At 38.4% G+C, this 56,258-nt stretch overlaps 4 protein-coding genes across 4 annotated transcripts; 1 reads left to right on the top strand and 3 right to left on the bottom strand.

Moving 5' to 3' along the window:
- The first annotated feature begins 7,825 nt into the window (after positions 1-7,825).
- LOC110944144 (proline-rich protein 36-like) lies at positions 7,826-9,271 on the top strand. Its single transcript, XM_022185859.2, has one exon. The coding sequence runs from the start codon at positions 7,826-7,828 to the stop codon at positions 9,269-9,271; it is 1,446 nt and encodes a 481-aa protein (XP_022041551.2).
- Positions 9,272-17,052: 7,781 nt separating this feature from the next.
- On the bottom strand, positions 17,053-17,448 carry LOC110944145 (ATP-dependent RNA helicase glh-2-like). Its single transcript, XM_022185860.1, has one exon. The coding sequence runs from the start codon at positions 17,446-17,448 to the stop codon at positions 17,053-17,055; it is 396 nt and encodes a 131-aa protein (XP_022041552.1).
- Positions 17,449-26,723: 9,275 nt separating this feature from the next.
- On the bottom strand, positions 26,724-28,775 carry LOC110944146 (L-type lectin-domain containing receptor kinase S.6). The gene has a single exon (XM_022185861.1). The coding sequence runs from the start codon at positions 28,773-28,775 to the stop codon at positions 26,724-26,726; it is 2,052 nt and encodes a 683-aa protein (XP_022041553.1).
- Positions 28,776-30,207: 1,432 nt separating this feature from the next.
- On the bottom strand, positions 30,208-33,356 carry LOC110942235. Its single transcript, XM_022183982.2, has 2 exons — positions 33,026-33,356; positions 30,208-30,931 (listed from the first exon to the last, which is right to left on the bottom strand). Exons 1-2 carry the CDS (start codon positions 33,322-33,324, stop codon positions 30,274-30,276), a joined length of 957 nt encoding a protein of 318 aa, XP_022039674.1. The 5' UTR covers positions 33,325-33,356; the 3' UTR covers positions 30,208-30,273.
- Between the last annotated feature and the right edge of the window lie 22,902 nt (positions 33,357-56,258).

Here is a 56,258-nt window from a genome sequence, read left to right as displayed (position 1 = left end):
CATCACCCGCCAGAAGCTAATTATCGCTATCGCGTAAATTGCAACTGGTATGGTCATCTTACGCAGCACTGTCGCACGGGACCGCAACCTTGAGGAATTTCAGCAGCAACCGCAGTCTCCGCAGAATTCCTCCACAGCAACGTTATTTTGCCTTTAATGTTGTTGTAATAATACGACTTTTTCGCCAATAATTTTTCTTTTATGTGTGGAAACTTATCCTAACACTCGGCGCATATGGATTCTATTTCCTCTCTTATACTCGCGCACAATCTAAATGCTAGCACTATGTACTATATAATGTATTTTACCCCTATTATGAGATAAGGTACGAGAAACGTGCAAGAATCGAATTCATCACGGGTGCACATAGGATTATTTTGGTTAGTGCACGGAGATCGTAGTGAGTTTCAATGATGCCTTAACATTCAGGGCATGGTTAAGCATGGTGGATACGCCGCTAGTACTTTCAATATATATGCGTCTTGACCATGTCTGACGAAGGGTAACGTCTATTCACGGAACGAAGGCGTATGGTTGAAACATGACGGTGCTTCGCCATGCTAACCGGAGTTTTGTGAAGAAAGTGCCATGTGGAGTTGGAACGTAGACCTATTATACTATTGTGGTTATTTTCGATACACTAAGCTATACATCGCAAGGCGTAACAATCTCAATCGCAAACTGAAGCGTGTACTCGCAAGACTTTTCGTAAGTCAACACGCTCACAAACGCATTATCGCTAGAATCTATCTCGCAAATCGCAATCTTATATTATGTGTCTCGCGCTATCGCTTATTGTATGTTCTCAATCCCAAACGCTTATCATGTGGTTCGAACTCGCAATCGCATATTGTGCGTATCTCGCAATCTCTACCGCTGGTTATCGCTTGTTGTGTGAATCGCTATCGTTTTAGTGTGTTTTCGTTTAATCGCTTATGTGTGTGTGTGTCACTTGCTGTGCATCGCCTATTACGGGAGTATCGCTCCATCGCTTACCGCTACTGTGAAACACTTGCTGAGAATCGCGTATCGTGAATCGCTAGACAAGTATCGCACGACACTCGTCGCTTTTCGCCGTAACGCTTCTCGCACCTATCTCATCGCTTCGGTATTTTCATCGCTTATCGCCATCGCTATTTGTGTGTCTGTGTTATCTGCGTTATGTTAGCACTCATGACCTCGCTTCACGAAACGAAACTAATAGGGCTAGGACGTGGTGGTGTTTTAGCTGTATCAGCAGACTTTCGTGGAAAAAGGCCATGAGGGTTAATGGTAGTTAAAATTGTGGTGTTATTAAATTCAATCGAATCGCATGTCTCCATCGCTTACAACGCATCGACTGTTGTTTATCACTAGACGAATGTCGCTATCACTTGACGCTATTGCTCATCGCTTTTTGCTTGTTGCTTATCGTTTTTCACTCATCGTCACCACTTTCGCTTATTGTGGTATGTTGTGTTATCAATCAATTAATTACCTCACTTATATCACTAACCTGAGTTCAAAAACGACTTCATCGCTCAGTTCGCCCTCGCAAGACTTGATCCAACCCTTTCTCGTATTGGATCAAGTCATCGCAATTCTGTCTGTACTATGTCGACACGGATGACACTGCCAAACGAGGCGGAAGCCATATGAATAAAACATGGTGGATACGCCGCTGGTACTTCCTATATATAAGTGTTTTAGCCATATTGTAGAACTTTCGTGGGAAGGTGCCATGCGGGGCCGACCTTAAATTAAAATTTTTGGTATAATTAAAAGGCTTGTTACACAAATTTTAAAACTAACCTTTTCTTACAAAACTTTTTCTAAAAACTAATCAAAACCTTTGTACAAAACGAGACTTTCTTGAGACATTGTTGTGACAATCGACTCAAATCAACGCCGTGTGGCGAGAAAATTTCGTAATACGAGCTTTGATCACTTTAAAATCTTTTAGTAACCTAACAAAACACTTCTCATCGTGCTGGTGTGAACGTCGCTACAGTTAACGCCGCACCGTGAGAAGATTTTCATAAACAAGTTTCTCCAAATTAATCGACTTTTCAACAATTCAAAACGCCCCGGAATCGCATTCTTGTGTGTGTTATCGCCCTTGATTATACAAAATTACTTTAACTCGTCGCTCTCGCGTAGTCTTCGCGATGCCCTCGCATGTGTATACTCAATCGATCGCCCGCTCTCTCGTCGCTTCATTGCTTACTCGCTCGCATCAACTCTCGCGACCCTTCTTGTGGATTAATTTCGGGACGAAATTTCCTAAAGCAGGGGAGACTATAACAACCCGCACGTTCGTGCGTTGTTACTCCTTAGTATACTCGTTACGCCTAGCACCAGAGATTCGGATCATAATGTACCTATATCGCATATCTCGCTATATCGCAATATGTTCACATATTATTGCATATTTTATCACTATCACTATCACATCACACTGCACTTGCTGACAACCACGAAGATGTCAAGTGAGGACCAATTCTACCCTCCTTGATAGACGAGATGTGTCGCAGTGCAACTCATTAGTAACAACACACATCGCATCACAATTAACGTTCACGATGACATAGAGTGAGGACCTATTCTACCCTCCCCAATGACCGTGAAGCGTCGCAAGATAATCGCATACTCGAAACAAAACCAGGTTATTGTATCGCAACTTTAAATAATTAAATATATAATATGAATACGTAAATACGGCCCCTTGGGATTATATATATATATATATATATATATATATATATATAATTATAATTATAATAACTAAATATAGTAAACGCGTACCCAAGACTACTAAGACGCTCGAAACGATGAAACTCTCCGCACCGAAGACCCAACCGGAATGGCTATCCGAACGGATAGGCCATCCGAACGGATAGGCTATCCGAGCGGATTGCCATCCGAACGGATGGGCCATCCGAACGGATGAGCCATCCGACCCAGCACACCAAATCACCTCCACCTTTTTTCCCTTGCCTATAAATAGCCTGTCACTTCACTTGAACAGTGATGTGACAGCTCCCACTCGACCAACACGCACTTGGACCGTTTTTCTCTCGATTTCACGCGATTCCGGTAAGATCTCAAACCAAAACTTGTACTTCTATGAACCACACTCAATTCTACATCATTCTATCTTTTAAAACTCAACTTTTAACCGTGAAATCTACTGATTTGAGGTGTTCAAGGATGATGTCACCAAGAGTTCATATGAACTTCAAAGTGTGACCTAATTTTACCACAAACAACTCAGATCTGAGTGATTTCCACATGTTTTTATAAGAATCCCACCTAGAATTCACATATCTAATCAAGCATTGTGTGAATTCGGGTTGAACATGGGAAAAACCGTCAAGAATGACCAGATCTAATGGAACGGGGTGGTTCCCGGCCGTTAGAACGGGTCGGAACTGATGGAAATTCGTTTGTTTAGCACGATGTCACACCATTCCGATAAAACCACTCGTTTTCTTTCCAAAGACCGTCAAGTATGGTTGACCAGGACCTTAGAACGAGCTGTCCATCAGTTTCGATGTCGTCCGACCGGATGAGGTCATCCGACTGGATAAAGGTCATCCGGCCGGGTAGAGGTCATTCGACCGGATACAGGCCATCCGACCGGATAAAGGCCATCCGACCGGATAAAGGTCATCCGACCGGATCAAGGTCATCCGATCAGGATAAACTCATCCGACCGGATAAGGTCATCCGACCGGATCAGGTTTAGCACAATGGGTCGATTACCCGACTCTTCACGATTAGTGTACTATGTATCGCTTACCCTACCATTTCCTGTCTAGGCTGACTCACGCGCGCTCTCAACCGATCCAATCAAGTTGTGTTCTCGATAAATACGCACTGTGAGTATACTCGAACCCTTTTTATCGCATTTTGGGTGTAACATACGTTCCTATTAAATCAACTTTATCAAATCGAACCAGTCAATCAAACTGTTATCACTTGCGAATAACTGTTATGCATATTTATACGTGATGCTAGTTACATATGTGTTAGGACTTATACTCGCGAGGTCCCGCCTTAACTAGTATAGTACTATACCACCCGACGGGGTCTTGTTAGAATGAATAGCAATCGCAATTGCAGCTCGAGTGATTTAGCTGGTAGTATCTGTCTTATGTGCATATATGTTAAGGTATCTCGTTTATGTATTTGGTAATTCGCAGCACTTTTAACTATTTTACGCTTCACTATCAAAACTTGTATACTCGCCAATACTTTTGTATTGACGTTGTTTTTAACGTATGTTGAAGGATAGATCGCTATCTATATCAAATCAAGCTAGGAAGTCTAGAAACTCACCTAAAATCTAGGTTGTCGGATTTGTATTGTTCGAGAGGACAAGAAATCTATAATAACTTATGTGATTGTATTATTTGTTAGTATGGGATAACGAATGTAATAAATATTATCGCAATATAGTTGTTGTGGATTCTCTTGAGCAATCTGATTCGCCTAGTGCCACGCCCCGATGATTCCGCCATCGGTTGGGGTGTGACAACCATCCCCTTTGCAACTTTCATTCATTCAATTTTCAAGCTTATTCAAGTGCTAGGAGGTGATACTTGGAGGTTGAAGCTTGGAGATCTTGAAGGAACTTCATACATTGCTCTTACACACCATCTTCATCATCTTTTGTTCTTGAGTTCTTCCCTAGCTTTAAGCTAGTTGTAAGACTTCCTTAAACTCGTGTCTACTTTTATTTTCATGGTTAAAATATTATGTTATGATGAAATCATATGAACACTACAAGAACACAAACATAAAACATGAACATAAAGCTTTACATAAAGATCATGAGATGAAATATGATGATACATGATAAATCTGAGTTCAATAAATGATAACCTACTGTAAATGACTTATGATCTGATATTAATTGTTATTAGAAAGTATGGTGATCGTATGTGTGCATTTTAGTGGCATTTAAGCTATAAACAGCATGCTGAGTAACATTTACAGCCAACTTCAGTTGGCTGTAAACGGACCGTTATAAATCGAAAAATTGATTTTCTGAAGTCTAAATTATGTGTTTTCGAAAAACAGATCAAATGGCACTGGAATCATATTTTTTTGAGGTCGTTTGCTATTTTTAAAGGGGCGTTTTTCACAGCAGCAAAAGCTGCGTTTTTACTGCAGAAAATGTGTGTTGTGTTTTTCATCATAACTTGAAATCTGTGTAGAATTAGCTCATGAAATTTGTACTGTAGATGACCACTGATGTCGTTGTAATTCTCCCACTGGAATTTCATCAATCATACTTACGATGAATTTTAAATAAATTATTCCGAGGACTGCAGTTAGAAAGTGACGAATCTGATTTCAGTCTGGTAAATGATTTTTTATAAAATATTGGTAATGAATTGGATCCCGATATTTTTACATACTAATACTTGGATCGTTTAAACCATTCTGTAAAAATTTAGGAATTTTTGGAGTGAGTTAACTATTTTATTCAAATGCCCGAAAACAGCCCAGTTTTGAATGTTAAAGCTAAAACGACATAAGTAGTATTTTGCGTGTCTAAATGTCAGGTAGGTTATCTGAGAACGATCTAACGTGTTATATGTCAAAGAAAATGATATCCTATTTAGCATGGACACCTCCATTTACAAAGGAAACTATGGAAAAATTTTCTAAAAATTTCAACACTTAGTATATATTTTCTAGACAAGTGTTTACTAGTATATTTTAGACTATGTTTTTCAAACATAAACCTCACCATAATTTTTGTAACAAAAGTACAAGTATTGGAGGATGATTTTTGTAAATAAAAAGGGGTAAATATATATTTAGAATATATATTTTGTATTAAGACACTTGTGTCGATCTTTGTTTGATTTGTGGAGTAGTTATATTATTTTAGGGTAAAATAATATATCTTAACAAAAGACCATGAAATTACAACTCCAACATAATACCAAAAATCACACGGAATGAATATTTAAGTTACACACTTGGTATTGTGAAACCGAACGATAAAAAGTAACTCACAAAATATTCCGGAAATTACTTTTACATATATATATTTTTGATATATATTATTTTTGGACAAGGAGTGAAAATATATTATTTTTGGGAAAAATATGTATATTTTGAAATACATTATTTTGACAAATAAGTTATATATATTTTCTAAGTGTGACTTAAAAAATATTATTTCAAATACAAATGTACATATATAAATACCCTCGTACATGGGAAAGAAATACGGAGTTAAATACTTTAGAAGTATTAATACAAGAATATCGAATGAAAAATTATTCCAACACAACATATAATTTAAGTTGAAATATACATTATTTTGACAAATAATTATCACTCGGAATAATATAAGAAACGTAACTCAAAACATTAAACTCTAAGCCAAGGCACGGCCCGTTCGTCTAATTGACATTAGTACGTTGTAGGTTGTCGTGTAGCTGACAGAGTTTGAGATACGGTACAAGACGCACTACTGTGAGTTCATGTCCCCCTTTTCTCTTAACTATTTTTAGTTTTATACTTCGGGGGTGAAATACATGTTACAATTATTACAGACATTTTTATACATGGTATGGTTAGCTTAAGGAGGGTTTACTGCGCGATTATGTGAGTGGTGGGCATGATACTTAAGGCCATTAATCCTCATTGTAGGACCAAGGAACATGAGTGATAGATCTATTTGGGTGTAGCGAGCCCACACCCATGAGGCTGGGGCGGCCCATAGTGGTGACTATGTCTTCATACCGGAGACAAATTTGCTAGGTTTGATTCTTCCTGCACCATTTTCACACATACCATTGGCTTTGCAACCCATTGGTGATCTGTTTTTCCTTATTGCTAAATACCAGGGACATTTATACATACAAGACATATTTTAAAGGCTTATACACACAAACTTACACATGAACTCGCTCAACTTTTTGTTGATATTTTTAAACTACATGTATTTCAGGGAATTAATCGGATCTGGCAAGTGATGCATGTTAGTCAAGCTGCGTACTAAATAAAGATGTCATTCAGGGTCGTAGTGTTTGGGAAGTATAACCTCTTCCTGGACGGGTTGCATGTCTCTAAACCTCGTTTTATTGAAAGTCTTTTGTTGAGTCTTATGAATTCGTTTTAAACAAGTCATGGTTTGTAACTTATTTTGGGATGGATGTTTCAAGACAAGTATGTTATGCATTTTCTAAACTATATTAATGGATAAACATCTCGTATTTTTATCATATAGCATTGTTGTGATTGTTGCTATGGTATTAAGAAGTCACACCAAATAAACCACGCTTCCGCAAAAGACAGGGTGTGACAGCTTAGTATCAGAGCCTCGATCATAGCGAACTAGGATTCTTTCTCGAGTCTAGACTATGATCACTAGGGCTCTCACGAAAATGTTTTCAAACATTTTTTTTACATTGCATACACTAAACGTCCAGATCCAGGGAACAAACGTTTTTACAAACAAAGGGCACAAATACACATTTCAAAAAGGCTATGTATATAATTCAGTCTTAGAGACTGAGGGAGTTCAGTCTTAGAGACTAGGGAAAAATTTATGTCTTAGAGACTGGGAAAGTTTGGTCTTAGTGGCCAGGGAGTTAGTCTTAGAGACTGGGAGTTGGTCTTAGAGGCCAGGGAGTTAGTCTTAGAGACTGAGAGGTTTGGTCTTAGAGATCAGGGAGTTAGTCTGAGAGACTAGGGAGTTCAGTCTAAGAGACTGGGCGGGATAGCCTGGGAGGACTAGGATGCATACATGATTACATTGCTATTTGCTTACATGCTTATATGATATATGTGCATATGTTGTGGTTGTGTTACAGACACCATGGCATCTTCTTCTTCTGATAGCGGAGTGTTCGACACGATAGACCCTATGGCTATTACCTCGGATGATGAGATAGCCACGGACCCGGAGGTTTATGCATCAGACACCACGAGTACCGACGAGGATGATTTTCAGCCCTTTGCCCTACCGGACTTAGGAGACGACTTACCCTTAGCTGATGGTCTATCGGGAGAGGATCTATCCCTTGTCCAGATCCCTGCCATTCTCCCATTTGCTGCGGTTCCCTTTGAGGAACAGCCACTTGACGCGTTATCTGATGATGACATCGATCTATTTATAGAGGGTCCCCCGGAGGGAGACCAGGATGGCGGGGCCCCGATGGAGGACGATGTTCCACTAGCTGATATCCGGGTTGTTGACCCAGTTGTTCCTGCAGTTGAGGTTCCTGCTGTTGATGCCTTTGTTGTGCCACCTATCGAGGCTCCTGTTGTGGAGGCCTTGCCTGATCCGTCTGTTTCCTACTCGCTTGAGTCTGCATCATTCGCCACTCTTCAGGCGCAGGACGTGCATCACTACTCCACCGACACTGATTCAGACATGGCGATGTCTGCTGCACCTATTGTTCCCCATGACTTTGACCCAAATCCTGAGGCTGAGTTTGTACCTACTGAGCCACCCGTTTATCCACCAGTTGTTGATATCCCAGCTTCTGCACCTATACCTGACCCTATGCCGGTATTTGATGACCTTGCACCTTTTGCTACACACATAGATCCCAGATATGCGGACACCCGTAATGGGTGGATTGAGGATGATGATGACTATCCTCCATTTGTTCTACCAGTCACTCCCCCTGCTGCACCTATTTTTGCACCCGCAGATGTCCCACAGTTTTACCCTCCCGTGTCAGACGTCCACCGCACGGATTTACCTGTCACTTTTCTCCAGGACATTGCTCCTCCCCGTCCAGGGAAAGGACCTTCTACTCAGCAGCACGATCACGTACCACCTATGACAGCAGCCTTTCCGTTTATACCCCCTTTTACACCTGCTGCACGCACTGCTTTTTCCTCTGCACCTTCGGGCGAACCATTTATGTGGCCTTCGCCCAACGTCATGCCTTTGTCAGATCCATATCATCCTTTTCATGTTGGGTATTCGACGGATGATATACTTATATCCTTGCAATTACAGCAGGATGCGTTGACCCGACGAGTCCAGGAGCTGGAGAGGACCCCGCGTCCTCCCCCTTGTCGTTGCCAGTCTCCATTTGCGACACCACCAGCTCCTCTCGGACTACACCCTGATTCTGATGTCCGCTTCCTCACCACGGACCAACAGATTGCTTACCTGCTGCGTGGTGTCCATGCTCTCGAGGAAGAATTGGCGCATTTGCGCAGATTAGTTCTCACTCCTCCACCTCCCCCCCCCCCCACCATCAGCTTAGGGGTATTAGGTCTCCTGCAGATAGGCCACTTTTGTTGAGAAGACAACTATTGAGCCATGATTGTGAAGACTTTTGAAGACCACGCTTTTGATATTTGACTTTTTGGTTGTTATAATTGTTAGACGACTCAGACAAGGGTGATGTGACCCTTAGTCTCTTTTGACATATGATACAATTGTAAAACTGTACTGGTGGTCTTGTTTTATGCAAAGCTCAATCGCAGCCTTCTCATTACATGCATTGTTGATTTATTGCTTATGATTATGACGTGGGATGTTATGTGTTATTGTGTTGATTGGTGTTATTACATACGCATATTACTTACTATGCCTACTATGGCCTGACTATTACAATCTTCTTATAAAAGATGCCTCCACGACGAGACACACGTTTGCCAACCACTGAGGCGGAGTTACAGGAGCGAATTACCGCAGCAATAGCGCAGTATGAGGCCTCCCACGCAGAAACTAGCGGGAATACCTCAAGAAACAACAACCCCCCAAATGGTAATGTCCAAGTCGCTTGAGACACATTGCGTTACATTTGGATATTTCTTACACATCCACTAATGCTTTCTGTAAATGATATTGCCTGTACAGGCTGTACCTACAAACAATTTCTGGATTGTAAGCCCTTAAATTACGGCGGCACTGGGGTGCTGTTGCTTTCGTCAGATGGACGGAAAAGACGGATTCTGTTTTAAGGATGAGCAAGTGTGCTCCTGAACACCAAGTTACATACATCTCAGGGCTCTTTCTTGATGGTGCTCTATCCTGGTGGAACCTTCAAGTACAGACCCTGGGGAGGCGGCGCGTATGCTTTGACATGGACTGAGCTGAAGGAGCTCATGAGGAAGAAATACTGTTCACGGGCCGAAATACAGAAACTGGAAACTGAATTCTGGCACCTCAAAATGGACGGTACAAAAATTGCTGAATATGTACAAAGGTTCCACGACTTGTCACGCGTTGTGTCGTATATGGTTGATCCTGAATTTAAACACACTGAGCGTTTCATCTGGGGATTGGCACCCCAGATCATGAGCATGGTGACGACGTCCAAGCCTCCAACGATTACCGAAGCCATTGATCTCAGCGTGGCACTTACAGAGGAAGCCATCAGATTGAACAAGTTTTCAATCTCTAAAATGAAAAAGAAGGAAACACATGTTGAATCATCACCGAGTGAGAACAAGAGGAAGTTCTCAAACTTCAAAAAGGGTACCAGCAGTGTCAGCAAGAAAGATAAGGGAAGTGCACCAGCCAGGGCCAGAACTGGTGCCGAAAACAAAGGAAGAGGATACATGGGCACCCTGCCCAAGTGTGATGCATGCCATAGCAACAATCACAACAATGTTATATGATAAAAATACGCGATGTTCATCCATTCATGTCGTTTAGAAAAATGCACAACAACAATTGTCTTAAAATGTCAACCGAAATACAATACAAACCATGACTTGTTTAAAATGAGTTCATAAGACTCAATGAAAGACTACCAACAAAACGAGGATCTAAGACATGCAACTCGTCCAGGAAGGAGTTACACTTCCCAAACCTACGACCCTGGATGACATCCTTATTTAGTGCGCAGCTAACATGCATCACCTGCCAGATCCGATTAATTCCCTGAAATACATGTAGTTTAAAAATATCAACAAAAAGTTGAGCGAGTTCATGTGTATGTGAGTCTGTATAAACTTTTGAAATGCGTCTGTATGTATGAAAACCCTGGTATGTAGCAATTAAGGAAACATAAAATAAAAGAGATCACCAATGGGTTGCAAAGCCACTAGTATGTGTGAAACGGTGCAGGAAGTACTCAAACCTAGCAAATTTGTACCGGGCCTCCGGCTGTAAGACACATTCACCACTATGGGCCTCCCTGGCCTCATGGGTGTGGGCTCGCTACACCCAAATATATCTATCACTCATGTCCCTCGGTCCAACGACGAGGATTAATGGCCTTAAGTGTTGTACCCACCTTTCACATGATCTAAGCGTCTAAACCCTCCTTAAGCTAACCATACCATTTATAAAAGCGTCTGTAAATTGTAACATGTATTTCACCCCCGAAGTGTAAAACTGAAAACAGTTAAAAGAAAAGGGGGGGACATGAACTCACAGTAGTGCGTCTTGAATCGAATCTCAAACTCTGTCCGCTACACGACAACCTACAACGTACTAATATCTATTAGACGAACGGGCCGTGCCTTGGCTTAGAGTTTAGTATTTTGAGTCACGTTTCTTATATTGTTCCGCGTGATAATTATTTGTCAAAATAGTTAATATTTTAACTTAATCATGTGTCATGTTGGGATATTTGTTCGTTCAATGTTCTAGTAAACTCTTGTCTAGAAAATATTTACTAAGTGTTGGATTTTCGGAAAATTTCGCCATGGTCTCCTTTGTAAATGGAGGTGTCCATGCTTAATAGCATATCATTTTCTTCTACATATATTCCGTAGATCGTTCTCAAATAACCAACCCGACATTTAGACATGCAAAGCATTACTTATGTTGTTTCAGCTTTATTAATCAAAACTGGACTGTTTTCGACGATTTTTATAAAATAGTTAACCTTCTCTAAAAATTCCCAAATTTTTACAGAATGTCTCACACGATCCAAATTTTATTATGTAAAAATATCGGGGTCCAGTTCATCACCAATATTTTATAGAAATTCATTTACCCGACTACAATCAGATTTGTTACTTTCTGATTGCAGTCTACGGAATAATTCACTAAAAATTAATCGTAAGTCCGATTGATGAAATTCTAGTTGGAGGATCACGGCGACAACAGTGATTCTACTCAGGTTTCAAGTTATGACTCCGAATACAACACACTTTTTCTGCAGTAAAAACACAGCTTGAGCTGCTGTCCAAAAACAGTCCTTTAAAAATAGTAATCGACCTCGAAAAATTACGATTCCAGTGCCATTTGATCGGTAGTTCAAAAATACATAATTTAGGCTTCAGAAAATTAGTTTTTCGATTTATAATGGTCCAGTTACAGCCTGTTGAAGTCGGCTGAAAATGTAAATCAGCATGTTTCTTGTTCATATTTCTTGTTTAAACTTTTTAGTGTTCATGTAAATTTCATCATACTACATATCTTGACTAAGAACAAAATGAAGCAAGGTGTAAGACTTACTATTAGCACAAGGCTAGGGTATAAATTCTAGTGTGAAGATGATGGGAAAAAATGATGAAAAAGGACTAGAACAAAGATCCTTTGAATGCCCTTCAACTTGCAACCTCCATGGATCTCCTTCAAAGCTTTGAATGGAACTTGATAATGAAGAAGATGGTGATGTGAAGTGGTGGTGGTGATTTTGGTTTTGGTTTTGGTTTGGGGGAGCCGAAAATGAGAGAGAGAGTGAGTGAGGAGTGAGAGTGAATTGAAGGTGGTGATGATATAGAACTCCTTGGAACTCACATAGCCACTCTAAATAATCCTAGAGAAATGATTATCTTGATCTTTGGCCAACCACAATTAAGGGAATAAAAAATAAAATCCAAACAAAATATATGGTGATGATGATGGCCGAGATTTGCTGGGGGGGGGGGGTAAATTGTAACATTTGATAATTAGTGGGTAAATAATTAGGAGGTTAAGGGTATTTTCTTGAATAGTGAGTGTATGTCATGTTCCTATAGTGTGTGGGGATTCTTGTGACCATAATTATTTAAGAATAATGAAGTAATGTTTCTGCCAAAATTTTGGTGTCCCGGGTAGTGTCCGGTTGTTCGGTTAAGTATCGTTCCGTTAAAGTGTTAAATTGTACCGCATTGTGTCTTTTATGCATCTTTTTGTAATGAATTTAATTTCCAACACTTAGGAAAGCGTTCAGGACCATTTAGTCAATTCTCTGTATAATACGAGTGTGTTAAAAGCTGAATTGTTGCTGAAAATGCAGAATTATGTACTTAAAATGAGTTTTAGGCACTTTACGACACTCAAACTATCACCTAGTGGCACAGTCTTATGGTCCTCACTTCCCTACACTCCATACTCGTGTAGTACCCTGTCCCTGGCTCATACTGGCCTCAATATAGTGTCTGTCTATGTGCTGGCATTGTCAGCACGTGTCTGAGTTATCCGCTCACTATGCTAACTGTGCTTTGTTCATCAGGTTTGTCACTAAGAGTCTGTATGAAATAAGTGGAGTGACTGCATGTAAAGGGATGCACATGTATGTATGTAACATAAATCAGTAAGCAGTTTAAAGTGTCAGTTGTAATCAAGCACAGTCATTAAGCACATAATTAAAGTTAATTAATTTGTACAGTACTTGTAATTGTGAGGGTTGTCACATTCTCCCCCCGTTAAGAAAATTTCGTCCCGAAATTTTAAGTTCTACTTCTAGTTGCAGGGGTCTTGGGGAAAAAATGTAGGTACTTGGCCTTCATACGATCCTCACGTTCCCATGTGAATTCTGGGCCGTGTCGTGCATTCCATCGAACTTTGACGAGTTTGACACTACTCCAGCGTGTCTTGTTAACTTTCCAATCCGTAACCTCAACCGGTTCTTCAACAAAGTGGAGTGTGTCGTCGATATGAACCTCGTCAGCAGGAATGACAACTGTCTCTTGAGTTGGACTCTTTTTCAGGTTCGATACGTGGAATGTATCATGAACGCCATTAAGTTCAGTAGGTAAGTCCAATTTGTATGCTACAAGCCCAATCCTTTGCAGGATTCTGAAAGGACCAATGTAACGCGGATTCAGCTTCCCACACTTCCCAAAGCGTGCCACACCCTTCCAGGGTGAGACCCTTAACAAAACCATATCCCTAATTTGAAACTCTAAAGGTTTCCTCCTTTGGTTTGCATTGCCTTTCTGTCTGTCGCGAGCTGCCTTGATGCGCTCTTGAATTTGAAAGATCTTGTCTGTTGTTTCTTGAATTATTTCGGGGCCAACCAGCTGTCTATCACCCGCATCAGCCCAGCATAGCGGTGATCGACACTTGCGTCCATAAAGAGCTTCAAATGGTGCTGCTCCAATGCTTGTGTGGTAGCTGTTGTTGTACGAAAACTCGACCAATGGTAAGTGATTGTCCCAGCTACCACCCAGGTCCATTACACATGCTCTCAGCATATCTTCCAATGTTTCAATTGTCCGTTCACTCTGGCCATCCGTTTGTGGGTGAAACGCTGTACTCAGATTTAACTGAGAACCAAATGCATCTTGGAAGGACTACCAAATCCTTGACACAAAGCGTCCATCTCTATCAGAGATAATCGAGAGAGGCACTCCATGGCGTGCAACAATCTCCCTCATGTATATTTCAGCAAGTTTACTCATGTTGTCCTTCTCCTTGATTGGTAGGAAGTGCGCACACTTTGTTAGACGGTCTACTATTACCCAAATTGTATCATGGCCCTTGGGCGTCTTTGGAAATTTCGTTATGAAGTCCATGGAGATCTGTTCCCATTTCCATCTGGGTATTTCAGGTTGCTGTAGAAGACCTGAAGGCTTCTGGTACTCGGCTTTAACCTTGGCGCAAGTTAAACATTTGCCAACATATACTGCAACATCGCCTTTCATCCTGGGCCACCAATAGAAATCCTTAAGATCTTGGTACATTTTATCCGCTCCTGGATGAATCGAGTATCGTGACTTGTGAGCCTCATCGAAAACAACCTTTCTCAATCCTCCAAACCGAGGAACCCAATTTCGTTTCATGAAACACAAGGTTCCTTCCCCGTTTGGTACCAACTGCTTCTCCATCCCACGGAGGTATTCATTCTCGATAACCTTTCTCAATCCTCCAAACCGAGGAACCCAATTTCGTTTCATGAAACACAAGCTTCCTTCCCCGTTTGGTACCAACTGCTTCTCCATCCCACGGAGGTATTCATTCTCGATATTCCTTTCTTTGAGAGCTTCTCTCTGCGTGGCACGAATGCGCAATGAGAGATCTGTCTGGATAATCATTTCCAAAGCCCTAACCCTTATGGGATTAATTCTTTCCTTTCGACTTAAGGCATCAGCGACCACATTCGCCTTCCCTGGATGATACTTGATTTCACAGTCGTAATCGTTCAACAACTCAACCCAGCGTCTCTGTCTCATGTTAAGTTCTTTTTGATCAAAAATGTGCTGTAAGCTCTTGTGATCAGTGAAGATTGTACATCTTATGCCATACAAATAATGTCGCCAGATCTTCAGCGCAAATACCACCGCGCCTAACTCCAAGTCATGAGTGGTATAATTTTTCTCGTGTACCTTCAGCTGGCGCGAAGCATAAGCTATGACTTTCTATCGCTGCATCAACACGCAGCCTAAACCCTGACGCGAGGCGTCATAATATACCAAGAAGTCGTCCGTGCCTTCGGGTAGAGCTAAAATCGGTGCGTCACAAAGCTTGTTTTTCAACAACCGAAACGCTTCTTATTGCTTGTCGCTCCAATCAAACTTCTTGTCTTTCTGTGTGAGGGCGGTCAGAGGTTGAGCGATTTTAGAAAAATCCTCAATGAACCTTCGATAATAACCAGCCAACCCTAAGAACTGTCGAATCTCGGTTGGCATCTTTGGAGTCTCCCAATTCTTGATTGATTCAATCTTTGTAGGATCCACATGGATTCCATTTCCATTAACCACATGTCCAAGAAACTGGACTTCGCGTAACCAAAACTCACATTTCGAGAACTTAGCGTACAGCCTCTACTTTTTAAGTAGCTCTAAAATAGCTCTTAAATGTTGTTCGTGCTCATCCTTAGTCTTCGAGTAGATCAAAATATCATCAATGAATACGATTACGAACTTGTCGAGGTACGGCTTGCAGACTCTGTTCATCAAGTCCATGAAAACTGCTGGTGCGTTTGTTAGCCCAAACGGCATAACCAGGAACTCGTAATGTCCATATCGAGTTCTAAAAGCAGTATTGGGAATACTTTCCTCTTGTATCCTCAGTTGATGGTAACCTGATCTTAGATCGATCTTTGAGTAGAAACTTGAACCTTGTAGTTGATCGAACAGGTCATCGATCCTTGGCAAAGGATATCTGTTTTTGATAGTCAACTTATTAAGCTCGCGGCAGTCTATCCACATACGAAAACTACCATCCTTCTTCTTAACAAACAAAACTGGAGCTCCGCAAGGTGAGAAGCTTGGTCTGATGAATCCCTTGTCTAACAGCTCTTGGAGTTGTGTTGACAGCTCTTGCATCTCTGAAGGTTCAAGCCGATAAGGTGCCTTAGGCACAGGCGCGGCGCCTGGAACTAAGTCAATGTGAAATTCAACTTATCTTGGAGGCGGCAATCCTGGCAAGTCTTAAAGAAAGACTTCAGGATATTCCCTTACTACAGGAATGTCTTCTATCTTTGGCTCAGCGGCCTTCTTATCCACAATGTGTGCCAAGAAGGCAACACATCCCTTCTTCAAACATTTCCTAGCCTTCAAGCAACTGATGATCCTTAAGGGCGTATCACGCTTCTCTCTGTGTACCACTATCGTTTCTCCATTCGCCATTGGGATGCGAATGATCTTCTCGTGACATACAATCTCGGCTCTGTTACTTGATAACCAATCCATTCCTACTACCACGTCGAAACTTCCCAACTCGACTGGCAGTAGATCCAGCGTAAACTCTTGCTCTCCCAGCTCTATGACGCATCCTCTGAGGACTTCATTCGTTTGAATTAGTTCTCCATTAGCCAGCTCAATTGAGTACAGAACGTCTAACTTACTAGTAGCTAACCCAAGCATATTCTTAAATTCTAACGATACAAAGCTATAATCGGCACTAGTATCAAACAGAACAGATGCATAACGTTGGTTTATAGGGAACGTACCAGTGACAACATTCGGGTCCTAGCGTGCTTCACTAGCTCCAATGTTGAATACCCTTCCACGAGCTTGGTTGAGCTTAGGGCATTCCTTTTTAAAGTGTCCGACTTCTCCGCAGTTGAAACATCCCGGACCTAGCATGTTACCATTACCACCTTGAGCGTTGTTTGCTCCCCGATTCCCAGTTTGGTTTCCAACATTTCCCCGATTACCATTTCCACCATTGCGGTTCCCATTTCCGTCCCCACCGCGATTATTGTTACCAAAACCTCTATGACCATTGTTTTCACGACCAGCACCTGTGCCAGCCCAACAAGTATTTTTCGAATGGCCCTCCTTACCACAAGACTCGCATCTCCTCAACCTGCACTGGCCAGAGTGATGGTACAGGCATATGTCACATTTGGGCAAAGCGCCCATGTAACCCTTCCCTTTGCTTTCGACACCAGTTTTGGCCCTGGCCGGTGTGTTTGATTCACCTTTCTTGCTCACGCTGTTGGTTCCTTGCTTGAAGTTGGAAAACTTCTGTTTGTTTTCACCAGACGACTCCACATGAGTCTCTTTCTTTTTCTGATCATCATTCGAAAACTTGTTTAGCCTGATGGCTTCTTCAGTCAGTGATATGCTCAGATCGATGGCTTCAGTAATGGTTGCCGGTTTCGACGTCGTAACCATGCTCATAATCTGAGGTGCTAATCCCCAGATGAAACGTTCCACGCGCTTGAATTCGGGCGTGACCATGTACGGCACTACATGGGACAGATCATGGAACCTTTGAACATACTCAACGATTTTTGGGCCTTCCATCTTTAAGTTCCAAAATTATGTTTCCAATTTCTGGATCTCAGCTCTGGAGCAATACTTCTTGCGCATCAGCTCCTTCAGTTCAGTCCAAGTCATGGCGTATGCTGCAGCCTCTCCTAGGGTTTGAACTTGGAGATTCCATCATGATAGGGCACCATCAGTAAAAAGCCCAGATATGTATGTAACTTGTTGTCCCAGCGCACATTTTCTCATTCTTATTGTCGTTTCCGTCTTTTCAGTCCAACGGGTAAAAGCCACGGCACCTCCAGTGCCATCAAAGTTTAGCGGCTTGCAATCTATGAATTGCTTGAAAGTACACCCATTTGGAGGGTTGTTGTTATTGTTGTTGTTGTTATTGTTGTTGGAGATACTTGGGTCATTTTGGGAGGCCACGTAGTGTGCTATAGCTGCGGCAATTATCCCTTGGAGTTCCGCCTGGGTAGTAGGCATGCGTGCTTCGCGTCGTGGGGGCATCCTCTAGAAGATGTTTCATATTGGTCAGGTCATAGTAGGTATAATAAGCATGCATATATAGTAACATTCATCATCCACATAACATCTCGTGTTATAATCATAAAACAAATAATTTAACAAAGTATGTAATGAGAATACTGCGATTGAGCTTTCATATCATCAAAACCATAATACAGTGTTTACAAGTTTCTCCAAATGTATCATACAACCCAAAAGAGACTAAGGGTCACAACGCCCTTGTCTGAACTGTCTAGACAAATACAACAAGCAAAAATCAAATATCCAAAGTCATGATGTCAAAAGGTGGTCTTCAAAATGTTGTATGGCCCGGCTCGATCGCTGTCTTCTCGTCAAAAGTAATCAATACCTGCAATAAACCAAAAGTAGCTATGCTGATGGAGGAGGAGGAGGTGGAAAACGAGAGAAAAGCAACCAGCGCAAATGCACCAAGTCCTCCTCAAGAGCATAGGCGAAACGCAACAGGTAAGCAACATGCTGGTCAAGAGGAAGGAAACGAATATCTGAATCATGGAGTGATGGAAAAGGAGCGTGTGGTGCTGCAAACGGGGTCTGGTAGTGGCATGGAGGACGTGGAGCTCTCTCCAACTCCTGAATACATCGACCCATGGCGTCCTGCTGGAACTGCAACGACGTAAGTATGTCCTCAGTAGAGTATCCGACGTGAAATGGGTGATAAGGGTCGGATAATGGCATAACAAGGGGCGATGACCATAGAAATGGATCGCTCATCGGAGCTGAAACTGGATAAGTAGTGTGCGGGGTAGATGTGAATGGTAAAGTAGTATGGGGAAACTGAGACATGACAAGTACAGAAGACGACGTAGGTGGAACAAAACCAGGATAAGGAATATGTGGTATAAACTGGCCATCTCCTGACATAAATGGTACGTGGCCAAAAGGCTGCCTCAACGATCCCTCCTCAGGTCGTGGCGGAGGAATGTCCTGAAGGAAAGTAATCGGAAGATCGATATGATGGGTATCAGATGGAATATCAAGTGGTGCAGTAACAGGTGCGGTAGGGGGAGTGACTGGTATCACATACGGAGGGTAGTCATCCTCCTCAATCCACCCATTATGGGTGTCCGCATAACGAGGGTCTATATGAGTAGCAAAAGGTGCATGATCAGCATGCACAGGGGCTGAATTGGGAAATAATGGTGCAATGACTGGTAACTCAGCAAAGACGGGGTCAGGCAGAGGTGCCATGACTAGAATCTCCACGACTGGTGGTGGTATGGTAGGAACATCAATAACTGGTGGTACAAAAACGGGAGCATCTGCATGAACAGGGTCAAGAGCAGGAACGGGCTCTAGAACTATGTCGGGCTCTGGATCGACAAGAGCAGGCTGATGATCAGCAGGCATATCAAGGATCTGACCATCAGGGAGTACAGGAGCTTCAGCAGGCTGCTCCTCGAGGACCAATTCGTCCTCCTGGTCTAAATCGTGATCAAATGAAAAAACAGGGTCAAACTCGTCCCCCATCTCTATATCCTCATCATCGTCAATACGAGGGATGAAACCGAATCCCAACGGTGGAATAGAGGAAGCTACCGACTCAAAAGAACCTGAGACTGACGAATCAGAATGAACCTCCATATCAGGAATCTCAACCAACGGAAGAGCGACGTCATCCGCCATCGGGGCCCCGCCCTCATGGTCGCCCTCAGGGGACCCTCGAAAAGATCGACGTCGTCATCTGACACTACATCAAGAGGCAAATCCTCGACGGGAAATGCAGCGAGTGGAATAGGAGCAGGGATCTCCACAAGAGGTAGATCCCCGGCTGGAATGCCATCAGCTAGCTGTATGTCGTCACAGAAATCTGGTAGCGCGAATGGCTGAAATCCGTCATCGTCCGTACTGTCCGTGTCCGATGTGTAGACCTCCGGGTCTGAGGCTATCTCGTCATCAGAGGTAATGGCCATAGGGTCGATCGTGTTGGACACTCCACTATCAGAAGATGCCATGGTGTCTGTAACACAGCCACAACATATGCACATAAATCAGGTAAGCATGTAAACAAATAGCAATGTAATCATGTATGCATCCTAGTCTTCCCAGACTATCCCTCCCAATCTCTAAAACTGAACTCCCTAGTCTCTCAGACTACATCCCTGGCCTCTAAGACCAAATCCTTCCCAGTGTCTAAGACTCGAATATTGCCCAGCCTCTAAGGCTGAACTCCCTCAGTCTCTAAGACTGAATTATAGCCTTTGAAATGTGTATCTGTGCCTTTTTGTTTGTAAAAATGTTTTGTATCCTGGATCTGGACATTTAGTGTATGCAATGTAAAAAATGTTTTGAAAACATTTTTGTGAGAGCCCTAGTGATCATAGTCTAGACTCGAGAAGGAATCCTAGTTCGCTATGATCGAGGCTCTGATACCAAGCTGTCACACCCTGGCTTTTGCGGAAGCGTGGATTTATTTGGTATGACTTCTTAATACCATAGCAACAATCACAAGAATGCTATATGATAAAAATACGCGATGTTCATCCATTCATGTCGTTTAGAAAAATGCACAACAACAATTGTCTTAAAATGTCAACCGAAATACAATACAAACCATGACTTGTTTAAAATGAGTTCATAAGACTCAATGAAAGACTACCAACAAAACGAGGATCTGAGACATGCAACTCGTCCAGGAAGGAGTTACACTTCCCAACCTACGACCCTGGATGACATCCTTATTTAGTGCGCAGCTAACATGCATCACCTGCCAGATCCGACTAATTCCCTGAAATACATGTAGTTTAAAAATATCAACAAAAAGTTGAGCGAGTTCATGTGTATGTGAGTCTGTATAAACCTTTGAAATGCGTCTGTATGTATGAAAACCCTGGTATGTAGCAATTTAGGAAACATAAAATAAAAGAGATCATCAATGGGTTGCAATGCCACTAGTATGTGTGAAACGGTGCAGGAAGTACTCAAACCTAGCAAATTTGTACCGGGCCTCCGGCTGTAAGACATAGTCACCACTATGGGCCTCCCTGGCCTCATGGGTGTTGGCTCGCTACACCCAAATAGATCTATCACTCATGTCCCTCGGTCCAACGACGAGGATTAATGGCCTTAAGTGTTGTACCCACCTTTCACATGATCTAAACGTCTAAACCCTCCTTAAGCTAACCATACCATTTATAAAAGCGTCTGTAAATTGTAACATGTATTTCACCCCCGAAGTGTAAAACTGAAAACAGTTAAAAGAAAAGGGGGGACATAAACTCACAGTAGTGCGTCTTGAATCGAATTTCAAACTCTGTCCGCTACACGACAACCTACAACGTACTAATATCTATTAGACGAACGGGTCGTGCCTTGGCTTAGAGTTTAGTATTTTGAGTCACGTTTCTTATATTGTTCCGCGTGATAATTATTTGTCAAAATAGTTAATATTTTAACTTAATCATGTGTGATGTTGGGATATTTGTTCGTTCAATATTCTAGTAAACTCTTGTCTAGAAAATATTTACTAAGTGTTGGATTTTCGGAAAATTTCGCCATGGTCTCCTTTGTAAATGGAGGTGTCCATGCTTAATAGCATATCATTTTCTTTTACATATATTCCGTAGATCGTTCTCAAATAACCAACCCGACATTTAGACATGCAAAGCATTACTTATGTTGTTTCAGCTTTATTAATCAAAACTGTTTTCGAGGATTTTTATAAAATAGTTAACCTTCTCCAAAAATTCCCAAATTTTTACAGAATGTCTCACACGATCCAAATTTTATTATGTAAAAATATCGGGGTCCAGCTCATCACCAATATTTTATTGAAATTCATTTACCCGACTGCCATTTGATCGGTTGTTCAAAAATACATAATTTAGGTTTCAGAAAATCAGTTTTTCGATTTATACTGGTCCAGTTACAGCCTGTTGAAGTCGGCTGAAAATGTAAATCAGCATGTTTCTTGTTCATATTTCTTGTTTAAACTTTTTAGTGTTCTTGTAAATTTCATCATACTACATATCTTGACTAAGAACAAAATGAAGCAAGGTGTAAGACTTACTACTAGCACAAGGCTAGGGTAGAAATTCTAGTGTGAAGATGATGGGAAAAAATGATGAAAAAGGACTAGAACAAAGCTCCTTTGAATGCCCTCAACTTGCAACCTCCATGGATCTCCTTCAAAGCTTTGAATGGAACTTGATAATGAAGAAGATGGTGATGTGAAGTGGTGGTGGTGATTTCGGTTTGGGGGAGCCGAAAATGAGAGAGAGAGTGAGTGAGGAGTGAGAGTGAATTGAAGGTGGTGATGATATAGAACTCCTTGGAACTCACATAGCCACTCTAAATAATCCTAGAGAAATGATTATCTTGATCTTTGGCCAACCACAATTAAGGGAACAAAAAATAAAATCCAAACAAAATATATGGTGATGATGATGGCCGAGATTTTGCTTGGGGGGGGGGTAAATTGTAAAATTTGATAATTAGTGGGTAAATAATTAGGAGGTTAAGGGTATTTTCTTAAATAGTGAGTGTATGTCATGTTCCTATAGTGTGTGGGGATTCTTGTGACCATAATTATTTAAGAATAATGAAGTAATGTTTCTGCCAAAATTTTGGTGTCCCGTGTAGTGTCCAGTTGTTCGGTTAAGTATCATTCCGTTAAAGTGTTAAATTGTACCGCATTGTGTCTTTTATGCATCTTTTTGTAACGAACTTAATTTCCAACACTTAGGAAAGCGTTCAGGACTGTCACACCCCCAAAATCCACTTGCGGAGTATCACCGCTTGGAGGCGTGACTGATCAGGATCAAGCCAGCAATCATATTGAACATAGCGTATAAGTAAATATAAAACCCAACCACAATATAATTGGTGTCCAAATAAAACATAGTTTAAGTAATCAGCGGAAGCATATTGTTTAAAACCAAAACAAAAGTTCAAATGTATCAAAAGTTTGACATGGTATATGACTATCCATGTCCCACAACGTCCACGCCTCCTCGTGCAAGCTCCTGAAATACCTAACGACCTGCAAGGCATGTAACAACGAGTCAACAACAAAGTTGAACGATTCTATTTGAACAGACGAAAAAAATAACAATTGTTCTTTTTTAAATCAATCTACTTTGTTTGTCACTAGAATAGGATGGCCTAAAATAACACCGGATGTAAGATAGCGTAAAAATTTGGTTTCCGATCCAATTCACATTTAAATCTTAATCATAAATCATATACAAAAAGAACTTTGCTTGTCCTTTAAGCTATTAAAATTGGTCCCATAGAGCAATCGTGACAAACTTAGAACTTTGGACCTCTTACAACTTTACCACAAATTGAATTGTTTTCATGTTTTCCTTTCAACTTATTTCCCTTTTTTTAGCTGCCAACAAATTGAAATTTGTCCGTCTCCTAATTTTGATTGTTGCGTCTCATCTTTTTGACTTTATTTGTCCTGTTTAAACTTTTATTAGATTAGTAACTACTTTAATTTTTTTACATTATCAAACAAAACTAACCCAAATTAACTCATTTTCATATAAAAATGATTATCTGCTTGGCGAGTGAGCCAACGTTTATTATTATTTACATTGGCTCGAGCTCAGCTTGTTTAGAAACCAAGATTGCTCGGCTCAGCTTATTTATAAACAAGCCAATTTCGAAAAAGCTTTTCTTAGACAAGCCACAAACTTTTTAACAGTTATTCATTATAATACCTTCTAATTCTGAAAGATACATTCGAAATAAAAAAAAAAAAAAAAAACTTATTTCTTGCCTAAAGAAAGCAAAAAATATTTTTTTTTCTTTTCTTTCATATAAGAAAAAGAACCAATTTCTGTCAAAATGAGATCAATTTATAATAATAAAAATTTCATGGGTTGAAGGTGCTAAAAGTCGCTAAAAGTAACTTCATGTGACAAAATTAGGCCGAAAGAATAGTTTTTTTAATCAATCAAACCCATAAAAAACACCTTTTAAACCCCTACCCAACCCATCCGGCCGGCCCACTTTGTTGCCTCTATTTGTAATTGTATACTTAGCACTTTTGAGTTTTGACACGTTTTCTTGAACTAAAAAAGGGGTATTTTAGTAGAATCTTAACATGTACTAACAGGTACTTAACATGTAAACAGGTAACATGTTTAGACACGAAAATTAACAGGTTCTATTGTGTCCACCTGTTTAGTACACGAAACCTGTTAAGGTCATACACAAAACTTGTTAAGGTCGTGTAATCGTGCCCGTGTTTAAAATTGCCAGCCCTACTCACTAGATGGACATTATGTGACATTCTACTAGCAAAATGTCCGGGATTACCACATTTGAAACAGACACCAGCACTACCACTTAACCATAGGGCTATCTGTGAGTATAGCTAAATCAAGGTCAACTCGACCTAAAAAATAAACGAGCCAACTAGGCTTGACTCAAAATACTCGGCTGAAAACTTAAACGCAAACTTGGCTAGTGGCTTGAATCAAGAAAGAAATTGAAGTTGATGTTCAAAATTATTGAGTACAGAAAATTAAACTTTAAACTACTAAAAATTATAAAACACAAAAAAACATAGATCTTCTATAGTTCTACTCAATTTCTTACTTGATATCTCTCTTTTGCTTTCTCTAGTATATGTTTTTACAGCATTATTTTGGCAAAAGAGATAAAAAAAAGTTTGCATCTACAAGATGGTTGATGCGGTTCCAACCGACAATGATTGGCCTAGGAAAATAGAAAAGAACTTGATAGAATTTTAGAGAGAATAGTGAGACTATTTTTCTTCATATCTTTAATAAACTCATGAACTTCCCTTTTATAGGGATACAAAACAGTCATCATCATCATACTCAGTATATCCAACCAATAGCAAAACTAAGATAGGGTCTGAGGAGGGTGAGATGTAGACAGCCTTACCTCTACCTCGTATGAATAAAGATGTTTCGTCCAATTCCAATGGGCATCCCCAATATCTCCCTTATTTTAGCAACCACTCACACTAATCTAAATGCTAATAAAAGTATAAAAGATGCCTAAGAAATACAAGAAATAAAAAAAAGAGACATTAAAACATTGGAAGCTTCGCGGATTACCCACGTACAAGTGCATGGGCTAAGGCTAAGTCATCTTGGGCCTAGTCTTAGGAACATAACAATGGTTGACCTCTATAAAGTTAAAAATCGTTGTCAGGTGTTGAACTCGACTCGATAATAGTTTTGCATCAAGCCTTGGATATAAGACATATAACACTCAACAACCGGGACAAAGGCTGATTAGTACATGTACCCTTTTGTCTTTCGGCTATCAACGCCACCACATGATGCATGATTAACCGTCCGTTGCTTTTACGATATTTTCACGAAATTAGTAAAATAACATTAAAATTAGTGCAATTTCACTTTTGACCCCAAGAGCCCACACATATATAGCACACCGCAGGATATACCGTTTCTGATAACAAAAAGTGAAGTGTGTCACAAATGATAAGAGATAAACACATCTATTAGACTATTACTCTCTTCCAGCATATACACTCTATAATACTTGATGTTAAATCACATGTTTCAGGTGTATAGTATAAAAATTTTAAACATCTTGATAATAGATGAATAACTTTGTTAAAATGCGCCAACACATGCATTAATTAGTTATGCATTCCTACCAATAACTAGCAAAAGACCTGAATTACATTACATTATTTTTTATTAACAAAAACATAGGTGAAATGCAATATCATAAAGAATGTCATTGACCACAGTCCAGGATGAAAGCTAATAATAATACGATTTTAAGAAAATTTTATAAATTAAGTCAATTTTATAAAAGTTCATGAAACTAGCGTTTTTCCTGAGCGTGTTATACCTCTGTAGCCATGTTAGAAAGAAACAATCATGTCGATCTATGCAATCCCAAAGTCATGTATATATATCACCTTGCCACTCGCATATCATGCATCAACCCCAGAAAGGCATACGTAAGTGAGTGTTCTACAAGACTACACGACTAGAACTCGCCATTCATCTAAAGATGATATATTGCAAGTAAAGTAGCGAATCGCGTTAACAAAACCATATTCATCGTTAAGTATTGTTATAAATAGTCTCATTGTTGTGGATTTATTTATATCGTCTAGTTTCTAGAGTAATTGTTAATTTTTAGAGTATTTCAACTATGTATAACTAACCTAATCACTTTGGAAAGTAATAGGTGAAATGTCTATATGAGCATAGAGACACTCATCTAGCTCAACTCATTACCTAATCCCAATTCGCTTGTAGCACACCCCCCCCCCCAACTCTAACTCGATCCAACAACTCGGGTTGATTGCAACGGTGTACCCACCCAACTTGCAACAACTCAGGAGGTTTAACTTTTTTTAAGAACAGACCGAGTACAAAAACGTAGTGAAAATACAATACACATTTAAACTACTTTAACTACGTCTTACTAAAATGAGACGTTGGTGTTCCCCACGACGTCCAACCATCATCACCACCACACTTCACAACAACCTCCGGCGACCTCTCCGCCGTAACCACCACAACCGGCTTCACCTCCGGCAGAACCGGCACCACCTCACCTCTCAACATCCTCACCACCTCCTTCATCGTCGGCCGCATCTCAAAATCCGGAACCACACAACTCAACCCCACCATCAACACCCTCTCCATCTCACAACAATCAAACTCCCCACCCAACCCACCGTCCGCCGCCGCCACCACCCGTTTCTCCTCCCACATATCCCACACCCAATCCACCACCCCCACACCGGTCTCATCCACCGCCGCCCGCCCCGTCGCCACCTCCAACACCACCACACCGAAACTATACACATCCGTTTTCACCGTCGGAACCCTAGAGTATACATACTCCGGCGCCATATACCCCATCGCAAGTGCCGTAACCGTCACGTCACGTGAGTCACGTGCTATTCCAAAATCCCCTAATTTTGGCGCCAAATCTAGATCTAACAAAATATTACTTGTTTTCACATTCCGGTGAACAATTATCCGGTCACATTCTTCGTGTAAGTAACATAACGCCGATGAAACTCCGATTAACACGTTTAATCGAGCTTCAAAGCTGAAATTGAAACTGAAATTTGAACTGTTTTGAAGAAATTTATCGAGTGATCCGTTTGGCATGTAATCGTACACGAGAATTAGCTCGTTACGTTCGCAGCACCATGCTTGAAGCTTCATTATGTTCTTGTGTTGTAACGAACTCGCCATTGTTACGAACTCTGTAGCGATTTGGCTTCCGAACGACGCCGTTTTGAACCGTTTTACCGCTTGATTCCGATCGGTTTTGTACACGACGGCCGATACTCCGTCGCCGATGATCAAATTCCGGTTGAATCCTCTTGTTAACGATCGGATTTCAGATAGTTTCAATCTTTTCGGCATTCTGTTCGTGATCGTCATGTTCGAATTAGGGTTTGTACGAGTTAGGGTTTGTGCAGGTTGATTTTGATTTTGACTTTCTTTTTTGGTCAACCAGATGTACAAAACGACGCCGCTTAGAGTTGAAACAACCAGAATCAGATTCACAACTAATAATCCGATAGCTAATTTGAGTCCTTTGTTATGATTTTTGGTCAAACCCGGATCGGTTTCGGGTCGGGTATTTTTATGTGGCTCCGGAAAACAAATCAAACAGTTTTCCAACCCGACTTCAACATCCATATCCGGATACACTGAACCACCCGAAGACCCGGATTCGAATGTTCTAAATCCCCAATTGTCGATCAAATGAACCGACGATCCATCCCCGTTAGAAGCCGAGAATCCGACATACATAAACCCGTTAAACCTCTTCGAAAGATCGATTGGCGCGGTTAAAATCGGACTATCCGGTTTGGTATCCGGGTACCCGACCCATATCTCAATAACCCTTTTTGAACCGTTGTATTCAATCCATGAGTTGACTTTTTTCCCGCCATTTAAATCGATCCCAATCGACATCAAATCGATTGACGCGATGGAAAAGATGGAATCCGAATCGATTCCCACGTGGTTACCGTTGATGTCGTTAAACCTTTGATCATAATTCGTATCGAATTCAACCGCCAAGAACGTTGCGTCGAGTGAATTCGTCTGAACGGATTGTGGTAAGCCGATTGACCCGAGAGAATATGGTAATGAATTGGTGTGGGATGCGATCAAGAACGCGATGCCTTCGCCGTTGAGGCAGTTTAGGGGAGGGGGGATGATGGTGAAGGAGAATTTGGTTGAGAAAGAGAGGGTAGAGTTGAAGGTGGAATCAAGAAAGCGAATCGGGTGTTTGTAGAAGATTCGGCCGGTGTTTGGGAATGGTGGGTGTGAGGAGCAGTTGGTGAGGGGTTGAGTGAGGGTGATGGCGGTTTGGTTGATGCGGGCGGTGCCGTAGAGGGTGAAGTTTGATGGGGGAGATGATGATGATGATACGGTGGTGAAGATGAAGAGGAAGAGGATATGGAGAATTTGGAGCTTTATAATCATAGCATCCATGGAGTTCTGTTCATGGAAAGAAGATGTATCAGACTGCAGTGTGTGTTTATGTGTGTGAGAGAGAGTTGTTAGCAAGAAATTTATCCAGGGGATGAAGATGAAATAGAAACTCAGTCGGGAAGGTGTTTTTTTTTTCTATATTAATAGTTAGTTTTTAGGCTGGTGGGTATGGGGGCCGCGTTCGGGTCGTCGAGGCCCATCGGGCCCGTCAACACCGCCCCCTAGGAGCCTGGCACGTCGGTTTCGTCAGCCAAGAGACGAAGAAGACGGGGATGTGTGTTTGACCGTTTTGATGTGAAGAAGACGGGGATGTGTGTTTGACCGTTTTGATGTGAATATTAAAGGGGAGGCTCATCACCCACACCCAGACCCATCATTTGGATGAGGTGATGACCCCCGGTGACGTGGCCGCTTACATGTCGGTTCATCACCAAGTGATGAACCGGTGATGAAGATGAACCACCTTCACACCCACCAGCCTTACCGTAAATGAAGAAGACATATTTGAAATTGTCATTAACCCAATCTATAAGTGTATTGATGTATCCTTGAAGGAAGGTGTTAGTTAGATTGGATCAATCTATTAGGTTTTTGATATATTTAGTTTTTTTCTGTAAAATCACATATAAAAATGACAGGTAAACGTCAAACAAGCTCGCCGAACCTTTTAAACAATAATGAGCAACTTCTTCACCGTTTCCTTTTCGGCTCCGTTTTCTACAAAGAGAGAGGAAGACGATGACTTCTTTAGTGGTGAGTTGGTGACTGGTGACTACTATACACAACCTAACACGCTATGATCCAATTATATAATACAACATAAAATATCGGATGAATCACGCCAGTTTGTATTAGAAAACATGGCCATGTTTTGATTTCTTTTTATAAATTTCTGACACTTAAATAGGTTGGTAATTCCTAACCTGTTTATGATACGGTTAAACATGTTTAACAAAAAGTACACCACGTAATTGTATATTATTTTAAAAATAACCAAAATTAACAGGCTACGCTCCATCATTTCTAATACTCGATTGCAAAATTCAAAACATAAATATATACCAGATTCGAGCAATTTGGTCTTTTATATATTCAGAAGGATATAGTAAATTAGTAATACAATAGAGTAAACTTCCGTTTTGCTCCCTGTGGTTTGGTCACTTTAACGGTTTTACCCCAAACCTTTAAAAATAGCCATTTTACTCCCTGATGTTTTGGTTTTGTTGCCAGTTTGCTCCCTCCGGGGAGCAAAATGGAAAAACAAACAATTTGGATGGAGTTAGAGGCGGGGAGCAAACTGGCAAAAAAACCAAAACATCAGGGAGTAAAATGGCTATTTTTAAAGGTTTGGAGCAAACCAGTTAAAGTGACCAAACCACAGGGAGCAAAATGAAAGTTTACTCAATACAATAAGTACATGAAACAGTGTCCAAACTACACAAAAAACAGAAACAATTGCACATTCTCTACCATAAAAACTACATATGAACCAAAGAAATTACACTTTAAACCTTCTAAACTCAAACCAAATCTCATAATGGTTAAAAAGTAAACTATCATGTGTATGTTTTCCCATATACTCAAGCCCTAAACTTTTAAGCCTCTTACTACACTCATCACTTCCCAATCTCGAACAAAACTTCACATTATGCGACACAAATATCCTTCCATCCAACGGTTTCAATCTACCAACCAATCGTTCTAACCCGACCCACACAAGTTTATCCGGCATATGAAGAAACACCGCACTAGCATATATCAAATCGTAATCAAAACCCGACCCGAATCTTCCAAAATCCATATCTTCGCCTTTTACAATCAACGGGCGTTTTTGGAGTAACCCGTGCGACGGGAGTTCATACCGAAATGCGGCCATAAGAGAAAGCTCGTCTCTTTCGAGGCAATGAAAGTGTTCGGGATTCAAGTAACTGATAAAGTGTAGGCCGACGCGAAGGGTGCCGCAACCGATTTCGAGAACGCGTGATTCGGGGGTGAGTTTGGAAGATTCTGCGAGAAACTCGAAGACGTCTCGACCACCGGCCCAGGGCTCGCCGTAGTTACTGTGGTGCTCTTCTACTAGGAGTTCGTTAGGGCATGGTAAAGATGTGTGGTTCTTTGCTTCTTCTTCTTCTTCGTAGTGTGATATCCCTTTGTACCTGTTGAAAATGAGTTTTTAGTTTTTGAATAAATTGATTATTATTTTTAATTATCTAGTATCGTAACGCTCAGATTCATCAGCTGTTAGTCTGTTACTTCTAAAAACCGATTATTAAGATAAACATGAACAACAGATTTATTGGATTCTCAGATTTTATCATTCGGAAATGACATTGTCTCCTTTATCATTTAGAAAGAGTCGTGCTAAACGTACCTCTCTCCGTTTTTTTATTGAACTTACCCTTGTCAAATCAGTCTATATACAGGCCGTATAACAAAAACCATGTTCGTATGCTACACCTTATAGAGGCCATATTAAAGAGCGACTGAGCGAATGTTACTTATACGGGCTCTTATACAAGCCATATAAAAAAGGCATGCTCGTATGCTACATCTTATACAAGCAGTTTAAAAGGGCGAACATTTGTTATTCGAGTCGTATAAAAGATCCACGTTTGTATGCTACATCTTATACGGGTTCTATAAAAGGGCAACATCCACATGCTACATCTTATACAAAAGGGCAATATTTATATGCTGCATCTTATACTAGCCATGTAAAAGTGCAACGTTCATACGCCACATCTTAAACGGGCTGCATAAAAAGGCAATGTTTGTATGCTACATCTTATACGGGCCATATACAAGGGCAATATTTATATTTATATTCTACATCTTATACTCGCCATATAAAAGGGCAACATCCACATGCTACATCTTATACAAAAGCGCAATATTTATATGCTGCATCTTAGACTGGCCATATAAAAGGGCAACGTTCATACGCCACATCTTAAACGGGCCGCATAAAAAGGCAATGTTTGTATGCTACATATTATACGGGCCATATGAAAGGGCAATACTTATATGCTACATCTTATACTCGCCATATAAAAGTGCAACGTTCATACGCCACATCTTAAACGGGCCACATCAAAAGGCAATGTTTGTATGCTACATCTTATACGGGCCATATAAAAGGGCAATACTTATATGCTACATCTTATACTGGCCATATAAAAGTGCAACGTTCATACGCCACATCTTAAACGGTCCGCATCAAAAGGCAATGTTTGTATGCTACATCTTATACGGGCCATATAAAAGGGCAATATTTATATTCTACATCTTATACTGGCCATATAAAAGGGCAACGTTCATTTGCTACATCTTACACAGGCCATATAAAAGGGCAATACTTATATGCTACATCTTATACTGGCCATATAAAAGTGCAACGTTCATACACCACATCTTAAACGGGCCGCATAAAAAGGCAATGTTTGTATGCTACATCTTATACGGGCCATATAAAAGGGCAATATTTATATTCTACATCTTATACTCGCCATATAAAAGGGCAACGTTCATTTGCTACATCTTACACAGGCCATATAAAAGGGCAATACTTATATGCTACATCTTATACTGGCCATATAAAAGTGCAACGTTCATACGCCACATCTTAAACGGGCCGCATAAAAAGGCAATGTTTGTATGCTACATCTTATACGGGCCATATAAAAGAGCAATATTTATATGCTACATCTTATACTCTCCATATAAAAGGGCAACGTTCATTCGCTACATCTTAATCAGGCCGCATAAAAAGGCAATGTTTGTATGCTACACCTTATACGGGCCATATAAAAGTGCAACGTTCATACGCCACATCTTAAACGGGCCGCATAAAAAGGCAATGTTTATATGCTACATCTTATACGACCCATATAAAAGGGCAATATTTATATTCTACATCTTATACTCGCCATATAAAAGCGCAACGTTCATATGCCACATCTTAATCAGGCCGCATAAAAAGGCAACGTTTGTATGCTACATCTTATACGGGCTGTATAAAACGGCAACTTTCATACGCGACAACTATTAAAGACCGTAAAACGTATATTATAACTTATACAGGCCGTATAGACTCTCTTATATATATATATAAACTGAAATCAGTCAAATCGATAGCGGGTGCATTGATTCAGTAACATAACAAGGTACATATTTGGGGGCACATTTAAAATTCAAACCCTAACAATATGCATTAATCTGAAACAAATTTAACAACAAATCAATAATCTTACTGGATCAAATCCTGGAGCTGCTGAGCACGAGTACGAGGATTAATGCCCTTACGAAGAACATTATCTTGCATATGAAGTCCGTTAACTTCGATCTGGGATTTAACCCACTGTATATCCTCTGGTGTTGGTGAGATCTGTTGTTGTTGGGTTGTAGTTTGGACGGTGGATCTTGTGGGGCAAGAACAAGGGGGAGGAGAGTATGAAAGAGAGGACATGAGGAAGATGAGGAAGATGACGGCGCCGGCGACGGAGAGGATTAACGTCGGAACGGTTATGACGATGGTTCTTGACGGAGCCATGGTAGTGTGAGAGTGGAAAGAAAGAAAGAATGGATAATTGTTTGTTTTAACTTTTATAATTGTTTTTTTTTTTTTTTGCTTTCGCAAATCTTAGTGGGTGTTTGGAATTCCTTCTCAAAAAGGACTTTTGAGCTCAAAAGGACTTCTTAACCTACTAAAAGTCAAAAGGAATGCCAAACATCATCTAGAAAAGAACTTATATATCTAAAAGGAATGCCAAACACTCTGTGAAAAGGACTTATATGCATTTTTTTGCCTTCAAGAAGGAGAAGTCAATAAGTAAGAATTTCTTACTTTTGCTTCTCAAAAGTCCTTTTGAGTTAAAAAGGAATCCCAAACATGCCCTTAACTTGATTTGAGTCGGCTTTGTAAGTTGTTGAGGCGTGTTAATGTGTGTGAATTAGACGAAAACGTAAAAAACAGAAAATAATAATGAAGTCAATTTAGGACTTCGTGCATTGTGATGAACTTGTTAAACGGGAAAACTTAGACATATATAAGCATTGAACCGCACACGCACATTGCGTCATGTTAACTTGTAAAATTTAGAACGAAATGTAAAACAAAACATAAAAACGTTGAACCCCACACAAACTTTGCACCATGTTTACTCGAAAAAACTTACAACAAAACGTAAAACAAAATTTTTGCGAAATATGAAAAGTATTGGGGATTAAAGTTAAGAGTAAAAAATTTGTGAGGTTATATTGGAAAAGATGAAAACTTTTGGGTTAAAAGTAAAAAAAAAAATCATGTAGTTTTGGGTTAAAAGTGTAATATCTACTCTTTTTTTTGAAAACCTCCCTAAACACATGATACAACACCTCTATGCATCAAAATGTTGCTAATTTATAACTGGTAAATTATAAGTGGCAAACTGGCAATTAATATATTTTATAACAAAAATGAGAATAAAAAAATATAACATATCCGTTAGATCATGTGTAGTGGGACTTTAAACTAATGTCTCTCCCTTGGGCATGAAGCGACACGTGGCAGTCCAATCAGCGTTGGAGCATTAGTTTAAAATGGGTATAGTGGTATAATGCCCCATCCAATGATTACCCATTTCTATTTTCTAATTTCCTATTGGCCCATTCAATTAACATTTTGATCAACATGTGTTTTAAATAAAACGACCAGGCCAATTTTCGAAAGAAAACGCCTAAGGGCGGTGTGGTGGGCGTGGTTAGGCATTAGACCAATGGGTATGGGGTCCGTTAAAGGCTCGTCCCCCTCTTTTGGGCACGTCCAACACCGCCCCCTAGGGGCCCGTCGCGGCTTTGGCGTCGGAATACCGACGGTGGAGACGGGGCTTTGGTGGTGGGCCCCCATCTGACTCTCTCTCCTCCTTTATATATATATATATATATATATATATATATATATATATATATAGGGTAAGGTTCATGCGAGAACCACCTTTATTGCGAGAACCGCGAGAACCAATGTGAACACAAGCTAAAATAGCTAAAAAAACCTAAAAAAACCCTAAAAAAAACCTAACCCCCACCCCCCCCACCCCCCAAAAACCTAAACCCCCCACCCCCCCCCCCCCAAAAAAACCTAACCCCCCCCCCCAAGCTAAATGCTAAAAACTAAAACCCTCAAAAAACCTAAAAAAAAACCTAACCCCCACCCCCCCACCCCCCAAAAACCTAAACCCCCCACCCCCCCCCCCCCCCAAAAAAAAACCTAACCCCCCCCCCAAAAACCTAACCCCCCCCCCCAAGCTAAATGCTAAAAACTAAAACCCTCAAAAAACCTAAAAAAAACCTAACCCCCCCCCACCCCCCCACCCCCCCCCCCAAAAAACCTAAACCCCCCTCCCCCACCACCCAAAAACCTAAACCCCCCCACCCCCCCCCCCCAAGCTAAAATGCTAAAAACTAAACCCCCAAAAAACCTAAAAAATCTAAAAAAATCAAAAAAAAATCTAAAATTTTTTTTTTATTTTTTTACTATTTTTTATGTTCAAATCGCTACTTTTGTAGCCAAAAAAAAAAAAAATTTTTTTTTTTTTAAAAAAAAAAATTTTTAAAAAAAAAAAAAATTTTTTTTTTTTTGGATACTAAAAGTAGCGATTTTTATATAAAAAATAGTAAAAAAATAAAAAAAAAATTTTTTGGGTGTTTTTTAGATTTTTTTAGCTATTACTGTTTGTGTTCACACTGGTTCTCGCGGTTCTCGCAATAAAGGGTGGTTCCTAACGGATCTTTGTCCTATATATATATATATATATATATATATTAATATATTATTAATGGTGGGGTAGTCTTGGCTAGTCCTCACACCCTTGGGTAGTCCCCAAAGAGACTATCCTCCTCTCGTGATTACGTGGCGCCTACGTGGCGGGTAGTCTCCAAAGAGACTACCCTTCCCATACCCAATGGTCTTATGAGGCAAAAAAACCCCAATTCCTTGCCACTACACATGGTCTTAGAGTAAAGTATCATTTTGCCAATTTTGTTTGATTGACTAACCCTGTCCATGTTTAACCGTTAAGTTAGGAGCAATTTCATCCATTCGTGCAATTTATTATTCAGTTATATATATCTTTTCACCTTCCCCCTTTTAACCCCCTTTATTAATGACCCTAAATTTACACCAATATTCTTATAACACCGATCAGAATCCCTATAACACCGATCAGAAGCTTGGGAAAATGCCAAGGAGGGGTAACACTATAGCCTTTGATACTTGTAAGCAGAAAGAAAATAACAGAAGAACTTGCAGCAAGTGTAAGGGGATGAAAAACAAGTTGAAAGGAACACAAGTTGGTTAGTAATCAGTTTGGTCATGGTCTTTTGGTAATCTGTCACATTTTTTATTGTAATATGTCATGGTCTTTTGGTATTTGTCACGTTTTTTTATTGTAATCTATCATGGTCTTTTGGTAATCTGTCATGGTTTTGGTAATATCTATGGTGGGTGAGATTAGTGAACACTAGTGTATTTGTGAATTAAGTGAACAAATCCTAGACATTGATTTACATAATCAAATCGTAGGACACTAGTATATTTTTATCATTAAATCCTGGCCATTGATTTACACTTGTGTATATACTTGTGTATTGATACTCAAGGGCTAAGATTAGTTCACTATCAAAGGGGATGGTAACTGGATTGGGCCCGTCTCGCAAAGATTATGCTTAAGATGATCGAAAGATGTGGGCTGTTTTGTGAGCGTTCTGATGGGTCAATGTCAGGCACCAACCTAATAGAGAATCAAGATCAAGAATGTAAGGTTTATAGTTTTTTTAGGCTTATTTTTCTATTAGTATTTGGGCCTTGTATTGTCTTAGATTTATTTTGTGGGCCTTATATGGCTTGGGCTTTTGTTTTATGATTTTGGTTGTCTTAGATTTTGGATGACAATCCTTTGGGCCGGTTAGTTTGTAGGCCGTAGGTAGGTTTTTACTTTGTATTTTTTATTCTTCATTAAAAAAAGTTTGTCGAGGTTCGCCCTCTTTCCTTAAAAAATGTATCTAAGACTAATAACATCACTAAAATGAAACACGTCAAGAAAATTAATTATGAACTATAATGTAAACTTTGCATATATTTTAAGACATATTTGTAAGGATGTAAATGAAATTGCCAGCAAAAAGTCACCTTACACTTTATCATGGTTTTATATGAAATATTAATTATATACAAATAAATATTCAATATACTAGATGAAAAATATACAAATAACATACCAGTCCAAGCCAGGGCCTAGTCCCTAGTCAAACTTTGATATATGAATCTCAAGGTTGTTAATTAAAAGAGGCAAGTTCCAACAACATAAGCTTAAACTCGTTTAAACTCGAACCGATTGCAGTCAAACTTTGATATGTGAATCTCGAGGTTGTTAGTTAAAAAAGACGAGTTCCAACATAAGCTCATACTCGTTTAAACTTGACTCGATCGTAGCTAGACAATGCCGAGTATCTCACGCACAGTTTAACTCGTAAAAATAAACACCATACAGATAATAACAGATAGTTCAATCAATTTAAGTATAAACCTTAAAATCAAAGAAGATCAACGCTAGGGTTTTGGAGAATGGATAATGATGTGTGAAATTGGATGATGGTCAAATGTAAACTTATAAAGTGTCGAGAATATAAGACTAAAGCATAGTTAGATTCAGTGGCGGAACCATAACGATTTAGTTAGGGGGTCATCATAAGCTTATATTCTATACTGATTCAAATTAGGGGGGGTCTATCTCTAAGTTTGTTCTTCAAAAACTCAAAATTTATAAATAAAAATTCAAAAAGTTCCGTTGACTGGAGGGTCAACGGACCCTCTTGACCCCCCTCTGGTTCCGCCCCTGGTTAGATTCAAAATCAATACATACTTTTACTTTTATGTGCCTTTTTTCATAAATATGAAGAATTATATGAAATGTTTCTAATATTTATAAGAAAAATTGGATTTTAATAATTCAAACATGAACTATTTATCGATCTTAATCCATGCTAATAATCTAATATGTGACTTGTGAGACTTAAGACTCTAAACCTTCAAATTTCTTACCCAAATCAAAAGGTTAGCATTAGTTTCTACAATAATAAAAAGGTTAATAATGAAGTCACTGTCAATAATATGGCTGAGACTTGTAATGGGTATATATATACAAGTCTTGATCTAAACATATTATGAACATGTTATATGACATGAGGTTAACAATAATGGGAAGACTAGCTAAAATGCAGAAAGAAATGGGTGAGAAGGATGTCATTATTTGCCTTATGATACAAATGAAACTTGAAGATGTGATGTATAGTTGTATACCGATCATCATTTAATGTGTTCCAAGTGAAGGAGTTATATTGGTCTACCATTAAGACGATACGAAGTGGGTGTGGAAATACAATGTTGTGGCCTCTTCATGCCGAGCACATTGGCCCACGAACGGCATGGAGGGCGGTGGCGTGGATTGAAATGGTGTGATGAAGTGGCGTGGTTCAATTAGTTTGGATTATAGCCATTGGACTCCAACGGTCAGTTTAAAAAAAAGATTTTCAATTTAAAAAAAATAATTAACTCACCATAAAAAACCCAACTTATTCCACTAGTTTTACCACATTCTCTTCTACCCAACTCTAAAAATATATAACGTCTTTTTATAAAAAAGATACATCCACACAACCGCACCTTCGATCCGAACAACCCCTATGGTGTAGGCGAAATACCGAACACTACTTCGCCCAAAAAGAAAAAGTTCACGAGGTTTTCGAACGAAAATTAATTTTGAAAAACAAGGACTTGGCGAAAGAAAACAATCGGATATGAAATTCTTACTATGAAAACCGATCACCTTGAAGGCGAAGATAGAGAAATGTACGAGAAATTGAAAGAAGAAATCAAGACAAAATATCATAGTTAGTTTGGGTTCTTTTTTTAAGTTCCATTTTTTTTAAATTATGTAATGTTTCTTTTATTGATGTTATTTATTATATTAGTATTAGTGATTATTTTTAAAATTAATATATTTTATATAAGTTTTAAATATAAAATAAAAATAAAAAGTGTGTGTCATGTGTCGAATAACGCCACTCTTTCACGCCCCGTCCCACTTATCCCTTTTTTGCACCACGCCACTTTTCTGACGCATACTAACGTGGCCGCCACATATCATATAACACCCACTTTTCATACCCTCCCACTTCTTATAGTCTAATTTTCCTTTGTATCATTCTCCAATCTTCATGCCCTCCCACTTCGTATAGTCTAATTTTCCTTTGGACCATTCTCCAATCCAAGGCTGGCTACAAGGAGGTACAGGGTGGGCCTACGATCAAGGCCCAAATCAATATAGGGCCCGAATTTTTTTTTTCAAATATATATATATATATATATATATATAGATTGAGGTTCATTGGTGAACACTAAAAAAGTGGGGAGCCGGGGAACACTCTTAAAAATTTAACTTAACATATTAAAAATTAAGTTTTTTAAAAGTTTTTTCGACGCTTCTCCTTATATATACTTGTAGAAGCATTTTTAATAAAAAAAATCAAAAACTAAAAATATTAAAAAAAAAACAATTAAAAAAGGCTAAATTTTTTTTAGAAAAAATATTTTTATTCGACTAGTTTCTCCTCCTTTTTATAAAGAAAAGCGCTGAATTTTTTTTAAAAAAAATTGATTTTTAACATATTAAATTAATTCTATAAGATATAACTGTTTTTTAAACATTTTTTTTATATTCTTAGATTTTGATTTTTTTATTAAAAATGTTTCTACTTGTATTTATAAGAAAAAGTGCCAAAAAAATTAGAAAAAAATAATTTTTAGCATGTTAAGTATAATTTTTAAGAGTGTTACCCAGTTCCCCACTTTTTTAGTGCTCCCCAATGAACCCTCCCATATATATATATATATATATATATATATATATATATATATATATATATATATATATATAGGGTAATGCTAGACAAAAAACCCTCAAAATTTTAGGAAACTCTGGAAACTCAAATCTCCCCTCATTTTTACCCAACCTCCCGACATTTTTTTTTGAAAAAAATAACACATGTAATATACATGTTTAAAGTGTTTTGGGCCAAAAAAAACAAAATAACGCCGAAGGGATGTTTTTTAAAAAAATAAACAAATTTCAACAATGTCCGGTTGCCTAACATGTGTTAGGCACGAAAGACAGAAACTTGCTGATTTTTTTTTTTTAAATCATTCATTCGGCGCTTTTTTGATTTTTTTGGCCCAAAACTCTTAAAAACATGTATATTACATGTGTTATTTTTTTCAAAAAAAAAATGTCGGGAGGTTGGGTTTTCTACGGTTTTCTATATATATAGGGTCTTCTATATAGCCCTACCCTATATATATATATATATATATATATATATATATATATATATATATATATATATATATATATATAGGCTAATTATAATGAGAAAACTCAATCCAGTTGACTAAACCCTGAAAACTCTAATATGTGGCTAGGATTGATCCACGTTTAATCTTTTATTTGAAAGAACCAAGGACAGGATAGTAATTTTACATGTTTAATTGTTGACATGTGTTGATGGCTTTGGTGATGTCTGCACACGCAGACTTCTTTTTCCTAGTTTCAAAGCTTCATTTCTTTGTCATGCTTTTTCATTAATGCATATAGTACTTTCTTTTGTAGACTTTCTTCATCTCTCACTTCATCTCTCACTTCTCACTATCACAACCTTCCATTTCATCAGCTTTTTCATTCATTTACTATCACAACCTTCGATTTCAGAAGCTTTTTCATTCATTTATTCACACATCTTAGAGAATGTGTTAAAGAGAGAATCCTTACTCACCATTGAAGAGATTTTGCATTTAACATGGCTGATTCTAACAGCCAACAACATCGAAATGTTGCCGGCGGTACGGAGTTACCGAACCTCAATGATGATCCCGGTTCACAGATCCGGCGGTGGTCAACAAATCCGATGTTGAAGATGTTGTTTCAGATGTTGAAGATGATCCAAAAGATGTTTGATGTTGAACATGAGGTTCAGAATCTAAAAGATCATCCAGATCCATAAGTATGTTTGTGTTTTTGTAGATCTTTATTTTTTTTTTTGTGTTTTGTAGATCTCCAACATTTTTTTGTAATTTTTTATGTTCCAGATCTAAAAGGTCCTCCATATTTGCACTTTTCAGATTTGCAATTCTTTGTGTTTTGTAGATCTTCATTTTTTTGTGTTTCGTAGATCTACATCTTTTTTTTTATTTTTTTGTTTAGATGAGATGAATGTTATTACTGATTTTATGATTTTATGATTGAAGTGCATTGTTTCACTTTTTTTTTTATTTTTTTGTTCAGATGAGATAAAGTGCATTGTTTCACTTTTTTAGATTGTTGTAAAAACAAAGTGTGTTGTTACATTTTTTCCAGATTATTGTAAAAATAAAGTGACTGTTACAGAAACAAAGTGTGTTGTTACATTTTTTTGTGTTAGAAATGCAACAATCAGTCAAAGCAAAAATGTTTGTTACATTTTTTTGTGTTACAGAAATAATGTACGTTACAGAAAATAAAGTGCATTGTTACACTTTTCTAGATTATTTGTAAAAATAAAGTGTGCTGTCAATTTTTTTTCCTGATTATTGTAAAAAATAAAGTATCTATTACAGAAACAGAATGTTACATTTTTTTGTGTTACAAAAAAAGTGTTACGTATGCGACGTAAAATTGATCATGTAAAAATTATGTTACCTTTCTATGTAACATTTGATCATGTAAAAATTATATGTTACGTTTCTATGTAATATTTTTATGTTACAGAAATAAAGCGTGTTATTACACATGTGGCATAAATTGACAATTAAAAAATGTATGTTACATTTTATGCAATACAAATACAAATGTATATAAAAAAGAAATAACAGATAATGGATCTGATGTATATAAAAAATGAAAAAAAAGAGAATTACATAAAAAAGAAACAAAAATCTGACACATACAGAGTTTTTGTTTGTTTGTGTCAAATAAGTGTAAAATTCTTCCCATTTTACCCTTTAGGTACACATTATATATTTTAATAATGAGAGAAAGAGATAAAAATAATCAGATTTGCAAACAATCATCCTAGCCATTCATCCACTCTAATCAATGGTTATTATTGGGTTTTCAGGGTTTATTCAACTCAAGTGGGTTTTCAATTTATCCTTGCCCTATATATATATATATATATATATATATATATATATATATATATATATATATATGGATGTTTTTATAAATATGGGCTTTTGTATAACAAGTTTTAAAACCCAATGGCCAATCTTAAAAAATTTGGATGTTTTTATAAATAAGGGCCTGCTTCAGAGTTTGGCTTGGGCGTTCTCCTGGGTAACCATACCGTCGGCTGCCACTTGACAGTCGTTGTGTCACCATAAGAGCAAAACTCTCTAGCGTAACACACAGTGGGACGAAAACCCAGGTGAGCTCAGGATAGAGACTGACACCTTTGCAAAGAGGCAAGGCTCTACCCATTATTGCCTAGGTTTGAAGAATTAATAAAAAAACGATTTTTATTAAACTTTCAAGTCAATGAGAGATGCCTACACACTTTAACTTTTAACGCCTTAAAAGGTGTTTGAAATGTGGTGCATACCCAATGTGTACTATAGGGTTATACAATCTCTTTGATTGTTCTCATGATGACTATATTGTATAAATTAAATTCACAAGAAACAGCCCCCCACCCCCAACACACACACCGGACATATATTTCATAATTGTTAGGAAGGGATGAGCACGGTACCCGTTCGATAACGAATTGATACCGGTACCGAATAACAGACAAAATATATACTGATAATGAATATACCGGTTCGATACCAGTACCGATATTTACCAGTGTTTTACCCGTAAATACCGGTACCGTACCGGTACGGATACCAAAAAACAAAGAAAATAGATACGATACCGGTCATCCCTATTGTGAGGGATCAACACACATGATGACAATCAACTACACATGAAACAATGGTTGTATTTATAATATTAAATTCACTTTATTATTGGTATTGGTTGTATTTATTATATTAAATTCACTTAACTAGCAATAACACCCGCGCGCGTTGCAGCGCGGATACATCGCGAACATCCAATGGATTAGTCAAAATGTTATATGATGCGTTAACCATATGAAAACGCGTGTTTTGACATATCTGATTGAACTCAATGTAACCAATATAAGCAACGTGACTGGATCAAAACATATAGTAAATCGAATTTATATTGTACAATCATAATGTATCATATGTGACCCGACTCATATACAGAAAACGTGATGGGTATAACGGAAAAGTTGCCACGTTTAATCATAAGGGACTAATTGGAGCTTTTGAAAAAAATGAAACCGCAATTTGACTCCATTCGATTCGAAACAAACTTTATGGAACATTCATAAAATAAACACGAAAACATATTATATTTGACCTGACTTGTTTCGCAAAAAAAATTTGTCGAAACGTACACCAACTCAAATTTATAGCGAAATGTACATACAAATATGCACGTAAAAATGTTTTTTAAACAAAGACGTATTATATTTGACATGACTCGTTTCCTAAAAAAAGTTTACGTCGAAACGTAGAGCAAATCAGATCCATACCGACATGTACATATAAATATGTACGTAAAATTAGATTTTTAGTAAAGGAGTTACAAAGGTAAAATCAAAACTAATTATTAGTAAAAAACTTAATAGGTTAAAAACGTTCGTAAAATAGTGTCATGTAGCACTAATGCCACATCACTGCCAGTGACCACCAACATCGTAAAGGCTCGTAAAAATAAAATAAATAAAAAAGGAAAATATAACACCAAACGAAAAGCATACGTAAAATCGTTGAGCCACACACACCCGTTATAGTGTTTTAATATAAAAAAATTAGACCGAAACGTAAAACGTAGAAAATAATAACCAAGTCGATCTAGGACCCGTGCGTTCCGACGAACCGGTCAAATGGAGAAAAATAGACGCGTTGCGACGGGCCTGTCAAATGGGAATAATAATAAGACGAAAAAACGTCGAACCCCACACGTACGTTGCGAAAGATTAAACGGATGGGGAACCAAAGTTGAAAATAAAAAAAAAAGTTGTGATTAAATTGTAAAAGTTAAAAAACTTTGTATTAAAAATAAAAAAATCAAAAGGATTAAAATTGAAAAATCAACTTTTTTTTTTAAAATACTCCCTAAGCCTATTGTACAAGTACATATAGCAACATAATGTTGCTAATTTATATGATGGAAATTATTGGTTATTTAATGTTCATGTTCATGTGATTGGGTTTCGTATGACTTCTCTGAAAAAATATTCGTTTGTTTTTATTTTATTTTAAAGGGTTTGATTTTTATTTTATAAGCACAAAAAAATATTATAAAAACTATTGATTTGACATTTTAACCGACATAGTCAAACTTCAAAATTGTTTCATAATCTTTCAAAACTTCAAACTGGATTAAAGAAACGACTTATATGGTAATGAATTGAAAAATAATAAACAGCCGGTGAGTTAAATATAAAGATTCCATAATGTTTCAACATATGTTTGTAGAATTCTATTTTTTTTAAACTAGCAATAAGACCCGCGCGTGTTGCGGTACGAGAACATCGCAAACATCGAATGGATTATTCCAAACGTTGTGTGATGCGTTAACCATACGTAAACACGCGTTTTGACGTATTCGATTGAACTCGATATAACCTATATAAGAATTGCGATTTGATCAAAACGTAAAGTAAATAGAATTTATTTGTGATTCGACTCATACATAGAAAAAAACTACAATTTGTCTCCACACGGTTCGAACAAAATTTACGAAACATACATAAAATACGGACGAATACATATGATATTTGTCCTGACTCACTCCCAAATCGAAACGTAAACCAATTCAAATTTATAGTACATAAAAATATGCACGTAAAAATGTTTTTTTTAATGAAAGTATTATATTTGATCTGACTCATTTTCCAGAAAAAGTTTACGTTGAGACGTAGAGCAAATCATATTTATACCGACACGTAAATAAATATATACACGTAAAAATAGTTTTTTTTAAGCCAAGGAAGTATATAGGGGTAAACTCGAAACAAAATATTAGTAAAAAAACTTAATAGGTTAAAAACGTTCGTAAAACCGTTCCAAATGGCACCTATGCCACATCACTGTTAGCGACCCCAACATTGGAAAAGTTCGTAAAAATAAAATATATAAAAAAGGAAAAAATAACACCAAACGAAAAGCAGACGTAAAATCGTTGAACCACGCACGCCCGTTGCGGTGCGTTAATGCGAATAATTAGACCGAAACATAAAACTTAGAAAAGAATAACTAAGTTGAACGGGGAAAAATAAACGTGTTACGACGGGCCTGTCAAATGGGAAAAAATATACCAAAAAATGGTGAACCCCACACGCACGTTGCGGCGTGTCTTGTAAAATTTAGAACGAAACGTAAAGCAAATAACTTGTGAAAGATAAAAATTATGAGGGGCCAAAAATGAAAATAAAAAAGTGTTAAGATTAAATTGCAAAAAGATGAAAAAAATTGAGTTAGAAATGAAAAATCAATGTTTCTTTTTTTTTTTTTTTTTTGAAAAACTCCCCATACATAAGGTACAAGTTCATAAAGCAACATATAGTTGCTAATTTATAGTTTATAATTTATAATTAGTAGTAACAAGTACATCATCAACAAGACATAGAAGAAATTTTTTTTGAAAGATGGAGTATTCATTATAGATTGTTGGATAACCTCTTGATCATAGTTCATAGGATCAGTGGCGAAGCTTGAGATTTTTGACTGGGGGTCGGAAGTCACCGGACCTAAAATTATACCTTAGAAATTATAAAATCGGGGGGGAGGGGGTCGAAAACATATATACCTAAAAAATTCTATACGAAAACTACATACCAAGCACTACGGAGCGAAAAGTTTGGAGAGTCGGGCACCCCCAGCCCCCCACTAAGCTACGCCCTTGCAAAGGACATTTTTAACTTCACATAACTCTTTAGTAAAGTTTGTTTAAGGTAATGTAGATAATCAATTATCAGTAGAAAACTATAAAACGCACATATTAAACTTGCACATAGATTATCTATGGACTATATGAAGTTTGTCGTCAACTTTTTAGTTGTTTTTTTCTATCTTATATCTTATCATGACTAAGTTATAAATGACCTTATGTATACGTGACAAGTAAAATCTTAGTCTAGGGGTGTGCGTTAAGTGAAAATTAGACGAGACCTAAACGAACCGAAACGCACCTCTAATCCTTATCCAAAATTTCTAACATAATAAAACCGAAGACGGGATCGATATAAAATGGGGCGCCCTCGGTCTTTTCGGGCTAGGTTGATTTCAGAGTTTGGCCAGGAAAGATGTAGAATTTTTATGCTCGAGATATTTCATAATAGAGGAATTTGTTTGGTTGATTAATTTTGACGTGTAATTCTATTTGAATAGATAGAAAAACAATTATATATAACTCTAATTTACAACAATCCAATGCAATGAAGGTAGTACTTTTTGCTTATTATATTGTAACGTAGTACTTTCTACTGTTTGTTACCCCAAAACCCTCACCCACCTCCTACTTCACACGAGTTAACGGAGAAGGTTTCTTTCTTCCCTAAATCGCAAGCAGCACCGATTTCGTTCTTCACATCGTGAAACCACCGTCGTCACCACAATCACCATCACTTGCTGCACCACGGATGTCATCACGATGCTGCACCACTACCCTTGAACCCCATCTATTTCAATCTAAGCCCCAGTCGAACACTAGAGTTTCGGAATCGCCTTCAATCGAAGACGTGTCGGCATCTTCCACCAACACAGGCGACCTACACCAACACTGTCAACCTCCGCCTCCACACTCACCTCCTCTAACAAAGATGTTGTTCATGTTTGATAAGGTACTCATGATACAAGTTGCATACAAGCTATCTCAGTTTAGATTTATGTCAATGTAGTTCAATTTTCAATGTTTTGGGTAAAGTTTTGCAGTTAAATTGATTAATTGTAGAAAACCTAAAACTATGGACTTATGAATGTGTTCTTCCCCAAAAAATATTTATTGTTAGCATATTGTATTTTTGTGTTGTTAGCAATTTTAATCTTAAAAGGGATGATTGTTTGTCAGTTAAGGTGTTGTTTATCATGTTCTTCAAGTATCCAGATTCCTCACATTGGTCCAATGAAAGAATACGAAATTTGATATGCTTGCTGGTGTTGCGATAAAGTAAGGTGTTGAGGTAATTGTAATGTTTTCTAATTTGTTAGAAACTGAATGTTAAAAAGGTTTTATTATTGTTTATTTTTATGTGTACATGTACATATAATATAGATTAAATGAATCTGTAGCAAAAAAATTGTCTAAAAATTTGATAATTCTCTAATATTGCTGAACAAATTTGCATTTTAAAGGGCAATTTTTTGGTTTAAAACTGTGTATTATGTTTTGTTTTATGTTTTTCACCTTTAATTTTGTTTACTTTATGTACATAAAAAAAGATTATTATGAATTTGTAGCAACAATTTTGTGAAGAACTAACACAACTAATTGAAAATGTGTGAGACACTAATAAATTAACAAGAGCAAACTCAATCGGTGAGCGGATGGTACAGGAAAGAGAACTGATATATCATAGCGTGGTGATTGTAGATGATAGAGATGATGGTTATTTCGGTAGCGTTGATATATCATGATCACCCACACCATTCTTTGACTTATTAATGGTATGGATGTGACGGATGGTCCTTTAAACATGAATCTTTAATATTCTGTTGATCTTTTTTATTAATTTACATATCACTCACTTTATATCAATTATTATTCATTTGTAACTTGTAAGTTATACATTCATAAGGGGATGCACAAGACTGTCAGGAGTTCTCAAGAAGTTTACATTTATCCATCATCTGTTTAGGTTAGCACATTAATACCAAATAAAATCAATATATTTTTTCTTGGGCCTTTGTGGTATGTGTAAATTTAGTGTATGCATGTTTTCTATGATTCCTACTTTTGTTGACTACTTAATAATCGATTTTGGCTTTTCTTATAGGCGTAAGCAGGAGGGAAAGGCTCCAGCTTGGAAGTTTTAAAAAAATGTGGTGTTTCTCGATTTTTTTAGCCTAAAGTTGGGGGACTTGAGTTAATAGTTTAAGAGTTTAGGTACTTGGAGCACATCATGGTTGTTTACCTCTTTAGAAGTCTGTTATAGATGTAGTTATACGAAGTTAGCGAATGCTTGTCTCGCCGGCGCAACGCGCGGCGGGCTGTATTCTAGTTATTCTTTTATAAATCAACAATCTACTTTGTTTGTGACTAGAATAAGATGTCCTAAAATAACACCGGACGTGAGATAGCGCAAACTATTTAATAATTTTCTAGGAACACAAAGATGACAATCAAACAACAAAATTAATCATCATTTACCTCATAAAGATGTCCCAAATCCAGTCTTAACCCCAAATTAGGTCAAACAATAGTCAAATACCTAAATATTCACTGTTAAAAGATGAAATCATGAGCAGTTTTTTTTTTTTTTTTTCCTGTTTTGCATAACCTGAACGATGTTCAGAACACAGCCACGCTTTCCTCTTTAGTGGCCATGCCCGATGTATGTGCTTCTCCTGTATGAAAAGCCCAAAAATATCTTTAGGAATAAGACGAACTTAGGGCAATGTACATGGTTCAAAACCTCTTTTTGTATAAAGGACTATCAAAGATAAACATCGTGGGTGTAACGATTTCTTCAATCGAGTATTGAGTCGCGTGTAGATAGAGGTGGCAGAAGGGAAGCACGACATGAACCAACGGGGAAGCAAAGCTGCTCATTTCAACTTCAGTTTTGTATATAATTAATTAATTAACTAACAATTAAACAAATGCCTTTGTGTAAAAATCTATCTATATTGAATACGAGTGCATGTTTATATATTCTCTTCTTAAAGATGCCCATTGTATACGAGTGCATGTTTATATATTCTGTTCTTAAAGATGCCATGAACAAAAAGACAAATGAAAACTTTAGATGTATATTTAAGACTATTTAAATAAATGAGTAATAAATAATACAAAATTTTGAAACACTCAATAATACATTTATATAATGATTGCATTTTTTTTTGTTCAACTTCTATTTCTCTCCCGTAACTAGGGGTGTAACTGAGCCGAGCTGAGCCGAGCCCGACTAGGTTCGAGCTCGGCTCGTCATGTTTTTATGAAGCTCGAGCTCGGCTCGGTTCGAGCCTACTAATTTGAGCTCGAACTCGACTCGCGAGTAAAACATAAAGCTCGAGCTCGGCTCGTTTTGGCTCGAGGTCGTTTCAGTAACCCTTAAAAGAGCCAAAGCTCGGCTCGAGCTCGGCTCGTCAATGTTATTTTATTTAAAATCTATTTAAATGGGTAGAATTGCATATAAAGAAAAAACCAACATACAAACCATACAAAGATAAATAAAAAATGACACCATATTAAAATTGATTACGAGACAAAGATAAAATAATGTCAACCACATAAAGCTACGAGAGTATGAGACCAAGTATTTTTTAACAAAAAAAATCCATTGTTAATAAACAAAACTTCTCGTCTTCTCAAATATCCCCAAAAGTTTGTGGCTTTTATATTATTACCTGAAACATCAAATAAGAACTTGTTAATAACAAGAAACAAGCTGGTAAAAAATAAGTAAAATGATGCTAGAACTTGTTAAAAGATAATGTAAGCATTCAAAAAGAATAACGTACAAACTTACAAAGAAATAATGTAAACAATGAAAATCAAGATGATCAAAGTGATGCAAACGATATCATAAATGTGTACCTTCGCTTTAGTTTTGTTTCCGACTAGGTAGTAAAACCTCAAAGGGTGTCTCCTCCTTCTACAAAAACAAACTCAACATCTGAAAACAATGAAATGACAAATTCTAATAATCTTTCAGGTTTTAAAAATGTACCTTGATCTTCTTCTTTACTCCATAAAGTTGTCTAATCTAGTCCCCTCCACAAATTAGCATTTCTACAGTGTTAGGCGCCAATGTAGATCGATATGAATCAATAACCCTTCCACCAGCACTAAAAGTCGATTCAGATGCAACCGTAGAAATTGGAACTGCGAGTATATCCATTGCCAACTTTGATAAAACGCGATACTTGAGCTTGTGAGTGTTCCACCATTCTAAGATATTGAAATTCGATCCTCCATGGCATTGAAGTACACCTTCTTCCAAATACATTTCTAGTTCAGATTTAACTAGTCTATCAAAATCTGCATCTTTAAGATATTCATCAAATGCATCCCATCCCGATCCAATTGATTCTTCATTAGCTTTTGAACTACTGTTCCCTCTAGAAGATCCACTTTTATTGCTTGCATTTTCCTTCATTAAGGCATCATGATTCTCCAAATACTCTTCATACATAAGTTCAAGTGCATTTGACACATCTTGAATATTTTTTTTGAAGCTTCATCTGGTGAGTATATTTTCTCATAGCAGAAATTTACTACCCACTTTATTAATCTTGGATCTAGCACTCCGGCTATGGCCATCAACAAGTGGCACTCTCCCAAATACTTATCAAACTTTTCCTTCATTTTATTGGTCATATCTCGAATAAAACTACTTTCAGATAATACACCCTTATCCAATGTTTCTTTGACCTTATACACTTCTAAAAGATACAAATTCGCAGTTGGATTATCACTACCTGATATGACATTTGTGCACGCCTTAAAAGCCTGAAGAACTTCACAAACTCTCTCCACATTTTCCCAATCTTGCTCGGTGGGTAAGTGTTTGAAATGTGGTTCATAATCTGCATACCTAAGAAAACAACAACAAACCAACAACAAATGTAAGCTAAGATACCATGGGAAACGTTAAATGTTTGCTTTACAAATTACAAGTTAAAGGCTTTAAAAACACACCTTGGAAAAACATCTTTAAACTTGATAGCAAAAGACAACATGTCGTATGTAGAATTCCATCTTGTGGTAACATCAATCAATAACTTTCTATCAGGCACTTGAAGTTGGTGTGCAACGTTGGAAAATGATTGACGCCTTGCCTCTGAATGATTTATATACTTCACGGCTTCACGAACTTCTTCAATTACATCTTCAATCCTTGAAAGACCATCTTTAACCAACAAGTTAAGTATATGTGCACAACACCTAACATGAAATAACCTTCCCCCGCACGTAAGTTTCTTCACTTTAGAAAAGTTCTTTATCAATGTACTCACAGCCCTATCATTATAGGATGCATTATCCACTGAAATGGAAAAAATCTTTCCCTCAACTTCCCACTCGTTTAGACATTTATAAATGCCATCTGCAATATCTAACCCGGTTCGAGGAGGCGAAACATGAACAAAACTAAGCACGCGTTTTTGCAATCTGTTTTGTTGTCAAACAAATAGTTAGATATTTGATAAATGATAAAAAGATATAACATGATAAAATAAATAAAGAAAAGATATAACATCAAACCTCCAATTTTGATCAATAAAATGCCCAGTAATAACCATATACTTAATTCTTTGATGAGAAGACTTCCAACAATCAGTTGTCAAACAAATACTTGAGACATCATTTATGAGGGCTTTTAGTTTTTTCCTCTCACGTTCATACACCTTAATGCAATCTGATTTTATTATTGCCCTACTAACCCTCTCAAACATCGGATTTGCGGTCTTCATCATGTACACATACATATCATCTTCCACATTATTAAATGGTTGCTCTGTTGCCATTAACCAGTTAGCTATAGATTCCCTCATCTTCTTGGCATCATACTTCCCATCTAGTCCAATCAAAGAAGGAGGCTTCATGTCTACATCAACCGGCTGAAAATTTAGCAATTGTTGAGTTCTCACAAACTGCTTGCGTTGCGTACATATTTTCTTGTGTCGTTGGTAAGTTGTTGTGGATCCACTTGAGTATTTAACCATTTTTTTCTTGCAATGCACACACTCAACTTTTACTTCTCCACTTGGAAGAGTTACTTCAACAAAGTCCTCCCACACCAACGAGGTCTTTTGACGTTTAGCTTTTTGTGACCCCTCATTGTCTTCAGCACGATCTTCACCATCATCTTCTTCAGCATGGTTTTCACCATCATCTTCTTCACCATGACCTTTGTTTACATCTTGGTCATTTGTTTCATGAAGGTTCTCCTCAGCCTCAATGTTGATATATTCAGATGCTTGAGACGATTGATTTTCACCCCTTTTCTGCGTTGGGCTCATCGGATCTGTTTCACTTATTTTGTAACCAAAACAAGAAACAAACATATGAGATTTTGTGAGATATTGTGAAACAAACAAGAAACAACAGTACAGAGGCCATACATTAACATGTGAGATTTTGTAACCAAAACAAGAAACAACATATGAATAAATGAGGAATACTAAAAAAACAACAGTAGATTGAAACAAACATATGAATGAATGTGAGATTTTCATTAATATGCACATACCAAACAACAGTACAGATGCCATACATTAACATGTGGTAAACACTTTGACTTTTCTTTGATTCTAACCCAGCTACAATACATATGATTCAGCTACAGTACTTTGACTTTTTCTTTATACCATCCTATTAATGTTATCTCAGTTCCTATTAATGAATGATTCAACATCATTGTTCATCAACATATCACAGGCTTCTATGTCAACAGTACATTAACAACACTACTAAACCCAACTATAAAGACAGTTATACCACTGGCCCATTCGATTACGTGAACAAAACGAAGGATTATCGACGAAGTTACAATCCAACGGTGATTAAAAAAGGATTATCGACGGTGATTAAAACGAAGGATTATCGGCGAAGTTACAAACCCGATGATACGATGATGACGGATGAATGAAGACGAACGATTACGTCGTTGAACGTGAATGCTTGAATGGTGATGGCGAATCTGTCGACTGGCAGTGGAATTGGGATTTGGGTAGGAAACTGGAACGTCAAAACTCGAACGTCAAAACTCGACTGGTAGGTTAAAACACTTAAACCCTTTTTTACTATAATCATATGGGCCTAATTTACACTTAAAGCCTTTTTACTATAATCATATGGGCCTAATTGGATTGGGTTATAAATAATTATATCATATATAATATATTTAAAAAAACTCTATTTTTGGTTGGGCTCGATTAGGCTCGTGAGCCCAAACGAGCCTTGTATTTCAGGCTCGAGCTCGAGCTCGATAACTAAACGAGCTGGAATTCAGGATCGGGCTTAGGCTTGGGCTCGTACGAGCTTTTAACCGAGCCGATCACGAGTAGCTCTCGAGCCTTTGGGCTTGTTTACACCCCTACGCTTAACCGCCGCCGGAAGTGCTCGATTGAGAGTCCCATCCCGGTATAGCGTGCGAGGTCTAGGATAATCACTTTGGTGATAGTCCTGCGTACCTTTCTCCCGATCCTGTCTTGGTGCCTCTCCCATTCGCCTTTCGGGTCGGTTTTCCTTTCGTCTCTTTGTGTTTTCTTTCTTCCCTAGGGCTATCTTGGGTAACCCGGTTTCTTGATTACTTAGTAGGTATGATATCGGTCGCGGCTATCTTTGATAGTTAAGCTAGATCTGTTCGAATCCTATTAACCTTTTAAAGGGCTGTGGTTGAGCTTCTTGTAGCTGTTTCATTCTCGATATGGGCAGGAGAGTTTGGAAAAGATTAGATGACAGTTGGAACACGATTCAGAACAAGCAGGATTATAGAAAAGAAAAGAGTTTTCTCAATAGGGAAGCTAGACTCCGGAATGCCACCTCTTTTTTTACTACCTCCGTCCCACTAAAAGTGTCCATTTTTGAATTTTCAAAGTCTTTATTTATAAACTTTGACTTTAATTATATATTTTTTTGTGTTATATAAAACTTGATGAAATTAACCCGATAAAAACACTTGTAAAGCACACTCAAATCATATAACTTTCATCAAGTATTATCTAACACAAACAAAATTGTTTAAGGTCAAAGTTTATAAATAAAGACTTTGAAAATTCAAAATAGGACACTTTTAGTGGGACGGAGGGAGTATTTCGAACCTTTCGGATTCCTGTGACAGATCATCCCTTTTGAAGGATTTTGAACATTTGGATAATCTTGAAGACGCGTTCGTACCCTTTAAGAGAGCTAGAGCGGGGAATAAGTTTGGTTTTATAAAACTTTCTAATGTTATGCATATGGCATGGTGGATCGAGAAACTAAAGGAAGTTAGATTAGATGGGGCTGTGATCGATGCCAACCTTGCTAAATTCAATAGGGATGGCTCTAAGTTTGAGCAGCACACTCGTGTCTCGGTTTTTTCCAGGCTTAATGGTCGGAAACCTCCTCAGACGGTAGTCCAGAATAAGGGTGACAGATCTACTGTGTTTAGTAGGTTGCAGAATGTGCCACCTGCTGCCAGTCACGGTGGAGATTCGTTTGCGTTCCATGCTCAGAACGTTAAGCCCGGGTCTTATGCTAATGTGGTGAACCCTTGTAGTAAAGTTGAAAATAGTATGGATATTATGCTCCCCCCATGAACACCGAGACCAAGAAGATATGGGAATTTAAGTCTCTCATTGGAGAAGTTAAGGAGTTTGATTTTCTAAATGATTTGAATAGCCATCTTTCGGGGATAATGGAGGAAAATTTTCAGTTAAGATACCTGGGGGGCCTAAAAGTTCTTCTATGTTTCAGTTTCCCGGAAGAAGCGGAAGAGTTTCGAACTCTAAAAGTTAACAATTGGGAAAAATGGTTCTCGAGATTGTACGTGTGGGAGGGGATCCCACCTTTATTCGAGAGAATAGCCAGGATTAATGTCTTGGGTATTCCGTTATCTCTTTGGGATCGGCATGTCTTTAACAAAATTAGCGAACGATGCGGTAGGCTCCTGGTCAAGTCGGAGGCAGTGGCTCTCAGTGGTAACATGGCGGAAGATCGCTTAGCTGTTCTAGTCCAATCAGGGAGGAGGGTTTCCATGGAATTCACCCTCTGCTGGAAAGAAGATAAGATAAAGGTTTGGGTTGAGGAGATTGCAGGCCAATGGACTCCGGATTTTCTGATAGATGACGAACCAGAGTTAGCCTCATCGGAATTGTCGCCGGAGTATGTAAATTCTTCGGGGTCTGATTCTGCAACTGCGAATTCGATGGGTCACGGGGGTGACTCTCCATCTACATGCATGGGAAACTCTTCAGTTCCTCAGTCTCCAATTCCCGAGAATAGTGCGCCGGTTTTTGGTTGTGGTAGGGACCTAGGCACACCAGTTAGTTGATGCTTCCAAGAAGGAGAGAGAGACTGACTTGAATAGTCCAGCTGGAGGCTTTTTTGGGGACCAGGGAATGTCGGCCCCTGTTAATAATGTGGCTAATAATAGTGTGGGGCCCAAAGATCAGGTAGGGGTCTCGTTTGTTAATATTGGATCTGGATTGAAAGTTAATAATGATGCTCACCAGGAACCCAATCGGCCCAGCTAGATTACCACAAGGCCCAATAGGAAACATAAGTCCAAATTAAAGGGGGGTAAATAAGGACGGTGAGGCCCATGCTTTGGATATCCCAGATTTAAATCAACAGGTGGATTCTGCAGGGGATTCAGACCCTTTCAACATCAACGACATCTTCAGACTAGAGGAAGAAGAAGCTAGGGCAAGTGCAGGTAAAGGGGTCGAGAGGAAGAACATGGATAAAATGGAAGAGAAGCAGGGAGATGGGCCAGATAACCTAATTTTCGAAGCTGAAGTAGCCCAGACCCTTGATTTCGGTTCTCGGCTGGGAATTGAGGTTGAGGGTTTTGAGAATCAGGTGAGAAAATTGGTCAGTGGGGAGTTGGTTTCAAGAGGTTACAAATGAATTTTGTGTCAATAAATGTTAATGGAGTCGCAGATTCGCGTAAAGGAATTTGGGTTCGAAATTTAAAGGGCAAGATTAAAGCTGATTTCATTGGTCTTCCGGAAACACACCAGGCTGCTTTGTCAGATTTTTTTCTTCGCCGTTTTTGGGATAAGTCAAATCTGAAGTCTGAATTTGTTGGGTATGTTGGAAGATTGGGTGGTCTGGTGTCTTTTTGGAACCCAGACGTCTTCAATGTGGTTTATGTTTTTAAACATCAGAGGTTTCTGCTAGTGTCGGGTCATCTTCAGGGGGTTGATGTTAGAATAAATGTTTTAAACATTCATGCCCCAAATGATCTCAGTGGCAGAAGGGAGTTGTGGGCGGAGTTATAAAGTATTGTTAACTCGGTCAATGGGGCGTGGGTGTTATTAGGGTATTTTAATGAAGTTCGTTCGATGGAGGAGCGCGTTAATTCTCGTTTTGAGCGAGGTTCCGCTGAGTCGTTCAATGATTTTATTTTGAATACTGGGCTTTTGGAATACCCTATGATTGGAGGTAAATTCACTTTTATTTCAGGTCA

The sequence above is a fragment of the Helianthus annuus genome, chromosome 5, assembly GCF_002127325.2.
Source record: "Helianthus annuus cultivar XRQ/B chromosome 5, HanXRQr2.0-SUNRISE, whole genome shotgun sequence".
Classification (NCBI taxonomy): domain Eukaryota; kingdom Viridiplantae; phylum Streptophyta; class Magnoliopsida; order Asterales; family Asteraceae; genus Helianthus; species Helianthus annuus.
This window is presented reverse-complemented; position numbering and strand designations above follow the sequence as displayed.

Excerpts from the sequence above, each read along its gene's own strand:
- LOC110944145 (XM_022185860.1), bottom strand. The coding sequence starts at position 17,448 with ATGGGCGCTTTGCCCAAATGTGACATATGCCTGTACCATCACTCTGGC.
- LOC110944144 (XM_022185859.2), top strand. The coding sequence starts at position 7,826 with ATGGCATCTTCTTCTTCTGATAGCGGAGTGTTCGACACGATAGACCCT.
- LOC110942235 (XM_022183982.2), bottom strand. The coding sequence starts at position 33,324 with ATGGCTCCGTCAAGAACCATCGTCATAACCGTTCCGACGTTAATCCTC. Across the intron at positions 30,932-33,025 it reads CAGCTCCAGGATTTGATCCA|GTACAAAGGGATATCACACT; the intron begins GTAAGATTATTG and ends CATTTTCAACAG.
- LOC110944146 (XM_022185861.1), bottom strand. The coding sequence starts at position 28,775 with ATGGATGCTATGATTATAAAGCTCCAAATTCTCCATATCCTCTTCCTC.